Source organism: Lissotriton vulgaris, chromosome 4_1 (genome assembly GCF_964263255.1).
Source record: "Lissotriton vulgaris chromosome 4_1, aLisVul1.2, whole genome shotgun sequence".
NCBI classification, from domain to species: Eukaryota; Metazoa; Chordata; class Amphibia; order Caudata; family Salamandridae; genus Lissotriton; species Lissotriton vulgaris.
In genome coordinates, this window is record NC_141691.1 from 526,714,899 (window position 1) to 526,777,818 (window position 62,920).

At 46.9% G+C, this 62,920-nt stretch overlaps 1 protein-coding gene across 1 annotated transcript; it reads right to left on the reverse strand.

Annotated features, from left to right (window-relative positions):
* Nucleotides 1-2,860: 2,860 nt before the first annotated feature.
* MARS2 (methionyl-tRNA synthetase 2, mitochondrial) lies at nt 2,861-43,485 on the reverse strand. The gene is made up of 3 exons (XM_086964675.1): nt 43,217-43,485; nt 29,435-29,769; nt 2,861-4,188 (listed from the first exon to the last, which is right to left on the reverse strand). The coding sequence occupies exons 1-3, from the start codon at nt 43,455-43,457 to the stop codon at nt 3,010-3,012; spliced, it is 1,755 nt and encodes a 584-aa protein (XP_086820801.1). The 5' UTR covers nt 43,458-43,485; the 3' UTR covers nt 2,861-3,009.
* Nucleotides 43,486-62,920: the final 19,435 nt, after the last annotated feature.

A 62,920-nucleotide genomic window follows, 5' to 3' on the forward strand; every position in this document is an offset into this window, starting at 1 on the left:
CCTTTCCCCTTGCCTTGAGACTCTTCTACTGTAGAGTTGATCCTTTACTTCTGTTGCCGGCAGCTACTGCTAAAGGTGGCTTTATTCTTTCTTCATCTAAAGACCTTTTCTGATCAGTGCTACTGCAACAATCATTCTATTATTGACAGTTGCTATTACAGCAGTAGGGAACTCAGCTGTGTTTCTAGAACGACTCTTTATGGGTAGTTTGTTTTATATTCTGAATCTTACTCTTTTATGAAAATAACCCTTCATGGGTTCTATTTAGGGTAGGTTAGGTTGCCTTAGCTAACTTAGTGACAATTTTCCTTTATGAAATACTTTGCATCGATTTATGCAGTCACTAATAAATCTTTTATTGATATTTCTGTAAATTGACTAATCTGAACAAAGATGACAAAAACAAAACTAATCCTTGAAGATAAATAAAGGTGTTGAAACTCCCCCCAAACAAAAAAAATCCTGTCAAACAATTTTTGGAAAAGAAAAAAAGCTGAGACATATTGAATACCGAGTAGCAAAAGCTTTAAAAAGAGGAACAAAAAATGAAAAGAAGACAGTTCCCTTGGAGGAGGTGGGGCCGTAGCCAGTGAGGTTCTGTGACGGAGGCGGATGCTTTCTTGCAGGGCTCCCGTGCAGCTTCCTGTCTGGTGCAGCACCTGGTGGTCTTATTGCACCCAAATTGCTGGGATACTTGTTTGGGGTGCTAGAGGCAGTGGGGCTACTTGGACACTTAAAACAGAAGTTCCGGTGGACTGCAGTGGCAAAAGAGAAGACTGTGAAAGAGGTTCACCTTCTGAAACAATCTTTCAAGATAGTGTATCCAGTTCATGCCTATTGGTTCTCAATGCCACTACAAAGACTGTTTATAGTGGATTCCGACTCCTGCCCAGAATGCCAAAGGGGTGCTAGAAACAAATGGCAGAGTGAGGCACTGGACATGGCATGGCAGCTGAGAGAGCTGAGGGGTCTCAACAAGAGCAGGACTGCACACAGGACCGGTGGCATCTTACATAATTCCAGCTTTGATGACCATCACCAAACACAGCTGGAGTGCTGCAAACTGTGTCTTCACCCTGGCTGCCCAAGGGAACTGAAAGGAAAGACACAACCACTAATGCAGCACACAATACCCAGTAAAGGGAATAAGAATAAAGCAAGCATGGACAGGAGGGGATTTCTATTACTCAGATCCATTCTTCAGGTGCAAGCTCGGCACAGAGCAATATTACATGCATTGCTATTCTGAAATGGGGAGAGCTATGGGGTTAACGAGACCAAGAGAAGAGCTTGAGGGCTGTGGTGAAGAAAAGAGCTCTGATCCTCAGGGATAGTCAAATATATATATACTCTGGAGCTCTGCCACACCACTCAACTCAGGAAACATAACAAGGTGGGTTATATATAGACCGAGATGAAATCTACGCTGTGGTACCTGGCAAAGTTTTGCCCTAAGTGGGATGGTATGCCCAGACGTGGGTCCCTTGCTCACTGTGCCACTGGATTCAAGCTAACCTGGCTGAAGAAGGGTGACATACCCTGAAACCGGTCCCAGGATGCTTGTTTCCGGTCCAGGGAGAACCTGGCCTAGAAGTTCAGTCTGGACTGTTCCCATGGGGCACAGAGTCAAGACTGATTTGCATATGGCTGGGTCCAAACTGGGGTGGCGTAGTGGGCAAAAGAACGATAGATTTAACCCAGATCTTTTGACTGGGGGAGAATGTTTGCATGGTCAGCATTCCGTCCATCATTTGTTTGTTGTAACAAAGTTAAGGTTGGTCCCATAAGGAGACACCAGAATGTTCACACAACCAGAAGCAGCTTGGACCTTCTTGGAGTCAACTAAAACTGTGGATAATCCCAATAACGGAAGGCCTGATTCTTGATCTAACTATTGCTTTTACGCTCCTTAATGTTTGTTACTTGTTGAATACCTACTGGCCTGTTGTAAATGGGGTTTCTATCAAAGATGGTTTGCCTGCTGTGACTGCAAGTTGCTGTGGGACAATGTGTAGTTTTGACTGTACTTTTTCACCTCCCGCTTTTCCAACCACTACCCCGTCTTTGACCATACCCTCCGCTTCCATTGCAGGGTTGCGAGAGCTCACTATTGCTATTTTTGATTCTCTATTCTTAAAATGGAAACTAGGAGTATTTGTTTCATTTCATTTCCATCTCTTTGAACTCTTAGTACGTTTTGATGTTGTATTGGGTTGAAAAACTAAAAAAAAAAAAAAAAAAAAAAAAAAGCTCTTGGATGGGAATTACCTTGGATGGTAGAGGAATGGGCCTGAAAAGGCAGCAAGTATGTTCTAGAATCTCCTCACTACGTACCGCAAAGAGAACTGAAATGACTTACATGGTGAAGAGCATTGTGAGTGCTGGCTGGCATTCCTGCTTTAAAGGACAGAGCTCTTGTCTGCCTGCAAATGCCTCTGTCAAAATGTATACTATTAAAATATGCAGGCAGGATGGCTCTGTGAGGTGAATGCTAACCGCCAACAAACACCACGATCAAAAAGTCACTAGTTTTAGTTCACTACTTGAAGGGTTTTTAGTCCACACAGTGGATTGAAACAAATGCCTATTTGTGGACTACACTGAAGCACCTTTCCTAGGAGCTTTCTGAGCATATGGGTCTTGCGTTTGTGAGAGAAAACACATTTGAATTTAGAGCTTAGAGACACTAGTTTTATGAGGAGTCTGGAGTGTTTTGGGTAATGTCTGGGAAGGGAATTTGGAATTTAGATGGTTTCATTTAACAATGTGAGCTCAGGTGCGGAGTATACCAAGGCATGTTAACATATAGAATCACCCCCTCTGAAAAAGTGGCATCCAAACGAAAAAACACATGGGCTCGAGTTAGCAAGACAGATAATTTTACTTCCACATTAATATACCACTCTTTAAAATTCCTGAATAGTCTTTCCAATCCACCAGGCTTTCTGCACTTTACTGAATGACTGCTTGATTTAAGTCACGGCAATGCAGCATGTTCCATTCAGAAAGCTACAGAGAGACGTTTTGTTTTGTACGCAGTTTTTGTCTTTCAAGTCTATTAAATAAGATGCCCGTGTCAGGGCCCAAGTCCCGTCCTTCAAAGGGACAAGCTTTTCCATGGTATCTTGAAAAGAACTGAAGACCTGTCAACGTCCTTTCGTGAGGCGCAACTGCTAATCTGGAAAGTAATTTATCTGCAATAGATGGAACAACAGGTTGGAGTAAAGTACCATACATGCGCAGGCACTCCAAGGTCACGTAGAGGAGAGTGTCCAGCCAGCACTTATCTGCCGGGTTACTCCTGTCAAGCTTCCATGGCACATGTCTCTGAAAGAACGCATTTGTCTGCTTCACCCTTACATTGATGGCTTCTAACGCTTTATACACCTGGAAGTTTTCATAGCAGTCGTTCACCTCAGCTGGCAAGCCTTCTACAGCCTCCAGCAGCTTATAGTCCTCTTCTGTGGCTCTTCCCAACGCTTCTTCCTCAAAGGGCACCAGCATGTTTGGAAAGCAAGCCCTAGAAAAGAAAGGGTAATTCTGGGCAGAGTTAATGGCAGGGGCAGTGCAGCGGTTCAGAAGCCCACCGAGAGCATCTGCTAGCTCTGCGTTCACGAGTTTTACCACTTTATCTTCGTAATAATCGCAGTCTCGGTCAGGGACACCTTGCCGCAGGAGGAAGTACCTGAAGCCGTCTACTGTGAACTGTGTGCAGCAGTCCATAGGATCGACTACATTACCAAGGCTTTTCGACATCTTCTGACCATGAACTGTCCAGTGAGAATGCACATAGATCCGCAAAGGTGGCTCCAGGCCAGCTGCCATTAGAAACGCAGGCCAATAGATGGCATGAAATTTAAGAATGTCTTTGCCCACAACGTGATGTGCACCGGGCCACCAGGAGTCGTGGGCCTCAGGATAGCCAGCAATGGTGAGGTAATTGACCAATGCGTCTAACCAAACATAGACCGTCTGAGTGTCGTCACCGGGAACGGGAATACCCCACGTCAGACGACCTCTTTCTCGAGATACCGAAAGGTCAGGTAGATCCTCCTGCAGAGCTTGTAGGACCAAGTGGTAAAACTTATCCGGATAAATTGCGCTTGGGTTGTTCTGAAGCCACTTTAATAGTGGGAGTCTAAATTTTGATAATTTAAACATATAATTTTCTTCCTTAGTCCAGTGTACCTAAAAAAAAAATAATAATTATATTAAAACAGCTTTTATACATCATAAGTTAGGTTTGTATTTATTTATCGGTTTATATAGGGTAGCTGAACAAATTCGGGAATGAAAGCTGTGTATGAAGCGTTTTATATCATAGTATTGCACGCAAATAGTTTTATCTACAAATATCAGGGTCCAGCCAAGTAAACGACATACACACCAACAGAAGAACTGTGTGGGAGAGGCAGGCTTAAAGTAGAGAACTGTGCAGTGTGGTGGAGCCAAAGGAGGGGGTAGTTTTGTTTCTTACATTCTAATTAAGAGGAAATACCAAACGTTCACAAAGAGTACATTTGAATGATTCAACATTTCATTACTAATTAGTACCATTCAGGAGTTTAAGACATCAAATGAGTATCTGCATAGTTTTGGAATTTCATATTTATTTGCTCCGTTAATTCAAAAACGCTCGGCAGGAAAACTCCGTATGAAACAAAGATAAAAAGTTAAATTATTGCAAAAATTAAGTCCTTAAGACATCATTGTTTAATATACAGCATTCCAGGCAACAGGCAGATTGTGCTCTAATATTTTGCCCTCCCCTGTATGTCTATTCGTTGTAGAAGTAGCAGAGAAGCGTGGAAATGCTGTTTTGCCTATAAGAAATGGCAGTATACTTACACGTCTTCTCACAAACGAAGGGGAGGCACAAAAATACCCCATAACATTTGAGGAAAGAAACATTTACTATTCTAACTACTTAAGATTTGGGAATGCTTAGTGGGAACACCCCGAAATACACTTATTAAAATTAGACCAGTAAATTAGTCTGTCCTCCCATATTTGGGGGGAGCTGTATTTTTATGTCTCCCCTCTGATTTTGAGGGAACGCGTAGCAACTATAGATAGCATTCCCTATCGCCTCCAACTAAAAATAAATTCATTTTGAGATCCTCTACTGAGCATATGCAAAGTGAGCGTGTAATACAAGCAAGCACCTGTGCCACGCAGACTCGAGTAGTGTGGGAAGTATGTCAGTTCTGCTTCCGAGCTCTTGTGCACGCACAATAGACACACATGCCTAGTAGAGGAAATGGGGCTAGCAGATGGAGTGGTACAACATAAGGTACACCCACCCTATTATATATATATAGTACCCAGACATCTGCCTCGGGTGGCAGAAGCCAGGGAATGACAAAACTCAGACATCTCAGGAACCGCTCATCTTTCTAAAACAGCACGCGAAGGTGTTACATGCGATAATTAACGTAAATTAAAGGCTTCAATTTACACATTCATTGCTGAACATTAGCACCATACCGATACATCTTAAAAAAAATAACAAGCAGCAGCGTCTTACTGATTGCCCGTAAAAAGCTCAATTAGCTCTTTATATGTGAAAAAGATAGAAATGCGATAGGTACATTTTACTAAAAATCTTTCGAGCTTATGTATTGTATTTATTTGTTTTAAATAGCACTCGCTCGGTAGGGAGCCTACTTCAGAGCTAATAAAAACAGAATCATACACATTTAATAAACTGTCATTTTTCGTCCTGTGCGTTTAAGCGTAGTTGAGACATTGAAGGCACGAATCTGAAATATAAATGAAAACAACGCAGGAGGACTCGGCGCCTCTTCATCCCTAAATGTATTTATCATTTGAGGAAGGTCAATGCGCGAAACCGAAAAGCATCGAGGGGTGTGATGTACAGCGTTGTCTATCTAGAATGTGAATGATTGAAATACTTTATTGGACAATCGATCATGCAATATAAATATAGAAAATCCTTTTCAGCTATGAAAAGACAAATGCACCAGTTTAGGTTGGGATGACTGAATGCCAGCCACGGATACAAGAAAAGTTATCAGGGATTCCAGGGTGCAATCGCTTAAGAAAGTGACAGTTCTTAAATATTTCTGACAATTTCTTAAATCAGTGATTTGTGAAGAAAATGAATTCACTTTTTATAAACCGCTTTATACTGTTGATGAGGGCTATCAAATCAGTGCAAGAGGATGATCAGCTTTTGGCGTCGTAATTTTCTGTTTCACCAAGCAAGTACAACAAACACAGGCTCTACTTCGGCCATACTCAATTGAAACCGTTGTAGGTAGTCTGGAAGGTCAAGTGTGGCAGTTCTCACAAGCTGTGTCGTTGTTACTAATTTAAATAGGATGGGTATTTTCCTATATTTTTTTTAATAAGAGGATAGCGATCGGACTTGCTGCATGTCCCCAAACAAGGCAGATGAAGAAATCAGAAAAGGAAAATGGATTCAGACATGGGTTGTCCAAACCTTTGGGTCGAGTTGTTGCAGCATTGCCCATTCCATGGACTGGAATGGGCGATGCGTTCAGTTATACGGCATTTGAATGGAGGGGGCAGTTGCCTTATTGGTCAGGGTCCCACTGAAAAGAAGGCCCGCACTAGGATTTCATAAAGGTAAAAATCCAGGTTCCCCACCGCCAGCACCGTCACCAATAAGGCCAATGAATACTAGTTTCTTACAGTGTAAGTGCTATAAATGTTTAGGGTCATATCTCTGCCCTTGCAGTTATTATGCATTTCTGATTTTTTTGTGTTCATCTTGATTTACGAGAGAAAATACAAAAGAGTACAAACAAAAACTTACAACGGTGTAGGTCCAACTGGATAGAGACCTTTATTATGATACCTTCTGCATATCCTAACCCTTCATCACCTCTTAGAAAAAGCCTGGACTCCTTGAACATGCTGCCCTACAGAGAGTCAAAGCGTAAAGGAAGACCCAATACTCACTGAACAGTGAAAAAGTACCAAAAGCCCTAGAACACCAGAAGTAAACCATAGTTACTCACCAAACGACTACCTAATAAACACTTGACTCCCCCAGGAGTGGAGAAAAGAGTGGACATAACTATTGCTATTCAACAAAACACAGAAACATGTCAAGGCAACACACTGGGAAATGCTCACTGGAGGCAGGGTCCAGCAAAGAGCCCCATTTCCCAACTAAAGTTTCTGGTTGTGTTGTGTTCAACATGTAAGTTAAGCACAAAACAAGACAAGTTCCAAAATGTGTCATCACTCTTTTTTTTTAATTTTTAAAACCTTTATTATAAAACAATGCACACAGCTATGTCCCATTTCCCAACTAAAGTTTCTGGTTGTGTTGTGTTCAACATGTAAGTTAAGCACAAAACAAGACAAGTTCCAAAATGTGTCATCACTCTTTTTTTTAATTTTTAAAACCTTTATTATAAAACAATGCACACAGCTATTCAGCCTTACATCCCGGAGGCTAGGCAGCAGAACGGAACAAAGGAAGTCAAAGTGCAAGAATCAGTACATCAGAACGAGTGAAGGTTAATTTTCAAGATTTTTATAACAAGTGTGAAGAAAGGGGGAGAAAAGGGAAAATAAGCGCCGAAACTGGCGCAAAGGAAAAGGCAATGGAATATAAAGTACAGTGAGGCGTGATGAGGAGGCCGGGAGGGCACAGTGAACACAGTAATATCCAGTGAAATAGAATACTAGGAATGCGGAGGGAGGGAAACACAGGATAGCAGCGAGGAAAGTCTCCAGTTGGAGTCACAGGCTACGGTGATAAGTGTTCTTCCTGTGGAGCGGAGTCCGGAGGTACGCAAATGTCCCCTCTGTATTCGTTCCATGCCCCCCATATTTTCTTCCACTTTTTAGGTTTACCCCTGGCAACATACACAGTCTTTTCTCGGAACATACACCAATCCATATTGGCCTTCCACTGTACAACCTTCGGAGCCGTTGTAGCCCCCCACATCTGTGCGATGTCCCGTTTCGCAACCATATTACCAAGGGTCACCCATTGGGTCTGGGCCACAGTATGATCTGTCGGACCCCAAATGTTCAGGAGGCATCCGCGTGCACTTCCACCCCAGTCACCTCGCTCATAACCGAGTGCACACGTCGCCAGTAAGAAGCTATTGCAGCACATTCCCATATAATGTGCATGAATGCGGCGAGGGCACCACAACCACGTCTACAGAGGCCATCAACAGAGTGTCCCATGTGCACAAGTCTGGGACCAGTGACATAAACTCTGTGCAAGATTTTAAGCTGCACCAGCCGAAGACGGGAAGAGATAGCGACCTCCTTAGGGGAGGATACCGCACTCTGCCAATCTTCGTCATCAATCTCTATCCCATCTCGCACCCACTGGTCCCTCACACCCAGGAGGAGGTCTGTATGGACGTTGATGAGCTTCTTGTATGTCAATGAAATGGCACTGTCTGGCATGTGGCCATCCAGCACCCTGTCTTCCAAGGGGGAACTATCGGGAATCGCCTCATCCTCTGGCTTGGCGGACAGTAATGCATGTCTCAGCTGAGCATACCGGAAGAATTCCGTTCCACCCAGCTGAAACTCTGCTTGCAACTGGGCGAAAGTTTTAACATCGCCGCGCAGCAACATGTCCTCCACCTTGGAGATGCCAATCAGGTCCCACTTATCAAAGCCCTTGGTATGCCATAGTCTGCCCAGTATGTCCGAGTCGTAAAGTGGGGTCACCTTCGTTAGCCTATCTTTCCAACCCTGCGCCTTTGTAATCGCCCTCCAAATATGGACAGCGGTTTTCGTTGGACCAGACATCCGCTTGTTCAGAGACATCGAGTAGAGTGCCCTATGATCCTTCCCTCCGCCCAGCAGCCACCGATCCATTGCATACCCCGGGTTGTCCGCTGGACCATATAAACCATGATTAATGGCTGCCAGCTGGGAGGCCCAGTAATACCTCCGCACATCAGGCAACGCTATCCCCCCCATCGTACCACGGCAGCGTGAGCTTCGTAATAGCGATACGAGGGCGACCATCCCAAAGTAGGGCGCGCTGTAAGCTCTCGATCTCACCAAAGTATCGGGCTGGGACCGGGTCTTGGGTGTTTTGTAGGGCGTAAAGGAACCTGGGCAAGGACATCATTTTAAACAACGCCGCGCGCCCAAGCAGTGAGAGCGGGAGTTTACGCCACCCCTCTACATCATGCCGAAGGCGGAGAAGAGGGGGAAGCAAGTTATGCTCATAGCGCGCTTTGGAGTTAGTGGAGATGTAGATCCCTAAGTATTTGAAGCCCTGGCTCGCCACCTGTATGCCACAACCCCTCGGAAGGCGAGGCGTTCCCCCTTTCAGGGCGTACAAATGTGACTTGGACCAGCTAATAACTAGGCCGGAGTACTGGCCGAAGAGTCGCAACACGTCACAGGCCACAATGAGGGATTTGCAGGGGGAAGTGAGGTACAGAAGAATATCGTCTGCATACAGTGACACTCGGTCCTCGAAGTCAGGGGACCATCGGATACCATGTAGGTCGGGGTGTCTGCGTAACCAGGCCGCCAGCGGTTCGAGCGCGAGTGCAAACAGGAGGGGCGACAAAGGACAGCCCTGCCTGGTGCCCCTCTGAAGAACAAAGGGTACGGAAACTCGACCGTTGACAGCTACGTTAGCCAACGGGCCGGCGTATAGGAGTTTGACCCACCCCACAAATTCCGGGCCAAAACCGAGCTTCGCCAACACTGCCCACAGGTAACTCCACTCAAGGGAGTCGAAAGCCATTGTGGCATCCAACGATGCCAGGACAGCCGGCTCTTCAAGCGTATGGGCCCTGGCCAGGGCACCGTGAAGTCGGCGCAGGTTAAGAGCAGTGTTGCGGTGTGGAATAAAGCCCGACTGGTCCGGGTGCACTAAGTCGCCGATGACGCCAATCAGACGGTTGGCGAGCATTTTGGCCAGAATCTTAGGCTCCGCGTTTAAAAGAGAAATGGGGCGATACGATCTGCACAAATCTCTTGGCTTCCCTTCCTTATGGATAACCACAATGGTGGCCAACCTCTGGTCGGGGTGAAGTATACCAGTCTCCCGCGCCTCCAGGAACATATTTCGCAAGTGTGGGGAAACTACATCCGGTTTGATTTTATATAGCTCAACCGGAATACCGTTTGGGCCAGACGCTTTGCCAGATCTCAAGAGAGTGAATCGCGAGCGCTACCTCGTCCGCAGTTATATCCCTGTCTAGATCGTCTCGATCTGCTTCCGACAGGCACGGGAGATCGATATCCGACAGGAAAGCTCCCGAGTCGGCCTCAGACCTGTCCGAGACAGAGGAGTAAACGCCCCGAAAGTAATCCGAAAAGGACTCAGCGATTGCACTCGGGTCAGTAACCAACACTCCGTCCTCTCCCAGTATCTCCGGGACGACGCGGCTGGCCCTCTCTTTCTTATCGAGCCAGGCCAGCAGTTTGCCCGCCTTGTCACCAACGTCGTAAATCCGACCCTGCTGTTCCCTGCCCATGAGGAGAGCAGCGTCGGTGGCAAGGTCTCGATATTCCGATTGCTTAAGGGAGAGATGATGGAGCAGGTCGGGCTCAGGGCCCGCCTCCAGTCTGGAGTCTAACTCCATAATCTCCGTCTCGATACGGACCATGTCCTGTTCCTACGAGCTACCGCTATGAGAGCAAATGCCTCACCCCGCAGGACCGTTTTAAAAGCCTCCCACAAGGTGGCAGCCGATGCAACCGTTCCCACATTCTCGGTAAAGTAGAGTTCGATAGCCTTGGCCAAGAGAGCACGAGTCTTCGGGTTTCGGAAGTACCACGGATTGACCACCACCGGTCGCTCCGTTACAACAATATTAAAATCGAATGAGACCCACAACGGGGAGTGGTCCGAGATACCCCTCGCCAAGAAGTGGGCCTCAGAGACCGCCGGTGCATGAGCTGCCAAGGCAAGAACGTAATCAATCCTGGAGAGGCTACCATGAGCGCCAGAATGAAAAGAATATTGGCTCTGGGTGGGATGTAGGAGTCTCCAGCAGTCGACCAACCCCATAGTATCAAGGAAAGTGGGCAACCACATGTGCGAACTACGAAGGTCTCTAGGCGGATGTCTATCCAAGGATCCGGAGCAAACAGAATTAAAGTCACCCCCCCACAATAAGCAACCCTGCTGGCAGATTCAAAATGGCGCTATCAAGGTCCTGGAAGGTGTTGTTTTGCAAACCTCGAGGGACATAAACCGAAACCAATGTCAAGACACGCCCTTCCCACCGTCCTGCGACGGCTGCGTACCGCCCCCTCTCGTCTACAACAGTGGAATCAATCTCAAAAGGGAGGGACGTGCGCATCATAACACCCGCCCCCCGGAACCCCGAAGAGAACCCCGAATGAGCCACCATCTTGAAACCCTTCCTGTTGAGCGCTCTGCATGTATTCCCCACCAAGTGTGTCTCCTGCAAAAGAACAATATCAGGCATATGTCTTTTAAACAGTTGCAATACCACCCCTCTCTTAATACGATCACCCAAGCCATTGACATTCCAACAAAGAACTTTCAATTTCCTACCCTCCATCATCGTGTCCCAAGCCTTCACCAGCCCCCAGAGGCCTCATCGATGCATGAAACAAAGCAGAGCATATGGCCCATTGCCTAAGGGAAAGAAGAAAGAAACAGAGAAAACACACAAAACCACTCCCAACACCACCCCCCACCCTGCACCCCTGCAGCAGACTAAAAAGCCCTCCCAACCAGCAGTGTGCCTGTCGCCCCATAAACTAAGCTACAAAAGAGACCCTAGAGGAGTAAGGAACCCCCGCAGTCCCCCCCTGCCACCCTCCATGTGAGAATAGGATATTCCCAGTAAAGTGCAACAGCTTGGCATTATCGGTCACAGTCAACGGGCACACCAACCGACAAAGGTGGTGCGAGAAGCACTATTCCTGTAGATCAGGGCCACCAGAGGCGCCTTCTGAATGTTCGTCCTGCTCTTCTCGACGGTGCAGCAAAGTGTCCAGCCAGTCGCTCGCAGACTCAGGCATATCAAAAAACATGGCTCGGCCATCGCATTCAATGCGCAGTTTAGCGGGGAACAACATAGAGTACTTCAGCCCCAAGTCCCTGAGGCGCCGTTTTACCCCCGCAAAACTTTGGCGCTGTCTCTGAACAGCCCTGGTGAAGTCCGGGTAAAAGTTCACATCTGCATTTTGGAACTTGAGCGGCCCATGTCGCCTCGAAGCCTGGAGGATCACGTCCCGATCTCTGAAGTTAAATAAACGGGCGATGATGGGTCTCGGTGCCACGCCAGTCTCCGGAGGGCCGCCAGGTACTCTGTGGGCCCGCTCCACCGAGAAAAAGTGACTGAGGCCTGCCGGAGCGAGATGGGTCTTGACCAAGTCCTCGACGAAGAGGTCAACGGCCGCTTCCTCCGCACCCTCCGGTACCCCAATGATGCGCACATTCTGCCGCCTGGCACGTCCCTCGAAATCCTCCAGCCGCTTTGAGAACAGGTCATTAACCGACCGCAAGGTACAGACCCCCGCTTGTAGGCCCGAGACATCGGTCGTGAGGCTGGAGGTTTTGATATCGAGAGACTTCACTCGATCATTCGTTTTGCCCACGTCGGCTCTGATCAGATTGAGATCGATAGCCAGGGTGTCCACCTTGTGTGCCAGGACCTCGTGTTGTTTCTGCATCTCAGTCCTGATGCCAGTGATAGCCCCCATGATGTCGCGAAGGGTGGGCTCCGACCCCTCTGGTGAGCTCGCCCGTAAGGAGTCCTTAGACTGAGCAACAACAGTGGGTGAGGTCCTTTGCTGGGCGTACCGATCGATCTTGTTTGTCTGGGGCTGAACTGTCTTCCTGCTAGCCCGGTTCGCCGTCTTGTCGGGATCACCCCTGCCAGCCATGTTGGGTCCGGACAGAACCAAGGGCAGTACGGCGATGTCGCCGTGAGCACTCGATCGGGCGCGGAGCGTAGCTTCCCTGAATGCCAAGTCAACAATAGGCAACTCCGCGACTACGTGCACTCCGCCAACAGGAGCAGAAGACGCTTACTCAGCATATCAATCATGCACCGCGTCGTCTCGATCGTCGGCCACCTCCGGAACAATGGCGCATCCCTGGCACAAAGTTCAACACGACATAACTTCGCCAAGAAATGTCGGATTCAGAAACGGAAAGCGGATCCCGCGTCTGTGACCACTCGTCAATTAGAATCCACCACCGTGGAACAGGATTTCTTCCAGGATATGTGCGGAGGGTCGGAGGGTCTGCGGAGCTCTGAGCTTACGCAGCCATCTTGCTTGCCCGGGAAGCTCCTCCATCGTGTCATCACTCTTAAGCATGTTCCAAGATACCCCTGTCGCACATGACCTATGGCATGGTTTGAAAATGATGGAGATAACTATGATAACACCAGACAACTTTATCTTATTGTTTCTAGACCATCCACTTCATTGGCATTCATTTTACCAAACTATGAAGAAAAGAATACTGCCAAACCATGAAGAATGGAGAGAGACACCACTAGGCTCATATTTCAATTTACACTTCTGATATGATCCAGAATGCTGATGTAAAATAGCGAAATAAGGCATATATTTACTTAAGGCTACCAATGCAACGTCTTAAGGGGAAACAGGACAGATTAACACCTTTGCTGCTAGGGATATTTTTCTCCTGTGCTGACCTTTGATGTTTACCCATTGTTCATGACGAGCTCAGCTCGTCATCAGCACAGCTCCACTGTGCCTCATGACGAGCTGAGCTCGTCATGAGCATCGAAGGGGTTAATGAAAAAGACATCATCTGTAAAATAGACTTGACAGTAAACAACTCTCTCTCAGATATACACCTTGGTTGGAAAGAATCGAATTGGTGAAAATGATGACACCAGTGATAAACTACCTATTACAACTGGTTCCAATGAGGATGTCTGATGTTTTCTTCAAAAGAATACAGCCTCAATATTGAATTCATTTGGGCTCATAAAAGATCTAAAATGTCAATGAAGAAGCACAAACTACTCCAAAAAAAAAAAAATAGAGAAGGGCTCAATTTCCTCACTTGCTCTATCCATCGAATAGCCTTCCTTGCTAGGCAAGGTATGAGCTGGCTATTAAAGGATAGATCTGAGGGGATTTCTCCTGTATGCCCACTTTTGTTGAAGCAGAATTACAGATGGTTAAACCTAATACCATTACACTATTAAAACCCCTCCTTTGCCTCCAAAATTGAAGTCAATCAGAGTTTAACAGATATGGCAGAAGCACTCCCCAATGCTGGATAGAAAATGCAATAATTAAACAACAGGGGGTGGTGATGGACAGAGTTTCTGAATTAAGCAGAATACTCTCACCCAGTCAAGAGATCAGGGCTTAATCCAACACCGTTTTTTTGCTCACTGCACCATCCCAGCTCAGAACCTGGCTATATGCAAATTAGTCTGTCCCTGGCCCAGTGTATCATGGGAACAGGGCAAACCAAACTACCAAGCCAATTCTTTCACTGGGAAGGAAACAAGATACCGGGGACCGGTTTCTGGCATTTCAGCCGTCTTCGGCCCGGCTTGCTTGAATCCTGATGGTGCAATGAGCTAGGGACTCACGTCTGAGTATACCCTTCCACGCTTATGGTGGACAAAATAATTAAACAGGGGGTGGTGATGGACAGAGTTTCTGAATTAAGCAGAATACTCTCACCCAGTCAAGAGATCAGGGCTTAATCCAACACCGTTTTTTTGCTCACTGCACCATCCCAGCTCAGAACCTGGCTATATGCAAATTAGTCTGTCCCTGGCCCAGTGTATCATGGGAACAGGGCAAACCAAACTACCAAGTCAATCAGAGTTTAACAGATATGGCAGAAGCACTTCCCAATGCTGGATAGAAAATGCAAACACAAAATGAAACACGCATTCATAATCCCGTTATGGCATAATAAACAATAAAATGAACAGGAAAAGTCTCCATTGGACAGTGATTTGCAAATAAGTGGAACACCACAAGAGAGTAACCCCGGGCGTAGTTCGCGAAGTAGCGCTACGTGTAGCTACGAGACGTGCACTTCGCGAGCTATGTGTAGCTACGCGAACTACGTAGTGCACTGTGCAAAATGCTGTTCGCACTGATTGCACAGTGCGGACAAGCATCCGGCACTGTGCAATCAGTGGGAAAGGCATCTTGCACAGTGCAAGCGGTCGTTTTCTGCCGCTCGAGTAGATTTCTACTTGAGCGGCAGCTTTCTCAATGCGGACTGGTAGCTTCTCATCACCAGCGATCGCGAGCATAAGCGACCACTCGCAATGAGAAACCTGACCTCCCTCATTGAGATTCTCGCCGGGAGGTTTATTTTCCACGCTCGCGATCGGCAACTTGATGTTGCTGATCACGAACGAGGAAAAAGTCTCGCCGAGATGTCATTTTGCTTGCTTGCGGTCGCCAACTTGATGTCGAGGACCGCAAGCAAGCAATAAATGACCACTATGCTACGCGTGTTTGCACTGTGCTGCGTGCAATTCGCATAGTGCGAAGTAGCGCAAACTACGCGAGCGTAGCATAGTGCTTCGCCCAGGGTTACAAGAGAGATCCATGAGCATATAGACAACTTCAGCAGAAAGATGAATTTGTAACTGTAAACCCATTGTTCAGTTTCGTAAAATATTTCTGATTCACAAAATGGTTTTGACAACTCATTCTGAATGTGAAACAGAAGGGGACTGAAAGTTGAGCTCTGACTAGTTGCGATTCAGAAAGAAATGCATCGCAAACCACTGAAAAGTTGCAGACTCACAAATAGGAGATAGTTACCCTTATTCAAACGGGAAATTGTCCCTGTTGGAGAGATTCCCTATGGAATCGAGTCAGGCAGCTGCAGGGGCAGTAGACAATGGTCCCCAGGACCACTGTCTATTCCCCTCAAAATGTGCCCAAACAGGATTTTTTAAATCGGCTCTGATTTCTTTAAGAATTACAGGCTGCTTTAAAATGAAAAGGTTTCCTGTCTGATAATGCAAATGCAAGATGTCAGTCTGCTCTTCTTCCCAGGCACCATCCCTGTGTTTGTAGCCAATCATAGGGGTTCACAAATAGTGATCTGCCAAATTAATATTCATCAGGGAGATCTTACTGAAGATTTTGCAACATGACCTCCTAGTACATATGTCGCATCACAAAATTACAGACAGGCCACAGCCAGTGCCCAACGTTAGATGATCAATTGTGACCTGTAGGTTATATATCGAAGCAAAGGATCTTATCAAAAAGTACAAGGCCACTGTGGAATGAGAGAGACATGCTTTTCACCACATTCAGGCATCCACAAAAGACATCTACTTAATAAACGTGTGATTTCTAGAGCCCTGCCCATAATGCGAATCTAAGACCCACAGCAATGTTGAGTGAGAAAATGTGGCAAAGTGATCCTACTTCTAACTACTGTGTCTTTAACTTCTATCTTAGCTCTTTCTTTTTCCCTCTACTCTATCTCTTACAAAGGATTTTTTTTGCCTTTTTCATTAGCAATGTATTTGATGATATAAGAATATATTCTGGTTCCAGAGCAACACAAGTAATTGCTTATCTGTTAATCATTAATGATAATCATGGTTATCTAATGATCATTCTTTCTGAAGGAATTTGTACATTTTCTAGTATATAAAAAAAAATATATATATGAAATAAAAAAAGGATAAAACTTTTTGATCTGCAGATCACACCGAGATTTTACTAGCCTGTGTTGAACTCGCCGAATTAACTCATGGATTAACCATGAAAAACAAGATAATGCATCTCTCGCAAAGGATAAGAAATGGTTATAACATAAAAATATTGCATGACAACACTAAACGCAGGAATGAAAGTAATCACGGTTATGTATTGTTTGTTTTTTCAGACTGTGAAGTTCTTGCATATTCAGTGAGTGCTTACCATGCTTTCAATCGATATGTTATTTTATCCAGTATTTACAGAGAGCTGTTTACTCAAGAGTATCATGGAACTAACAATACCAGAGAGAGAAATGGAAACACTGTACTGTGACGCCAACCTTAGGGGTGCAACTCAAATGCTTTCTTGAAGAGCTAGATTTTTAAAGCAATCTTGAACGTTTATAATTCAGTGATTGAATGTGTAGTGGGAGGGAGTTCTATGTAGTCGGGGCTTGCACAAAGAATCTGCAACCCTTGATTTGCAAAATCTCTGCACCAGCAGGAAATTGGCTGTAGAAGAATGAAATTCCCGCTTCAGGGCAAATCTCGCCACTCGAATGGTCAATAAATACAGGGCTATCCCATGCAGAACCTTGAAGACTAAGCAGCACATTTTGAACTGAATGTATTACTTCACTAGTAACCAATGGAGCCGTTTCAGATTGGGTATGGTGTGTGATCTGTGATAAGCTTTGGGCACCAACCTAGTCACTGCATTGTGAAGCAGTTGTAGTCTTGCAATGTCGCGATTTGGGAGGCTAAGATTAATGCTATTTGCATAACCTATTCACCAGCCAGTCCGTAGTCCTCTTTGATTCAACAAAAAGAAACAGTTGTAGCTTCTTGAAGGCCCTAGAATAAAAACACATTTTGAGACGACAGAATTAATTTGCCGTCTTAATGAAAGTTGTCGGCCATCTACTATTCCTAACCTTTTTACTGCTGGCTAGGAACTGGTAAATGTCCCATTTCGCTGGGCCAATAAAGATTGGACCAGGATGCAGAGTTGCCATTAAAAACCACTTTTTCGGTTTCCTCTGCATTTAACCTTGAATAATTACTCCTATTTCAACCACTAACCGCACATAATGTCTTGAAATAAAGACTGAGGCGCAGCTTGACCATTAAGACATAGTACGATTTGAGAGTCATCAGCATAATTAAAAAATCAACACCCTCTATGACTAGTTCCTTTATCGGAGTTGAATGTAAATGTTGAATAAATGAGGTGAGAAGGTCGAATCCTGAGGAACCTTAGAATCAACTCTAACTTCAGCTTCCCTAATCGAGGCCAATTGTACTACCGGAGTTCTACTATTCAGAAATAAGGCCATCCATTTATTTGCTATCTCAGATACACCTGCATCTCTTTGATGGCAGAGCAAGATAGTATAGCCCAACGTTTCAAAAGGTTACGGACAGTTCAAGCAGGACGAATGCCGAAATAGGTCTCATGTCCCAGTCCTTCCTAAGGACATCAATGACCAATAGTATCACAGTTTCAGTGTTATGTTTAGCATAAAAGCCAGCTTGCTGAGGTCCAGGAACAAATGATTACTAAGTTCCTGGGCAACATGCGATTCAAGGAGTTTGGCACATTACCCTGGGTCGTCATTGGGCTTTTATATAGTGCTAGCATTATGGCTTTTTTTTAAAGTCATCAGGAACTATTCCTATCTTCAAGGAGGAATTTAATAAGACGTTAAGTGTTTTTACTATGGCAGGGTATATAGCTTGTATAACTCTGGGAAGGCAAGGATCCCGGAGGTAGCCAGATTGAATTTTTTGTCAATAGGAGTTGTAAAGATTCTTGATTTAACGTGGTCAAGATAGCTAACTTTATGTAATCTTTCTTCTTCTTAGCCGGCTTCTCAATCCCAATCTTGGGGCTATCTGTAATAGGCTCTTTACTTTGTGACCTTATCTTTTTAATAAAGAACCTAGTCAGATCATTGCAGCATTCTTAAGAAATATTAAGTTGACAAATTCTGTCCATAGACAAGAGGCTCTGCGTGATCTTAAAGGTTTCTCTTTGGGGGCTCCAGGCTTTGCAAACAGTTTTATAATAGTAGGCGATCTTGTTTGTGGGATCAGTTTTTTCAGTCACGCCTAGGCAGGGGCATGAGCTGACTGGAAGACCTGCTGTAATCACTATATGGAATATAATCCCGCCTGCTGCTTGCCATTAGGTCACTCCTGCATCACTTTTCTTTGCTGGATACTTATTGGTTGGCACTTCCAATACATAATTTCAGTTTTACGCTCAGGAGCACTGGTCAACTACAATTTCCTTACACTGTAAAGTGTTTATGTGTTCCTTGTTTTATTTCCTTCTCGTTTTATACCGTGGGTATCTGTCTGTAGGACCGTGGGGTGTTTATTTCATCATCACGGCGCCTGCTTCATGTTTTACGCATAACTTTTATGTACACTGGCACCGCGCTTCATGTTTCAGCACGCCGCCCGCTTTCATGTTTCTTGTCTATTTTGATAGCAGATGGAATGAAAGAGATTTCAGGAGCTGTTCCCTACGCCTTGGATGACTGCAGCAACTTTGTTTTTTTATGCGTCCACTCCATTGCAAACCAAAAAGAAATTGTCATTTAGAATGCCAATAGCTCTAACTCTCCCAAATGCAAGACCTATTGCACTGCAAATGCTTGTTCTATTTAGTTAGAGCTTTCTTATATTTAACTTTACACATATCATATTTGTTTCGTCATTCTGCTTAGGCGCAGTTTAGCTTCTTTATAAAACCAAGCAGCAGATGGCCTTGTTTTCATTTTCCAACTGCTAACAGGTGGAGCAAACTCACTTTCTATCCTATAAAGCCAGTTATTAAAAACTTGAACTGCTTCAACAGGATTATTACTAAGTAAAGGATAAGTTTCTTGAAAGGCCTCGATCATCCTCTTTTTTAAAAATCTTAGCCGATTTAATCACCTGTCGAAATTGGATACCGGTTTACTATTTTTTGGAAGAGTTTGTACTTCCATCTGAACGATAGGATGATCAGACCAGGCATATGGGTCTATAGTCTTTTGACTGCTTATTGGGAAATTGCAGCATTGTAACTAGCGTGAACAGGGAGCAAGAAGGGAGGATAGTGGTAAAGTGATAGAAGCAATCAGGGGAGGGGCAATGAAGAGGCAGGAGGGCAATGACGCAGAGCAAAGATAAGGAGTGAAGGAGAAGAGATAACAAGCATTTGCAATGCAATAGGTCTCGCATTAGGAAAGTTTGAACTATTGGTCTTGTAAATGACAATTTTATTATTTATCTGTTGGTTTTGAAAATAGCTAAATTAATAGCTTTGTCATTTACAATGCCAATAGTTATAACTTTCGCAAATGTGACACCAATAGCATTTGTAATGCAACATGTTTTATATTTATGTGACTTAGATGAATTGATATTACAAATAACAATGGCTTTTATTTTTTTTATTTAATTAATACTTAAATAAAAGTGATTGTAATTTGTAATGGCAATAGCTTAAACTTTTATAAATAACTTTTGTGAAGATTATGTTCAGTGTATTTTATTGTGACGAAGTGAAATATTAACATCTTTTTGTGACATTTGTAATAAATCTTGAAACATTGAGAGAACATATTTGAACCAGTTGTTGTTGAATGGTTGCACAGAATAATGCTGCAATGGCGCCGAGTGATGCTGTGGTGTAGCTGAGTGATGCTGGGGTGGCGCTGAGTGATGCTGTGGTGGTGCTGTGGTAGTGCTGAGTGGTGCTGTGGTAGTGCTGAGTGGTGCTGTGGTGGTGCTGAGTGGTGCTGAGTGGTGCTGTGGTGGTGCTGAATGGTGCTGAGTGTTGCTGTGGTGGTGCTGAGTGTTGCTGTGGTGGTGCTGAGTGTTGCTGTGGTGGTGCTGAATGGTGCTGAGTGATGCTGTGGTGGTGCTGAGTGATGCTGTGGTTGCGCTGAGTGATGCTGTGGTTGCGCTGAGTGATGCTGTGTGTGCTGAGTGATGCTGTGTGTGCTGAGTGATGCTGTGGTTGCGCTGAGTGGTGATGTAGTTAGCGCTGAGTGGTGATGTGGTTGCGCTGAGTGGTGCAGTGGTGGTGGGTGTGCTGAGTGATGCTGTGGTGGTGCTGAGTGTTGCTCTGGTGGTGCTGAGTGATGCTCTGGTTGCGCTGAGTGATGCTGTGGTTGCGCTGAGTGATGCTGTGGTGGTGCTGAGTGATGCTGTGGTGGTGCTGAGTGATGCTGTGGTGGTGCTGAGTGATGCTGTGGTGGTCCTTCGGAGTGATGTTGTGGTGGCGCTGAGTGGTGCTATGGCTACTGAGTGATAATGTGGTGGTGCTGCGTGATAATGTGGTGGTGCTGAGTGGTGCTGTGGTGGTGGTGCTGAGTGATAATGTGGTGGTGCTGAGTGATGCTGGGGTAGCGCTGAGTGATGATGTGGTGATGCAGAGGGTAGAAAGGCACAAAAAACGAGTCTAACAGAGGGCAGAAAAACAAGGGAAAAACGAGTCTAACAGAGGGCAGAAGGGCACAAAAAACGAGTCTAACAGAGGGCATAAGGGCAGAAAAAAAGGGAAACATACATGAATAGGAGACAAAGCTCAGCTTTGTAGAGTGAATCAGAATCCGATTTTTCTATTATCTGGTGTTGCAGCTGACACATCATAGATTGAAATATTTTTTTTATGTTATCTATTGGTAATTGTCGCCTTTTAGCAGATAGCTGCCAGGGACTTCACAAAACCGAATCCGACTTTAGTCTGTAAAAAAAAAAGTTTGGTAGGGGACTGGCGAATGGCGCTGCGATGCCCTGCCAAAGGCAGATTACGCGCTATAGGAATGCTAATTGACAGTAACAACGTAACTATACATTTAGTAAAACAAAATACAAGAATCCAACATAAAGACATGACTTTTAAATGAATAGCACATTGGATGAAATTAGTGATGGTCATTCTAGAGGCACATTTGTGCCAAGTTACCTGTGCCTTAGGCAGTGTATGAAGTATTGTAACCGTGTCTAAACAGACCTGTGCGTTTTTTGGGTTCTCGCTCGGGCGCTTACGTTTAGTATTGGTATTATCCGGCTTTGTTCCAGTACTACACACAGCAGCCATGCAGGGTCATGTTTAATATGCTTTAAGTGTGGGGCTGGAAGTCTGCAAAGGCTGCTGTGCAGCTCAATAGATTCCAACAAACCTGAACTTTTTCAACGCGAGTGTCTGTGGGAAGGGGGGCGGGAGCCGGATTAAATTCGGATTTAAACCGCACATTGTAAACTAGCAACCATAGACCTCTAGCGCTGCGAGGCCGCTGAGCTCCAGGATTTAACCCCTTCCATGCTGGTGACGAACCCCAGCCGTCATGCACTACGGTGCTCGTGTGCTGATGACGGCTGGGGTTCGTCATGACCCGCCCCTGTTCGTTTGTTTACCGCACGGGGGCGGAATCGGGCCAGCAGGGAAGGGGTTAAAACTGCGCAATGTAAACAAACAACCACAGACCTCTGGTGCAGAGAAACCACTGAGCTCCAGGATTTAAAACTGAGCAATGTAAACCGGAAGCCACTGACATCTAGCGCTGCCAGGCATTTGAGCCCTATGATATCAAATAGTGCAATGTAAACAAGCAACCACAGCCTCTAGTGCTGCGAGGCCGCTGAGCCCTGGATTTAAACCTGGGCAATGTAAACCAGCAACCACAGAACCTTTAGCGCTGCGAGGCCGTTGAGCTCCAAGATGTAAAACAGCACAATGTAAACCGGCAACCTCAGACCTCTAGCGCTGCGAGGCAATTGGCCTCTTGAAACGTCTAGCTCCTATTTCTATGCAGACCACAGGGGCCTGAGGAGGAGGAAGAGTGGGAGAACGGCAAATCAGGAGGGAGGGAAGTCTGAATAGGTATAAGTCAGAGTGGGGCGGGGGACAGGAGGCGGGGGAGAGCTCTTTGAAATGTGAAGTCTTGGCGAGGGGGGAAGAGAAGTGAGCGGATCACTTTGAAAGCACGCACAGCCTCGCGGCCGTGAAAGAAGTGTGAACAAGCAACAAATGGCTTTCATGTGGTGATGCGAGGCAGGCGGCTCACCTCTCTTACATGACCTTTGATCATATGTAATTACACTGTGTCCATAAAACGGGTTCTGTGCATTAACATTGCCCTAAAACAAGCATTGGCACAGCTAACACGTTTGACGTTGATTTGCTAATGTGTTCAGCATTTCTGTAAGCCAGTGTTTATTTACGAAGTAATTTTATTTATTAAATAGCGAGACCCGTTGGCCATCTCTGAACTCGTTTAGAAAAACTTTGTTAGCCATTGGAAGCCTTGTTAACATGAACATTGGCAAAGACCTGTTGGCATTGCCAATGCTTGATATATAGTGCTCCTGGGAGTGTAGGCGAAGGTGACTTGCATGTCGGAGACAGTCACTCCACCTCAGTGATGGGGCTGGTCCTTTTACTTCAATTGAGCTACGTATAGTGCTGCATCACAGACCTTCAAAGCACTTCGTCACCAAGGAGCACATTCCGGTGCGTGCGCGAGACAAAAGTGCCGTGAGAAGGCCGAGTGCCTCATTTGGTGAAGGATAAATCTGCCAATTATGTTAAATGATCGGACGTCTGTCGGGACGTCAACAGGATGCATTTAGAAAGAAATGTATCCTGCAAGCGAGTGACTGGTTGAGCCGTGAGTGACTGTGTGTGTGTGTGCACACGCGACTGATGGAGTGTCCCAAAGCACGTGCATTTGGGCATGTAGCTGGAAATGTGAGTGAGTGTCCGATTGTGAGTAAGTAAGCACATGAATGTGATGCGTCTGGGTCGATGAGTGCCACTGCGAATGAGTGTATGAATGAGTGAGTGTGAAAGGTGCCACGTGATGGAGGGAAAAGTTAATTCAGATAATGACTCCTCCTTTTACCCTTCAGAGGCTAACACAATGAATAGCATTCAAGAAGTCCGTAGTAACACCTGTGATATGCAGCGCTCTAAAATCTGCGGTAAGAGGCGCTATATGAAAACCGAGGATTTCTTATTGAAATTAAAAGGATACATACCCTCCAAGATACTAGTGCATACTGGCCAACATCTGGGAACGCCTAAGAGGGATATACGTAGAAAACGAGCATTGGCAAAGGCAGCAGGTCTAGAGTGCTGCTAACACATGTAGCATAAACATATGAAAGCCAGACAAACGTAAGAAATGAAAGGTTGTCTCTGTTGAAGGCTCCCTCGCCTCAGTACAGTCCTGTCCTCAGTGCTATGCTGAATTACGGTTGGATGGGAGGGGAGACTTCTTGATAGCCGAGTGTCCCAAAGCACGTGCCTTTGGGCATGTAGCTGGAAATGTGAGTGAGTGTCCGATTGTGAGTGAGTGAGCACATGAATGTGATGCGTCTGGGTGGGTTAGTGCCACTGCGAATGAGTGTATGAATGAGCGAGTGTGAAAGGTGCCACGTGATGGAGAGGGAAAAGTTAATTCGGATAATGACTCCTCCTTTTACCCTTCTGAGGCTAACACAATGAATAGCATTCAAGAGGTCCGTTCTTTAGTTTCCATGCCGTGGAAGGCGACAAGGGCTGCAATGAAGGCTCCCCTGTCGCAACAAGGCTGTCGGGGATTCCGTCCCGGTCTCTAGGTAAATGGAGATATGAGCGAGTCTGGGGGTAGGGTTTACCAGCTTTATTGCTTCTTTTTGGTTTTACGTGCTCTGGTTGGCTCATGAACAAAGTAATACCCTTCACACAAGCACGAAGGGTTCAGTTGTATAGTCACTGCATCAAAAAGAAAACAAACTAATAGTCCATGTACTACAAGGGAAGTCAGTGGAAAAGAAATAGGTGTCTCAAACAAGGTCATGATTCTTGATCCCTTCTTCGGGTTGGGCTTGGCTTCACGGAGTTGAGGATGAGGACCGGCCTCCAGAACCGGAGGGGGGGGGTGGGGGGGGGGGGGGAGGAAAGGAAAGAAAACACAAGCGTTAGGGTCTATGTGTTGCTCTGTACACTCAGGGAAGGGGATGTGTGCACACCATATACCGGTCCCTAACTGTGGAGTGTCTAAGTGTGGGAGTATCGTGCTAGCGACGCAGTGAGGTGTTCAGGCGGCCCGTCCACCACCCTTTAAACAAATACCCGGTCTCCCCCGTCACTCGCCTGTTGCCACGGTCCCCTGTGACCGTGGTATCGTGAGATCCCGCCTCCTCTGGTTCCCTCAGGGGGCCGGTCTCGTTCGCGTTCTCTGGGGTCTTTGCGGCGTCTTCCGCTGGGTCGCTATTTCTCGTGGCGACCTCGCTGTTCTCCTCTCGCTCGTCTGGCTCTCGCTCCTGCTCCTTCCTCTACGGCTCTGCATACTCAGCCATTTTTGTCCACAAAGCGGACGTTGCTCGGCCTGCTTGTTTCTGGATGACTGGAACGCCAACTCCACTTCCTGTTGGGTCCAGCCCAGCGGCCATCTTGGGTTGGGTCGGGGCGAATCCCTCACAAAGGCCTTCATTTGACATAGAATCTGAAAGAGGGGGGTTTGACATCCTATTCCTTACGGAGACATGGATGCAGGAGGATATGAATTCTATATGTAATCTGGCCACCCCTGCAGGCTATTCTATCCATCTACTTAATAGACACACAAGAGGAGGAGGCATTGCGGTCATGACTAAATCGCACTACACCTGCCTGTTCACCAGACTCAATATTGAGGGAAGTGAAAGTGCCCGTTACACTATTAAGATAAATCCCCAATTCTCGTTGTCGGGCATTTTGATCTATAGACCCCCAGGGGCGGACAGCAGCTTTGTGAAAGCTCTCCTGGAGACAGTCTGATCCCTGGTAGTAGGGACCACCAATTTTAACATCTTTGGGTACCTCAACATTCATTTTGACCTATGTACTGACAACAAGATCAGCATATTGCTTGCTGACTTAGCGGAATTCCAACTCTGCCAATTGGTTCAGGGTCCGACACATAAGGGGGGTCACCTCTGGATCCCATTTTCACTAACCTAGAGGAAGCAACTGCAAAAGCACCCATTCCTATGACTTGGACTGATCATATGTTGGTGATTATGTCCCTACCCAGTCAGGATACATCTACCCCAAGGCCAGCACATAAAGTGCATAAACGTCCTTGGAGGAAACTACGACTTGAGGATTTCCATGCTTTACTTAAAGCACACCCTCTTATGTATAGCGAAGACACTAATCAGGCCTATGAAATTTTTTATAATTGGATTAACCAGGGACTGGACACTCTTATTCCCGCAGACTGGATTAGAGCCCGTGCTCAGGAGTCTAGCCCATGGTTTAATGAGGAGCTTTCTGCTCTAAAAAAAGACTGTAAAATCGCCGAACGTAAATGGAGGAGGGCTTATGTACCAGAGTTGAAAACCTTATATGTCGACTCTCAAAAAAAGTATCACAGACAGATTTGTAGAACTCGTGCCGCATATTATACTAGTGAGATCAATGGCAGCCAAAATCCCTCCAAGATTATTTTTAAAATTCTCAAGGAGTTGAGCGCGAAAAAAGCGGCGACTAATGCTTCCACTTCTTACACACTCTGTGATAATTTGGCTTCCTTTTTTGTTGACAAAATTAGTAAAATCTATAGTTCCTTTTCAGCCACATCCACCCTCACTCCTCCTAAGAACAACCTCACACATGAACTTAAGCTCATATCGGAGCTGGATCAACAGGAATTTCTTAGACTCTGCAGGAAAGTTAAATCAGGCTCTCCAGCAGACCCCTTAAAACCGGAACAGTTCAGAGAGGCTGACTCCTTGGTCCTTGACCCACTAAGAACTCTGATCAACTCTTCATTTGTTACATCTATAATACCCACCAGATGGAAACAGGCATGGGTGTCCCCTATTATCAAAAAACCTACCTTGGACCCCACTAGGCCGGAGAATTTTAGACCCATCTCCTTGCTACCCTGGCCCGCGAAAGTTGCAGAGTCCTATGTCAATACTATTCGGACTCAGTATCTTTGCTCTCATAACATCCTAGATGCTTCCCAGCACGGTTTTCGTGCTGGACATAGCATTGAAACTGCTCTTCTCAGTGTGACGGAACATCTCCGGGCCATTTTGGATTCCGGACAGAAGGCAGCACTGATCTTATTAGATCTCAGTGCTACCTTCGATACGGTGTCACATGAGGTTCTGCAACACAGACTGGAGACGGCAGGGGTTGTGGGACAAGCCCTGGCATGGTTTAAAGATTTTTTGACTGACAGATCCTTTCGGGTTTCCATCCCGCCGTTTCTTTCTAAAGAATGTAGCATCGAGCAAGGCGTGCCCCAGGGCTCCGCGCTCAGCCCGACGCTTTTTAATCTGTATGTTCAGCCACTAGCAGAGGTCGCCAAACGATGGAACCTGTCCATAGTCTCATAGGCGGACGACACTCAGCTGGTGGTGATGCTAAGTGATGAAGCCGGGGCAAAAGCGCACAACTTTAAACAGGGCCTTACTGCAGTAACAGCATGGATGACTGCTAATTATCTTCAGCTTAACGCCGATAAGACGGAGGTTTTGGTAGTTGGCAAAAATGCTGCAGCATGGCGTGAGGAATGGTGGCCGGACACTCTTGGCAACCCCCCAGAACCTAAAAACCTAGGAGTCTGGTTCGACTCTTCGTTAAGTTTCGTTGCTCATACAAAGAAAGTTACAGCCACGTGCTTTGGAATTTTGCGGAACCTGAGGCCAATACTAAAATTCTTTGACCCCCCTACGCAACAGCTTGTTGTGCAGTCTACAATCCTTTCACGATTGGATTATGCACGCTCTCTGTTTCTGGGAGCCAACCAGACGGAGAAGGTTAGTTTACAACGCGTCCAGAACGCAGCGGCACGTGCCTTGACTGGACTTCTCCGGTTTAAATCAGTGACTAACACGCTCTCAAAACTACACTGGCTTAATATGGTTAAGAGAATCCATTTCAAGAGACTTTATGTCTTGCTTTTAAAATTCTGAAAATGGATTCACCTCCCCCGTAGAGCTCTTAGATCTGTGAGACAGTGGCTGGCTGTGATTCCTCGAGTAAAATTAGCCCGGATGGGAGGGCGTTCCTTCCGTTATCTGGCTGCAAAACTCTGGAACGCCTTACCACTGCAGATCCGGGGTTTAAATGACCTCCTGGCTTTTAGAAAGGCTATTAAAACTCACCTTTTTTGTCAGTATCTGGTTATGTTATGTTCTCTTTTCATCGGCTGCGCTTGCCCCCTCTCCTCGGATTAAGCGCCGGGACGCCCCTTTGCTGGGGCAGCCGTACGCTATATAAGAGCATGTAACATAACATAACATAACGTTTAGAAGGCAAGGCAGCCCTTGATGCAGACACCCTTTCATTTCTTGGCCAGTCGCAGCGGATCGAATCAGAAGCCGCTGGCAGGGACGGGCAAGCTGAGGCGGGGAGAACTAGCAGGACATGCAGCATCTGATGGGGAGGGGGGAGCGACAAGGGCTGCAATGAAGGCTCTCCTGTCGCAACAAGGCCTTCATTTGACATAGAATCTGAAAGAGAGGGGTTTGGAAGGCAAGGCAGCCCTCGATGCAGACACCCTGCCATTTCTTGGCCAGTCGCAGCGGATCGAATGAGAAGCCGCTGGCAGGGACGGGCAGGCTGAGGCGGGGAGAACTAGCAGGACATGCAGCATCTGATGGGGAGGGGGGAAGTGTGAGAGGACCTAGAGCTGATGGAGGGGGTAAACTTCACGAGCAGACAAGGCAAAGGAAGAGGGGCGGAAGGGAGGAACAGGAGGGGTGGTTGAGAGGGCATGGGAAAGAGTAGAGCTGATGGAGGGGGTCAACTTCACAAGCAGACAAGGAAAAGGAAGAGGGGCGGAAGGGAGGGACAGGAGGGGTGGTTGAGAGGGCATGGGAAAGAGGTACGGTGAGGAGAAGCAAGGAGGGCCATACACAAAGGGTTACACTGCATGAGAAGCGGCCGTGAAGCAGGGGGCGGGCAGCGAAACCCTTGGATGTAGCTCACGGCCTGGCGTCCGTAAAAGGGCAAGCAATTAGGGGGGAGGAGAAGTGAGGCCAGCGCGCACTGAGCACGCTGGGGAAGCATGTGGGAGGGGGCGGATGTCTTTGATGTGGGGAACTGCGCGTGCTTGTGGTCACGTGATTTCACGTGAACTGTTGGAAATCCGCACTTTTAACTTTCTGATTTCACCGCAATAGGTCTCTCTGCGAGACCTAAAAAGGACTACTTCTTATCTCATCTCCAAAACCTACTGGGAACTGTAGAGAACAGTACCACCTTCCCCAAAACGCAGTGGGCTTTCCGCCTAGCGAAGCAATAGCAAACCACGAAAAACTCAGAAAAGCGCCATAGCGGATGCAAAGTCCACGCTCTTTCTATACTTCGCTGTATTGTATTTATTTTAATTTTTTAAAGTATTTATGGCATCAGGTCTCCCAGATGACTAAAGCAGTCCAAAGCGAGACCTAAACATATTTAAGTAACGGAGCAGAGCACTTTTGAGCATTGAGTGACTCATCCATTTGGCTAATGGAGATTTATTAGTGCTGTGTGTGGTGTGCAGGATTCCTGAATCCTCTTGTACTATGAAGAGCTGTTCAACTCATAGTTTAATTGTGAATGGGGAACCATTTAGCGGGCAGTTTCCAGTACAATGCATGAGATAGCACTCACTTCTAGCCCACAAATAAGCACGTCTCACTAGGGCAGAAGGGGACTTGATGCATCTGTTAGGAGCTTTGTCAAACGAATGCCTTAATGTTCACAATGTGCATTAAGATAACTTTTCTCGACTGCATATGTTCTTTACCTGATGTCTGCTCTCTGTGGACACTTTCACGATATTGCCCTCTTTGTCCGAAACATCCATCACTTGAGAATCAGTGAGGAAACTCTCATCGGGTGTTGAATACCATCCTTCATAAACCCCCTTATAAATAAAACCACTTTGACGTAAAACAGTCCAGAAATGTTCCACGGCTGATCTATGACGCTGCTCGGTAGTCCGGATGTAATCCGTGTAGGAGATACGGAGATGGTTAAAGACATTCTTATACTGCTCGGAGACTTCATCACAGAACACCAAGGGCTCTTTTCCAGCAGTGTCCGCAGCTTGTTGAATTTTCAACCCATGTTCATCCGTGCCTTTAAGAGAGATAAAAGTGAATTCACACTTTAAGAGACTGAATAAAAATACTTCATTTTTAAAGTCACATATTAAATTTTCTGACTACATGTCACATCTAAACAGTTATGCCTACGGAGAGGAGAAAGGTGTAATAGCTTGACAACAATGCAATAGGCAACTATGATAAACATGATAGAACATTTGAAATATACACACACCTATCAGACAAACTACAATTCAAAATAGGATACCTAGATTTCATCAAATTACTTTGCCATAAGGTTACATTCAGGACAAACGTGGTGGGTGAACATAGGAAGGTGGCACCCTCCCCCACTTCAAAAGAGAGAGGACAAGGTCTCCTTTAGCCCGAAAAACAGGAGAGGATAGTGTCCCCTTACTTGTGGGTTTGTGAGCTTTGGGAAATAATGTGCATATTACTCACCAGTTAACCTTATTACTACCAAGCTTACTTCATTTTCCCAGGCATTACCTCTGTGAGGTGTTATCACATGACAGATTGACCCTACCAACTACCAGAATTCATTTCCAATGAGAAGTTGCTCGTCCTGAAATAACCATTGCCCACCAGGCAGTACGAAGAATGCATGTGCAGGGGATATTTCTGGACAATAGTTGAGCTCTGCATTTTGCTGGTGAAAATACAGAATAACGCAAATACTCCTAATTTACAGTCCGATCGACACAAAAAACATGCTGATAACACAGTTAAGATAAATTTTTAACACACAGAGATAGGAAGATGTGATCAGACTGTTCTTTCCGGATTAATACTTGGATGAATATAGTGGAGTTCGTTTTTTACCCCCATTCTAGGTCATATTTGTATTGTGACCCAATTTATATAGCAACACATTTTTTTATGTAATCAATTGAAAGGTATCCTTGTGTGTTAGCATTAAAGCAGCCATTTCAGATGAGCATCAACAGATCCTACAAGGATTAAAACACAAGTTGCTCTCAGTTCCTGCAGCTGCAGATTGCCCACAATGGACCATGTTCCATACTAAATTCAAAGATGGGCACTGGGTCTGCCACTTGTTGGAGACGTATCAATGGCTCTGGGGTTGAGCAGTTACTTCTGAGTCATTCCTTTCTGGCACTGGGAACACAAGTTGAAGTGGATAGCAACAGGTATACAAGGCTTTACCTCAATAGCCCCAGATAAATCCAAGTGGCTCCTGATAACAGCAGAAATTACCAGCACCCAAAGGCAACTTTCAGGTCCTGCAATACAAAACCTTATTTCCACTAATACCAAAGCATAATAAAAATTGACCAAAATTAATTTATGTCAAACTAAGCAAATACCAAATGCCTCCTACACACACACCACGATACTCCGAAACATCACTATTCAAATGACTTACCTTATCCAAGTCAGAAACAGACGGGAGATCCTTCCCATTGTGGGACCTCTATACACCAGAACTTGGTACATCGACATATCCAGAAATCTGAAACCATCTTACATTTTTTGGAAAACACCAACGCATTACTTTTTCCAAGGACTCTCTGAGTACCCTGTTTAAACGGAGGGCAAGGGACTCAAATAACTCAGTCTACAGAACTCGAATCCATTTAACTTGCTCCAATGCTGTTAACTCATCCAGCATCAACACTGATCCCACAAAAAAAAACACATACCCGCACCTTCACTAACAACAAACGAAAATTCTGCAGGGCCACCTGCATGCTAGAACACATATAACCTACTCTAGGAGAATGAGGCATGGAAACCGGGATAAGATGAGAGAGTCTTCAGGGTAAAGACTAAGTACTGTACCTGGCCTTTATGGATTTGTAAACAGCCTTTGACTGTTTTAATTGATTTAAACTATGGCTGTTGTAGCTGGACCTAGATGTGGAGTTGTCATTGGTTAACTTTCTGCACACACTACTTGAGACCAGGATGCAAATGTTTAGAATGGCCTGTCAGTTGAATAGTATGACTGTTTTACCTTAGGCAATGAGGTGCACCAGGGCTGTATTCTAGCCCCCTTGCTCTTCATTATTTATATTAACAATTTGTGTCCTGCCTTGGTTAAAGCCACGAGCGACATTCAGAGGATTTCCCAAGTGCCAGTACCAGGGCTGCTTTTCACAGACTACGGAATAATAGAAAGGGCCTTTCTTAATTTACGATTGACTACAGAACAGTGGGTATCGAACCAATGTGGGTCTAACTCCTTACTCCTGATCGGCTGTAAAATTAGTTTTTTAAGGTAAGGTAATCAAAATAATCTAACATTGTATGCCCGCACATCGCGCAAACAATTCAGGAAGGCCATTTAGTGGGTCTTGAACAGCGTGGCAAGGGTAACCCCTGGATCTTTCAAATGTCAAACAAGTCTTAATCCAACACTGGTGTACGAGATGTTAGATCGTGTGCCTCAGGGGGGGTGGTTTTAAGCACTAGAAAATAACCTACTGCATGCAAGGCATTGTAATCATCTCATTCTGTTGCTAATATGGCACCATGCAAAAAACCATGATGAAAACTTTCTTGTTGCTAAATATATAAAATTGAAAATTGCGGCCCTAACATGCCCTCTATAAGAAGCCATCTATATTAAACAATTAAACAAGGTCAACTAAATAATGCTCAGCAAGGATCCTGATTAACTCCTCCCAATGCTGTTGGATTTCATCCAACGGAGTACAGAACTATCTGTGCCTGTGCCTTAAACCCACCAGCATAGTATTACGGTCCCCACAAGGAGATCGTTAGGTTGTGATATGTGCTTGATTCCTACGGGCGTCAGATCGGCAATGAAAGCAAATAAACACTCACAATGAATACATACAAAGTTGGAGAAATCGGTATTGTAAAGGTTAATTAAATAAAAACAGAAAGCACTAAAGCTATTCTTTATAAGCAAAGCCATAAACTCTGGGCTTTCCATACCCAGGGTCAAAACTTCCACTTTCAGGTTTAAGTTCTTCCAAATCGAGAGACCCCACTTTGGCCTACCATGTAAAGCAGAGACAGCTGGGCAAGAATAGCATGCGAAACCAGGGCAGGAAAGACAAGTGGTGCCCCATGTTTCTTGTAAAGCCACAATATCATATATTGCAACTAAAGGTAGCCAAACAGGATTGATAACCTAATTTTTTAATCCAGCAACATTCCAACTCATAAAAGTGAAGGAACCAACCAAGTTGCTATTCGTGAGGCTCTTCACCAGTGACTATCACCAGTCTCAGACTGAGTGGGGGGAAAAGCTAAATTGCCCTCTACAGTTCCATCAATAAGTGAAACCACACAGGAAAGGGCATCGTACTGATTTGAAAGTGGTATGGGGGCACGCACCCTCAAACTGGCATGATGATCAGGCTGTGATTTAACTAAAAGGTGGATAATTGGTGAAACAAGGGAAGCCCACATGAGTATTTTCAAACATATTTGAGGGTATGGTAGCTGAGTGATAACTTTGTGGCTGCTGAGACAAATGATGTGGTCTATAGAAAAAGACGAGGGGAGCCAAGTTTATTTTTGGCCTCTCTTCTTTCCCACTCAAAGGTCCAAACAGAAGAATTTGCACTATAAAAGGAGATTTAAAATTAACAATAATGCAAAGGGGCTGAATCCACACCCTCAGTTTGACAGACCTGGGTTGCTGTATCTGGTAATGTCTTTTTATTGCTGCAGATTGCTCGCTTCATTTTCTTTTTGGCTGGGACGGGGGAACTAAATGCTTAGTCTGAGAATAAAATGGTGGTGTCAGAGGTTCTAACAGAGACGGACGTGGCTTACTGCCAATTGGACTATTACCAGGCAGACTATTACCCGAAACCACAACAAGGGGATCTCCTAAATTCCCCTCATTGTTAATAACAGGGGACATTGTACCCATATTGAGAGCTTCCACTCTGTGAGCGGAATTTCTATGCTTATTACCCCCATGACTTTTTTGAGCATACAATTGACCGAAGTGCTTTTTACCTGAAATAAGTTAGCAACCGAACACCCCAGTAAGAATGTGCAGACAAGGGTTAGCTTCAAGACGAGGGATTAGAAACTATATGGCAAATAATGTTCTAACCAGAACAACCACCAGTACCTCGATGAAGGGGCCCAGCCCAGCCCCCTCTGGGCATGGATGGACCCACTATTGGCCTGGGCCATGCACAGGCACTACCCGCACTACGGGAGACCATGTCCTCCTTTTAAAGAGCCTGACTGGGGCTTAGTGCAGTACGACAGTGTCTCCCTGCAGCTAAGCCCTCTGGTCGCTGTAGTCCTCTGGGGACTGAAAAAAGGCCCACTCTGGGAGAAGATAATGTCCTCGTTTTAAAGCTCCTGCCTGGGGTTCAATGCAGTGCAGCTGTGTCTCCCTGCTGCTTAGCCCTCTGGTGGCTGTAGTTCTCACCACCAACAGTATTCGTGCAGTCGCATCACTGAGGTAGCCAAGTAGTGACAATGGGAGAAACACTATTGGGCTAAGAGTTGCAGGATTGGGGTGTCACTAAACACTGAGAATTGGGTGCTTTATTTTTTAACCCATTCTTCTTTGAAGATGGTCCTTCTTTTCTACATTTTTTAGTTTGGTTATATTGTACATAGGGTTATTTCAGTTTTGATATATATTTATTTATTTTGATTAAATTTTAAATAGTGTTTTACACTGCCCGTTTGACTGCTTCAGGGCAAAACCAACAAGCATTGGAAATGCAATAGGTCTCGCAGTAGTAAAGTTTGAGCTATAGGTGTTATTTATTTTTTTGTTTTTTATTTATGTGTTGTTTTTTCTAAATAGCGAAATTAATAGCTTTCTTCTTTACAAAGCCAATAGTTATAATTTTTGTAAATGTGACACCTCTAGCATTTGTAAAGCAACATGTTTTGTATTAACGGGACTTATATGTGACTTATATGTATTGAAATAAAAAAAAATCAATGGCTTTAAAATAAATTAATAATTAATACGTAAATAAAATGGATTTTATTTTATATTGCCAATAGCTTAAAGTTTATTAAATATATTTAGTTTAAGATGCTGTGGTTGCGCTGAGTGAGGGTGAGTGAGGGTGAGGGGTTGAGGGTGAGTGAGGGTGAGTGAGGGTGAGTGAGGGTGAGTGAGGGTGAGTGAGGGTGAGTGAGGGTGAGTGAGGGTGAGTGAGGGTGAGTGAGGGTGAGTGAGTGAGGGTGAGTGAGTGAGGGTGAGTGAGTGAGGGTGAGTGAGTGAGGGTGAGTGAGTGAGGGTGAGTGAGTGAGGGTGAGTGAGTGAGGGTGAGTGAGTGAGGGTGAGTGAGTGAGGGTGAGTGAGGGTGAGTGAGTGAGGGTGAGTGAGTGAGGGTGAGTGAGTGAGGGTGAGTGAGTGAGGGTGAGTGAGTGAGGGTGAGTGAGGGTGAGTGAGTGAGGGTGAGTGAGGGTGAGTGAGTGAGGGTGAGTGAGTGAGGGTGAGTGAGTGAGGGTGAGTGAGTGAGGGTGAGTGAGTGAGGGTGAGTGAGTGAGGGTGAGTGAGTGAGGGTGAGTGAGTGAGGGTGAGTGAGTGAGTGAGGGTGAGTGAGTGAGTGAGGGTGAGTGAGGGTGAGTGAGGGTGAGTGAGGGTGAGTGAGGGTGAGTGAGGGTGAGTGAGGGTGAGTGAGGGTGAGTGAGGGTGAGTGAGGGTGAGTGAGGGTGAGTGAGGGTGAGTGAGGGTGAGTGAGGGTGAGTGAGGGTGAGTGAGGGTGAGTGAGTGAGGGTGAGTGAGGGTGAGTGAGGGTGAGTGAGGGTGAGTGAGGGTGAGTGAGGGTGAGTGAGGGTGAGTGAGTGAGGGTGAGTGAGTGAGGGTGAGTGAGTGAGGGTGAGTGAGTGAGGGTGAGTGAGTGAGGGTGAGTGAGGGTGAGTGAGGGTGAGTGAGGGTGAGTGAGGGTGAGTGAGGGTGAGTGAGGGTGAGTGAGGGTGAGTGAGGGTGAGTGAGGGTGAGTGAGGGTGAGTGAGGGTGAGTGAGGGTGAGTGAGGGTGAGGGGTTGAGGGTGAGTGAGGGTGAGGGGTTGAGGGTGAGTGAGGATGAGTGAGAGTGAGGGGTTGAGCGTGAGGGGTTGAGGGTGAGTGAGGGTGAGGGGTTGAGGGTGAGTGAGAGTGAGGGATTGAGGGTGAGGGGTTGAGGGTGGGTGAGGGTGAGTGAGTGTGAGTGAGGGTGAGGGGTTGAGGGTGAGTGAGGGTGAGGGTGAGTGAGGATGAGGTGTTGAGGGTGGGTGAGGGTGAGTGAGGGTGAGGGGTTGAGGGTGAGTGAGGGTGAGGGTTTGAGGGTGAGTGAGGGTGAGGGGTTGAGGGTGGGTGAGGGTGAGTGAGGGTGAGGGGTTGAGGGTGAGTGAGGATGAGTGAGGGGTTGAGGGTGAGGGGTTGAGGGTGAGGGAGGGTGAGGGGTTGAGGGTGAGTGAGGGTGAGGGGTTGAGGGTGAGTGAGGGTGAGGGGTTGAGGGTGAGTGAGGGTGAGGGGTTGAGGGTGAGTGAGGATGAGTGAGGATGAGTGAGAGTGAGGGTGAGTGAGGGGTTGAGGGTGAGGGGTTGAGGGTGAGTGAGGGTGAGGTGTTGAGGGTGAGTGAGGGTGAGGGTGAGGGTGAGTGAGGGTGAGGGGTTGAGGGTGAGTGAGGGTGAGTGAGGGTGAGGGTGAGAGTGAGGGGTTGAGGGTGAGAGTGAGGGGTTGAGGGTGAGGGGTTGAGGGTGAGGGAGGGGTTGAGGGTGAGGGTGAGGTGTTGAGGGGGAGGGGTCGAGGGTGAGGGTGAGTGAGGGTGAGGGGTTGAGGGTGAATGAGGGTGAGGGGTTGAGGGTGAGTGAGGGTGAGGGGTTGAGGGTGAGTGAGGGTGAGGGTGAGGGTGAGTGAGGGTGAGGGGTGGCCAACATCGCTATCCTCGTTAAACCAGTTGGCTCATCAGTGTTTGTCAACAGTGCGCCTTGTTGAGTAAGCAGAAAGAGATCGACGCCGGTTCGATAATGCCACAGCTCTGTGCTAACAAAAATGCGGAAAAAATAAGCATTTAAATCATTGGCAAATTCAGTAAGCAGAAAGAGATCGACGCCGGTTCGATAATGCCACAGCTCTGTGCTAACAAAAATGCGGAAAAAAGTAAGCATTTAAATCATTGCCAAATTCTACGGAAATTGATTGCAAATGGGAGCAGCTCTGCTTGCAAATCCTCCCTCCGTCGCCCAGGCTGCTGGACTGGAATTGCAGCAGCTAGAAGTGAGGAAGAAAAAAACAAGCAGCAGAGCACGGCGTCAGTGTTGGCATTGATGGGGGGTAGGGGGGAAGTGGGGATTTAAAAAAAAATGCGACACGGCGGGCAGGGGAGGGGGCGGAGCGGGTAAAATAAACAAACAAGACGGAGGGAAGAGAGGGGAGGGGGGAGGAGAAATGCGACACGGCGGGAAGGGGAGGGGGCGGAGCGGGTAAAATAAACAAACAAGACGGAGGGAAGAGAGGGGAGGGGGGAGGAGAAATGCGACACGGCGGGAAGGGGAGGGGGCGGAGCGGGTAAAACAAGACGGACGTGCACGCGCTTTTAAGCTCAATGCGCATGCGCATTGAGCTTAAAAGTCACGGGCACTGCAAGGAATCGCCACGATTCCTTGCAGTGGATAAAGAGTGGATAAGCCCCCATAGTCTCGCTTGCTCGATGCGCATGCGCATCGACAGGCGAGACCTAAAAAGGTACATATTAAGCACTCCTAAATCTAAATATATTTTGCAATCTGAATGCAAGATTACAAATATGACTGAGTGAGATTGTCCCATAGGGAAACCGGTCTTCCCAGGCACTAGGTTACCCCTTCTTAAAGTTGGAAAAAGTCACATAAGCTAACTTGTGAAAAAAATACCTGTATTTTTGGTAAATAGGATATTGTGTGCCATTCAGTACCAAAAACGTGCTGGGCGAATCTTCCTCTTTAATGCACCGCCATCATTTCGAAAAAGAGACATCCGTTTGTGTTTCTTCCTTTTGCCACTGATCCACCCTTTCATTCTGAGCACGATAACCCAATGTAAACGGAGATAGGATCATTTACTGGATATAGACTTCAAGTATATAAAGTTGATGATCTTCACCGGTATTATAAGAAAATTGTTAAAATGTTACTTCATAAGGATTCATTTAGTAGTTCTCTCTCTTTAGTCTACCTATGCAATAGTGAAGAAAACATCACTCACAACTTGAGCTGCACTGGCATCTACATTTGCATCAAACCATGTACCAAAACAAGAGGAACTGTAAATGTTTCCAAATTAAGCAGGGAACATTTACTATAAAACACATCAGTACCCCACCACCATTACTCTATTTTGCCTGTTAAGATGTCCGTTTACATGCCCGACGCTCAGCCCTCTGGTTGCTGTAGTTTTACAGACCGCAGGAATGAAAAACGTCCAGCGTTGCAGAGACAATGTCATCCTTTTAAAGCTCCCGGGGCTCATACTGTGCCTGTGTCTCCCTGTGGCTCAACCCTCTGGTCGCTATAGTACTCAAGGCCCCCGCAGGAGTGACAAACGTCCCTTTCATAGGGACGTAACACAGAGACATTGGTACATAAAGGGAACTAGGATACACTGTATATTAGAGTGCCTGTCTTTCCATCACAGAACTAGGCAAAGCCTGATAAAGAGAAGGACAAGGAGAAATGGTATACACAGACATCAAGACCGTATAAATACAGAAAATAAGATATTGGTAGTCTATGACTGTGGAAACAAAAAGTACATATCAGCTTAACATATAGCTGCAGAAATTGTGACGAGAGCCATGGGTGGGGGAGTAAACATATGAATGACAAGGGTGACTTCCTTCTTGGACAAAGTGATGCTTATACCTAAAATGAGGCCTAGTTAACATGGATTAGAAAAACACACTTTTACAATTCTATGTCAGGACCAGAGGCAAGGATTATGCATTACTTTCTTCACTTTTTATTAACAGCACGTTCAAAGGTAAAAGTAAAAAACACTGCATCAGTACTACAGCTCCCATGAACCACAGGGAGTAACCATGGCCACCAATAGCCCAATCAAGTAACAGTCTGTGAGTCTATATAATACAGATCATGCCGATGTCCTTCCTTGTTCTTCACTGCTGTACATCAGTTAAGTTGCCTTTTCATTCCTTCACTGATTGTATAGCTAGTGGGGTAATTGGGCAGCCTTGCATAACTCCTACCGCCGCCAGTCCTACCAAGGCCCTAACAGAGACCAAGCAAAAAGGAACAACAGATGGCATGATGGCCGTCAAGGCAGTGCACCGCTCAGGGAGGGGCCAACAGCAGAAATGGATACAACGGTAAGCCCTGTGTTGTCATAAACTCTCCTTTTGGGGGTGAGGCTACGTCTATTCGCACACACGTGGGCAGAGATAACGGCAGACCAGTGGGTGCTGGAGACCGTCCAAGGGTACCATATCGATTTCCGTGGAACTCAAGTGCAGACAGTAAGACCCCGTCCACTGTTCTTTTCCACGCAAGATATGTTGCTGGTAGACCAGGAAATGCAGGACCTTCTGACCAAGGGCGCAATATGCATTTCAGAGGGTTCCTCAACACTCTGTTTCTGGTCAAGAAGAAGGACAAGGGGTTCCGCCCAGTGATCAACCTCAGGTCCTTCAACGAGTGGCTGGTTTACCGCCACTTCAAGATGGAGGGGATTTATCTCCGTAGGGAATGGCTTTTACAGGACAACTGGTTAGCGTGTCTAGAACTCAAGAATGCCTACCTGACAGTCCCCATTTTTCTTTCACATTGCAGGTATCTCCAGTTTTAATGGAGAGGGCTGATTTTCAAGTTCCAGACTCTCCCGTTTGGCCTGTCATCAGCCCCTTGGTGCTTCACAAAGCTCCTTAAACCAGTGGTGGAGCACCTTCGGACACTGGGCATCAGGTTAATCATCTACCTGGACGACATTCTGCTGATGGACCAGTCACAAGATCTTCTAGTAGCCCACCTTAACACCACCATATCTCTTCTTCAGGACTTCGGGTTTGTCATAAACCAACAGAAGTCGGATCTGACACCACAACAGATCATAACCATTCTAGGACTCCGCATAGACGCCAAGGCGGCAACCCGGAGCTTGCCGGGCCAGAAAATAACCAAAATCAAGAATGAGCTGAGGAAGGTTCTCAAGATGGGCAGAATCTACCAGCGACAACTGGCAAGGGTTATTGGCTTATTATGAACCTTGATACATGCCATTTTGCCTGGACCATTACACTTCAGAGCCCGGCAGAGGCTGAAGGCAACTCACCTTCGGAGGGGCCTTACGTATTCAGACCTGGTGACTTTGACGTCCGATGTCAGGAGGGAGATGCAACGGTAGTTAGACCACATGGAGGCATGGAACAGGCGGGTGATCCTAGGGTCCCATCCAGACCTGGTGTTAGAATCGGATGCCAGTTGGGTGGGTTGGGGAGGCAGGTGCGGCTCGATCTCCATGGGAGGCAGGTGGACAGAGGAGGAATTAACCCTCCACATCAATTGGCTCAGGCCACTGGTGGGCTTGTTTGCTATTCAATCCCTTACTTGGGACAGGGTATTATGCTGCGTACTCCTGGTGATAACCAACATGACAACGGTACAGTATATCAACCGGCTGGGTGGTACTGGATCACGTGCTCTGATGAACTACTGCCTCCAACGACACATTTCAGTGACGGAGTAATACCTCCCAGGAGCGCTAAATTCAGATGCAAGCTGGAACTCCAGGTGCCTCAGGGACGGCAGTGATTGGAGACTCTGCCGAGGGGTATTTCAGGTTCTAATGACGCATGGGGTCCTTGCCAGGTGGACCTTTTTACCTCTAGATAGAACACACAACATCCAAGCTATGTCAGCTGGAGACCAGATCCAGGGATGGAGGCGGTGGATGCCTTCCTCCCAGACTGGTCGATGGATCAAGCCTACGCCTTCCCTCCCGTCCTATTTATTAAGCGAGTGGCAGCTCAGGTCAGGCATCAATGGGTCTCTCTAGTGTTGGTCACTCCGGTCTGACGCTCACAAGCATGGCTCCCTTCCCTCCTGGAGCTTGCATGTGCCGCTCCGGTACGTCTACTATTGTTTGCCCAGAGCCTGCTGGGCCATCCCAATCCTCTGGTTCTCCAAGGCCACCTTCATCTTATGGAATGGAGAATTTCAGGCGACACTGGCAAGACATCAGACTTTCGCAGGGAGCTGAACTCCTCATCCAACAGGCATAGGTCCCAGGGACTACCAAGAGTTACACATTGGCATCGAAGAGATGGCATCATTGGTGTGTGGAGAAACACCTGGATCCCTTGGCCACCAGCGTTACCGACGTCATAAATTTCCTGGCAGACCTTTTCCAGGCGGCACTGGCATACTGCACCATCAACACCTTCATGTTGGCTATCTCAGCAGGCCATATACCGGTGAACAACATTCCGGTGGGTGAACATCCCTGGGTAAGTAAACTCCTCAAGGGTATCAGGATGTCCCGTCCGCACGAGACCCGATACGCAAGACTGTGGGACGTCAACCTGGTCCTGCATCTATTGGCATTGTGGAAAGACAATCAATACCTTTCTAGGAAGGAAATATCAGTGAAGCTGGCAACGTTGCTCTGTCTCATTTCTTGTAAGAGAGTTTCGGATGTACAGGCGCTAGACCTGTCAGCTAGGATTTTTACCCATGAGGGGGTCACCTTCAACATTTCCAGGAGAACGAAGACAAGTACCAGGTCGGTGTCTTATCCAGCTTTTTCAGATACCCCCAAACTGTGTGCGGTCAGGTGCCTGAAGGCATAGGAGGATATGACAATGGAGGTTCGACCCCCAGGAGAACAGCAACTGTTGATTGCCATCAAAAAGCATTAAAAGGCTGTGTCCTCTCTGACTATTGAAAGATGGGTCATGGCAGAGGCCGGCATTGATAACACTGATTTTGGGGCTTATTCCATCAGGAGGGCTATAAATCCAAGGGGGCAGACTGGAAGATATCATGAATGCGGCAGATTAGTCTTCAGACTCCACTTTCAACAGATTCTGTTTTAAACTAATCTATGACGAAGCAGCACTGGTGGTACTTAAGCTTTAAACATGTTAATCCTCACCTCCGGTCTTGGCATAGAAAGAAAAATGTCCTAGTTAGCATGAAGGAAAGTTTCAATTCTATTAAGGACGTGGAGGCAAGGATTATTCCCCACCCCCGCCCTATGGCATGCGATCTCCATGCTCCCCTCCCTGGGGGAATAATAGGGTTATCGCTACATTAATTCTAGAAGTTAGTGAACTGAATTCCTTGACTAACAGGTAAGTACTTTGGGTTCTACTCAATAACAGTATATTGTTATGTATTGTTGTTCTAAAGAAATAAAATGTTCAACCCCGCCACAGACGCCAGGGATGCCTGGTTTCACCCTGTAGATACCCAGTAAGGGACCATCTCACAGGGAAAACCAGGACGGGTTCCCCAGCGGTCTGCAGCGCCAGGACACTCGGTTAGAGTAACAGTGCGCTTTACAAATATCCCACATAACATAACATAACCAGACAGGCAGACATGTAGTGTAAGATGTTATCTGATGGTGGTAATAGAGCACCTAAAGTAACAGACTAATGTAGTGGTTGTTATATCGTTTATTCTCCTCATAATAGTTTGTTGAATTTATGGCATATTATGTAATGAATGGTGTACGATATGTTTATGTGGGATAGTTTTAACGTTTTTCCATATCGTCTTAGGCTCAGATTCAAAGATGGAATGATGTCCAGCGTGCTAAAATTCCTTCAGTGAAGAAGGGGGAAGGACTACGGCATGATCAATATGATATAGACTCACAGACTGTTACTTGATTGGACTATTAGTGGCCATGGTTACTCCCTGTGGTTCATGGGAGTTTTAGTACTGATGCAGTGTTTTTTACTTTATTCTTTGAACGTCCTGTTAATAAAAAGTGAAGAAAGTAATTCATAATCCTCGCCTTTGCATTCTCAATAGAATTGAAACTTTTCTTCATGCTAGGAAATGTTTCAAATCCTAGAGAACCGCTTCAAAGGCAACAGTACTAAATCAGTGTGAACATATGTAATTGAGTGTGAAAATACATTCTGCATGCTATTAATAATGCACATAAATATAAATGAATGAAAATCTTTAAATCTGAATCATTCATACTTAATCTTTATCTGGGTCTCGATGAGGTATGTTTATGTGCCATTCCTATAGTGTTCCTTTAAATATTAGCTCCAATATAGCAATAACAACTCTTCATCGCTATTCTGAGGCATTTCTGTCATACAGAGAAACTGCCTCGTGCTACATAGTACAGAACTGGTGCGATATTGGACATGACCTGGTCAAGCGAGCAGCCATCTTAAGAGGGCAATTTTGGCAGGTAAAGTCAAAAGTGATAACACGACTAAGCATTCGAAAACGACGCTTTCAGGATGCATCGACTTTTGGGTCACGTGGTCTAGTGATTTTCGGTAGCTGCTTAAAAACAGACCTGTCGCTTACCAGTACAAAGTCGTGTGCCAGGGTCATTTGTTCCCAATACCATCTTCCTGTGTCTGTATATGGCGTCTGCTAGCAACGCTGAGTACACGTGCCCCAGGTGTGGTCCCGCGTTCACATAGAAGATCGGAGTGCTCAGTAGGAGCCGCTTGTCCGTGGGACCGTCTTGCACCTGCCTCCGTTGCACCTGGGTGCTTCGGAAACCCCGCCAACACCGTCCAGCTCTGCATGCTGCTCTGAGCATCCTGGACGTAAGGCAGAAACAGTCCCGTCTGTCTTCTGTGTTTCTGCTGTCAACGACGAAAACCGAAGAAAAACTGAACTGCGGCATAGAATTTAGTGCGGGTCACATGCCGGCGGCCATGTTAGGCGTTGATGATCCCTTTAATTTAATTCACTGGGAGTTTTATCCATTTCGCAGAGTCTTGATGAAGTGAAAACTGTATTTTTCACGTAGTGTGCAAGTAGTGGAAAGGTTGCTGGTGGTGGAAAAAACATCTCCAGAATCTTTGACACGATATATATATATATATATATATATATATATATATATATATATATATATATATATATATACATTTGTGTATGTATGTATATATGTGTGTTATGTGTGTATGTATATATAGATATATACATACATGCACACACACATATATATATATATATATATATATATATATATATATATATATATATATATATATATATATATTCATGAAGAAAGATGTATGTAAATAAATAAATATAAATATATATATTTATCATGTGATCAAGGCCTAGGTGGGGCTGAAACGCGTGGTGGCGGCGATGCAAGGTGTTTTAAAATATACACATTTGGCACAAAGAACCTTGGGTCCGCAATTCATCTTTCCGTTTGGATTGGATTGTGACTGGATGAAAGACTGCAAATATATATATATATATATATATACAAACACACACACACACATATGTACACATATACACATTCTCCAACCTCATTCTGTAATGGTATTATATTGAATGCTAACTATATGTATATACAGTATTGCAGGGTTCTATCGATTGGTGTCTAGGCAATGAAAATGTTACAATCAAATGAAATGTTACAATCAAATGCTAGGGCTACTTAAAAACACATGCCTCACGGAGAGAAGAATATGTATGAATAGATGGGAAATATGGTAAATTTGGACCACAGTGGGAACTTGGTATGAAAAAATGCGAGACTCATACTTGCTAACATTCAGACCCAATTCAAGCAGAAGCTCCAGATTTTATAGCCAAAAGCGCCTTTATTTGAGATGTTTCGTACCTAAAATTGCCTCTGTATCAATGTAGTCAATTGGGAAAATAAATTCCCCTAATGGTTTGTTACAAGCTCCCACTTTCCTGTTCAAAATTTTGGCATGTATTGTAGCTTGGCTAAAAATAATTTTACAAAAAGCTCTATGCTTTAGCCCATGCTAATACGCTTGAATTTTTTTTTAAAGAGTTTATTGAGTTGTAGAATGAGGCAACACGGAGGGAGAGACGACGTGAGACAATGGCAGGGGTGGGAGCCGATCATTCTTGGAGGGGTAGATTAGAGCATGTACCACGCTTCAACATTTTCATTTTTGGCAGTTATATGTAGCGCAAAAAAAAAAACAGAGTTTAGAACTCTGCTTTTGTTTGTGCTATGTCATAATTGGTAACATTTGAAAAAAGTTTCTGAGGGCACCTTACAGCACAGCTATCAATTACTTACTTTTACCACGCCCACTGCCTCAAAGCTCCACCCACTCCACCCAACCACACAATAAGCATAATTTAAATCTGCCACTTTAAATACTGTCACAGATTATCACTTGCATTATAAAATAAGCAATGTGCTATTATAGTTCATACATACATACATACAGTATGGCGATAACAATATCTTCTCAACTGGAGAAAACTATCAATCTCAAACAGTCCAGTGATAGACATTACTTACTCACTCTCTGAGGACCAGTAGATGGCGCAAGTGCAACAATCTTTTTTGGTGCCCCATGACCTCGTTCTCCATGGCTTCCATCACAACCTCTGGCCAACAGTGTGTAATGTATGCAAATCTCGCCAGGAACAATCACCCAAGAGACACGAGGATGTGGGTATGCACTAATAAATGTATTAATTCAATGCGGGAGAGCGCCGAGCGTCCGGCGTTCTCAGGTGCCTATCACTATCCGCGCGCATGCGCAGATGCTCTCACCATCGCGTACTCACGTGCTACGTTGTGTCGTAGCACGCGAGAACTAGAGCACGACTCTACATATCTCCCTCTTTTTATTAACAACAGAAACATTAGTCCTCAATGTCCCCAAGATACTTAGCCCCCCTCCCAGTTCAAAGTCTCGGAAGCGGGTGGGTCTTACCACCACTCTGCCTGCTCGGGTGCGTCTTACCGGAGTGGAGAGGGCTTCCCCAGTGCAGTTCTCCACAGGGCTCACCATCTTGTCTCTCAGGGCACCTGGCTCTTCTCTCCTCGGGGTCATACTCTCCCCTCCATGTTGTTCCTCCATCTCAGGAATTTCCTGGTTTCCGGACTCCTCACAGTTTCCTTCCGCTCCCGGGTCCTCTTCTTCTGCAGGGGTACTTCCCTCATTCTCTCTGTCCTCCTGTTCTCCTCCGGGGACCATTGTAGGATCTTGTTGCATTTAGACATGCGGTCTTGGGACCACACATTCCCGTCACTGAGTAGTGCTGCTCTATCGTACACTTCCTTCACTTGTAGTGGTTGACTGTATTTGCTGTCTCCTTTTCTTCTTAGCACCGCCAATTTGACTCTCACCCATTCTCCTCTCTCAAGGGCGGTCTCCCTCACCTTTCTCCTCTGGTTGTAGTGCTCGGTATATATCCTCTGGGCCTTCTCTAGGTTGTGCTGCACCACCGCCGGAGACCACTTGCTAGTGATTGTCTTTTCCCTCCATGCTCCACTGTCCTTGGTGAAGGGGTGTCTTCCTCTCAGGATTTGGAAAGGGCTATACCCTGTGCTAATGGGGGTGATGCGGTAGGCCCACATCATACTTCTTTCTCCCAATCTTTACCCATCGTGATGGCGGCTTGGATGGACCCCATTATGACTCTACTGAACCGCTCCACCTGTCCATTGCTCGAAGGATGGTATACGGAGGTGTGCTTGATCTTGACCCGTTCCTCTCCGCTTATTTATACCATTTTTCCGAGGTGAATTGTGGTCCGTTGTCGCTCAGAATGGATCTTGGAATGCCTTCCCTGAGGAAGACGGAAGTAAGAAACTTAGTACGGTCTCAGCGTCCACCTCTTCCTGTATATGCACATCCGGCCATTTTGAGTACTTGTCGACGAGGACGCACAGATATTTAGGTGTTCCTTGGGTGTCAAGCACGGGTCCCAGAATGTCTACAGACACTTCTTCCCAGGGGTTACTTGGTTGGGCAAACTTCCCCAGGGCCGGCCTTAAGGGTTTCAGAGTTTTGTCCGCTCTTTGGCATTGATCACACTCCCTCACCTGTCTATTCACTTGGATGTCCACCCCTGGCCACCAGTACATCTGCTTCGCCCTCAGCTTGGTTTTTACGATTCCAAGATGTCCTTTGTGCAGTAGCACTAGCAGGCGAAGGACCAGCGTTGTCGGGGGGACTACTTTATCACCTCTTTATAGGAATATTCCATTGTCACCCACTGACAGTTTCTCTCTGACTTCAATATTTTTCTGGAGCGCTTCTCGCAATTGTTTCTTCTCTGGCCATCCGTGTAATACGCATTCCTTGACTTCGCAAATGTCCTTGTCTTCTTCGTACACTCGGGTCCACTCCTGGTTGCTTATCACCCTTTCTGGGTCTTCCCTCACTGCAACCATCTCGTCATTTTCTGATGTTACTTCGGGAGCTCCTTCCATGGCTGAAGCTCTACTGAGGTAGTCTGCCACTTTGTTTCGTGTTCCCGGTATGTATTCCACATCATACCTGTGTTCCAGCAATTTCAAGGTCATCTTGGCAATACGTGGCGTGGCGTGGCGTTCGCATGCCCACTCGAGGTGAGCACCTTGACTAATGGTTTGTGGTCTGTCTTGGGTTGGAATCTCGTGCCCCATAGAAATTGCCAGAAGTTCCCCATGGCCCACACGATCGCCAGCATCTCCTTCTCGATCACACTAAATTTCTGTTCTGTGGGCGATATAGCTCTCGGGGCAGAACTGAGGGTCTCCATCATTCCATCCTTTCTCTCCTGCATGAGGACTGTGTCACGCCTGCCAGTTTGTGTGCACCACTAAAGATGGCCGCCCCGCTCTGCGCATGAGCGAGGAAGCCAGGCAGCCGTCAAAAGCCTGACTTCCCCAGGGAGCGACGCTTCGCGCTCTAGTGTTTGTGCCGTACGCGTCGCGTCACTTCCGCTCAAGCCATTCACTCTCTCGTTCCCGTCAACAAACTTGCCATGCCGGTCTTATTCTTCGCGGGAGAAATACCGGACTTACCCTCACTGAGCTCCTTGGTATATTCTCAGTGCTTTTGTTGGTATCCCCGCTCAGCACGCTGATCCAGGATTATCCTGTTAGACGCTTCCGCCTACTTTCCTGCAAAGCGGATTGGCGTCTCCTTGTGTAGTCATTACCCCACAGCGCCGGCTAACCTCTCCTTTGCTTCCTGGGGTGGGTGTCCCATCTGTTTCTCACGGTTCCACCCATCGGCCGGACTCTAGGTTTCGTCGGCCGGCCGGAATTGGGTAGGACAGGCAGGGAGACTCTCCAGGGGCATTTTGGTAGTGGTTGTCCGCCTGTGATTTCCCCTTTTTGTGTCATTTTTTCTCTTTTGATCGTTTCCATCGGACTTCCAGTAGGTGCCTGAGAACTGGCAGGGGTACAGGAGCCCGGTGCTACTTTTATTATATTCTTTTTTACCCATACATAACTGTGTTGTGAGTGGCTTTCCTTTGTTACAGAGTTTACCAGCAGGTCAACGCCTCATTAACCCTTTCGCTGCGGCGGCTATTCCGCCGCAGCGCTAACAGGGCGGGGCGGCCGCGCGGCGACCGCATGCTGGTGACAGAACCGCTCCGTCACCAGCCGCGGTTGAGCTGTGCTCGTGACGGAGCAGTCCCGTCATGGCCCGCCCCGCTCAATAGAACGCGCCGCGTAGGCGCAAAATCAGCGCCGCGCAGGCGCGACGGCCGGGCCATGACGGAACCGCTCCGTCATCAGCACAGCCCAACCGCAGCTGATGACGGAGCGGTTCCGTCATCAGCATGGAAAGAGTTAAGATATTGACCTCCTTCCCTGCCCCTATACCTCATCCTAGGGTGAGTCCTGTATTATTAGGTGCAATTCATAAAGATTTGGATAACACACCTTTGCATAGTTATTACCTTTTTTACCATTTAGGTTATTAAAGGTAGCTAGTGGTGAGATCCAGTCCTTACGTTCACCTGGGTGTACGGGTCAGTTGACCAGAAGTATAGAAGAATTCAATATCATCCTTAGGTCATTACAGTCAGGACTAGGGAACTGGGGGGAGCCATATCTGTTTATTCCTGTTGATGGTTAACTGTCCCCTTTCTTACAGTGCCTGTTCAACCTGCTGGAGCTTCCTGTCCACGGAGTCTTTTCCCTTCCTTCCCTTGTTTTGTTCCCTCCTTTCCCTCTTTCTCACCATTGTGTTCTATGGTTTGATAGACACAGTGGTGTAGGAGGGAGGGGTTGGGCCTATCTTCATTTCCTGGCACTCCTGCGGAAACAGCTTGTGGATCCTTACAGACTGCTCCCAGTCCTTTCTCACTGGTGTCCGTCGTTAATATCGACTGCCCGAGCGGGTCGTATCCTTGTAGTGGTACGGCTTGACTGATGTCATTCTTTAAGGCATCAAATTCCATTTGCGTCTCTTCTGTCCACTTGAACATTGTTTTGTCCCTTTTAGCTGCCTCAAGTGGTACGTCTTGGTGGCAAAGTGTTGTACAAATTTGCTATAATATTCAACCATCCCTAAGAAGGATCTAACTTCTTCTTTGTTGGTTGGGGACATAGAGTCGCAGATTGCCTTCACATTTGCTCGTTTGGGAGTGATGCTGTGTCCTCCAATTTCATGTCCCAAGTAGGTGACCGACGTCATTCCGAGTCAGCACTTCTCCCATTCTGCTGTCAGGCCATTGCTCTCTAGCACTTGAAGCACCTTGTTCAGTTTCTTATCATGATCCTTCCAGTCTGTCCCCATCACCAGTATATCATCCTGAAAGTACTGGATACCCTTAATCTCCTTAAAGAGACGGTGCATTCGTTTCTGAAACACCGCGGCTGCCGAAGCAAGGCAAAAGGGCATTCTGCTGAATTGATAGCATCCGAATGGTGTTATGAAGGATGTCAGTTTTCGACTTGTTGGATGTCGGTCTATCTGGTGATAGGCGGATGTGAGGTCAATGGTGGAGAACCACTTTACTCCCTTCGTCTTGGCCAGAATTTCTTCTATGCGAGGCAGTGGGAATTTTTCTACGATTAGGCACTTGTTCAGTTCTCAAAGGTCTACACAGAGACGGACCTTGCCATTAGGTTTCATTGCCACCACCAGGGGTGCCAACCACTCTGAGCTATCTATTGGCTTGATCATTCCATTTTCTTCTAATCTGCGTAGTTCTTTCTGTACCACTTCTCTTACGGCTATAGGTACGTTCCTGACCTTGTGGGATATTGGCTTGGAGTTCTCTTTGAGTATGATCCTATTTGTGAACTTCTCCAGCTTGTCAACCTTCCCGCCAAACACTTTCGGGAACTCGCTCTTTATCTTCTCCAGGTCTGGCCAGCCCTCTGGGGCTGTCATCAGCACTTGTGTGTCCCTGCCTGGGTCCAGTTGTATCCCCAGGTCACCTTGGTCCATCCATCCTAGGACTGATGGGCCCTTCTCAGCTACATACAGTTTGCACTCTGCACTCCTTCCTCTGAACTCGAAGGTTAGAGCTCTGTATCCGACCATGGGAATGGGTTCGCCAGTGTAGGTCACCGGTCGTATATCAGGTGGTTCTAATCTTGGGCCCAAACTGGGTCTATATTCTTCATTCCACACTGCTCTTTGGACGATGGTGTATGGAGATCCCGAGTCTACTATGATCTTGATCTTCACTCCTCCTATCACCATGTCACATTGTGGTTTGCGGGATCGCTTACAGTCAATGCCCAGCACTTGTCCTTCCACGCACAGTACGTTGTCTTCCTCATCCAGTTCTTCTTCTTCCTCCTATTGCTCCTGCGCCACGTACTTCACTGTGGGTCTCCTCATTTTCTGGTGACATAACTTTTCGTAGTGACCTACAATGCCGCAGAACATGCATTTTGCTCTGAACGCCGGACAACGTTTGTCTTGGGATGCGTGGGCCTGACTTCCGCACCTGTAGCACATGGCTTTGCTCTCCTTGTTTTGCCTCCACTGTTTTCTTGGTTTTTCCATCCACCTGTTTGGCCCTTTCCTTCTGTCGTCGTGGCTTTATTCCTACCCGGCGGTTCTGCTTCATTCACCTTATTCACCATGGTCCTCTGGCCCGCTTCTCTTTTAGCCGCGTCGGCACATCGTTTCTACAGCTCTGCCTTTTTCACCATGGCTAATACTTCCTTAAGCAATTCTTCTCCATTTACCCACAATTTGTCTTGTACTGTCTTGTTAGTGGTATGCATATGTGGGGGTTCGGACGGGGTCGGTGGGTGTACAGAGGGGGTCTCGAACAGACTCGCACACACGGGTTGTCGGGGTAGTGCAGGTTTTATTACTTTATACAATCGGCGTTTTTGTACAGGCACTCTGTAAAATGGTAAGGGCGGTTCCGCCTCCTCCGTCGTGGATCTTCCTCCTCCGGATCGTCTGTCCCAAGGTCTCCTGGGAGTTGTAGGCCTTTTCCCCGCCGTCTCGCTGGTCTCGTTGCGCCGGTACACCGAAAAAGGAAAAAGGAAAGTCCGTCTCAGTACAGGTGCTCAATAGAACTTCTCACAGGGAAGGGAGTGATGGAAAACACACGTGCACCCTCCTACCCTGACTTCGGGACGTGAGCCCTTGTGCCAAGCAAAATAACAACAAGGGTGTGAAGTGGTGTTCTCGTCTTTAAGAGGGTTTCCCTCGTCTAGTGCCTCCCCACCCTGTGCTTTTGGACCGTACCTGGTTGAGCCACACTTCCGTGTTAGTGTGGCTGGGCGATGCGCGTTCCACAGAGCCTCCTGGCTTCCCGCGGTAGTCACCCTCAGGTTCGTTCTCTGGTCCTGTCTCCGCCTTCCCTCCTGGAGTCGCCTCGCAGTTCCGCCTCGCCTCCAGTTCTCTCCCCGTCCACCTTCGAGGTCTCTCTCCGCTTCCCTCGCCGTGCCTGCGATGATCTTGCACCTCCTCCACCTCCGTACTACTCTCTCCGTCCTCCTCGTCCTCCGTCCTCCGATCTTCCTCCGTCCTCCTCTCGTCGTCTTCCTCCGTCCTCCTCTCGTCGTCTTCCTCCGTCCACTCCGCTCCGCTGTCTCGCCACTCGCTCCACCAACCTCCTACTCCGCCTCCGGGTGTCTCGCACACCTGGGTGGACTCCGGGATGGGCTTTACCTCGTCGGGGAGGGCGTGCCGCCATTCAAACTCCGCCCCCTTAAAGGTGTAGTCCTGTCGGATCTCCGCTTCGGGCCGTCTCCGCACGACATCAGGGGTGTTCCACGCCTCTGTATGCTGGACAAAAAGGGCAGACACGTTAATAGGCATACCAGGGGGCCCCTCGTCCGGGTCCCCCGTGTCACACATCCCCCCCCTAGGATTCTCCCGATCGGGGAGAGGGTACCGAGAAAGGAAGTCCGCATGGACATTCTCGGATCCCTTCTGGTGCCGGACCTGGAACCGGAAGGGCTGCAAGGCCAGGAACCACCTCATTACACGAGGGTTGTTGGAAATGTTCCTCGCCATCCACAAGAGAGGGGCATGGTCGGTGTACAGCAGGAAAGAACGCCCCTCCAGGTAGTAGCGCAGCTTGTCCACCGCCCACCTGATGGCAAGGCACTCCTTCTCAATAGTCGGGTACCTGACCTCCCGGGGAAACAACTTTCGGCTGATGTAGAGAATGGGCCGAAGGCCCCCCTCCCCAGTGTCTTGGGACAACACCGCCCCGATACCAAAGTCAGAAGCATCAGTATGCAACACAAAGGGTTTGTTGAAATCGGGTGACGTAAGAACCGGCCTGGTGGTGATAGCCTTCTTAAGGGTCTGAAAGGCCGTCCACATGGCCGGCGTTGGGTTGTGGAAGTCCGGGCGGGTCCTCGTTTTCCTGAGGGTATCGGTCAGGGGTGTCGCGACCTCCGAAAAGGAGGGTATGAATCGTCGGTAGTACCCTACCAGGCCTAAAAAGGCACGCATGTCCTTCAGGGTTTTAGGAAATGGGGTTTCTGCGATAGCCCGCACTTTCTCGACCTGTGGTTCAATGATACCATGTCCCAGAAGGTACCCCAAATACTTGACCTTATGGTATCCGATTCTGGACTTCTTGGAGTTGACATGGAGACCCGCGGATGCGAGTAAATTGAACACGACATCGAGATGGTGCAAGTGAGCCTCCCAGGAGGGACTGAAAATGATGATGTCATCAAGATATGCGGAGCAATATTGATGATGACCCCGTAGGACCGTATTCATGAGTCTCTGAAACGTTGCGGGGGCCCCGTGTAGACCAAAGGGCAGAACTGTAAATTCAAACAGCCCCTCAGAGGTAGCGAATGCAGTTTTTCTCCTGTCTTCCTCGCGCAGGGGTACCTGCCAATACCCCTTGGTTAGGTCCAGGGTACTAATATATTTTGCATCCCCGAGTTTCTCGATGAGTTCATCGATCCGGGGTATTGGGTATGAATCGAACGCTGACACTTCGTTTAATGCCCGGAAGTCCATACAAAAACGGCTACTGCCATCTGGTTTAGGCACCATGACAATAGGGGATGACCATTCACTCCTGGATGGTCGAATCACGCCTAACCTGAGCATTTCCGCAACCTCTTTAGCTATGGCTTCCCTTTTTGCCTCGGGTATCCTATACGGACGCTGCTTGACTACGGTACCAGCAGGCGTCTCGATTCTGTGCTCTGCCAAGGTGGTTTTACCGGGAAGGTCGGAGAAAATGTGGGCGTATTTCCTCAGAACTTGTCGGAGCCCCTCCTGCTCGTCTTCGTACAATTCCTCACTGACAACCAAGTCATCCATGGTGGTTGAGAGGGCCATCTTGGGGTTAGTCACCAGGTTTGCTGCCACAGGAGTCGTTCCTAGCCATTTTTTCAACAGATTTATGTGGAAAATCTGGGTCTTCCTGGTGGTGAGACGGAGCCGATACGTTGTCTTGCCTATCGTCTCGACGACCTCATAGGGGCCCTGCCACTCGTTACGGAACTTTTTGGCCATTGAAGGCAGTAATACCAGGGCCCAGTCACCGATTTTCAGCGACCTCCATTTCTTTCCCTTGTTGTACTGGGTCTGCTGGTGTTTCTGGCTTTCCTCCAAGTGGGTAAAAGCGAGTTCCCTGATTTTCCCTAACTTGTTCCTCAAGTTCGAGCTGTACTCGAGAAGAGTTCTGGTTTCTCCGCCTTGTTCAGTTTCCCACATTTCTTTTGTCATGTCGAGCAAGCTCCTGGGTTGTCTCCCATAGAGCATCTCGAAGGATGAACACCCAAGACTACTTTGTCGCTGGCCTCTTATCACGTACAGGGCTAGCGGCAACAATGAATCCCAGTCGGTGTGATTCACCTCCACCATTTTCTTCAGGACCGTTTTTAACGTCCTGTTGTACCGTTCGACTAACCCGTCTGTTTGAGGGTGGTACACGGAAGTCTTAATCTGGTGTAAACCCAACATTTGGCAAACTTCCTGCATAACCTTGGACATGAATGGGGTCCCTTGGTCTGTGAGGATCTCTTTAGGGAACCCCACTCGAGAAAATAATTCAAGAAACTTGTCAGCTATGTTCCTGGAGGTGGGCGATTTTAGAGGAAACGCCTCAGGAAATCTGGTGGCGTAGTTCACAATGATGAGAGCGTATCTGAAACCTTTTTTTGTGGTGGTTAAGGGGCCTATCAGATCCATCCCCACTCTCTCGAATGGGGTCCCGATGACTGGCAGAGGTTGTAAAGGTACTGCCGCAGGTCGTTGGGTATTTTTCCGTTGGCAAAGGTCACAGGTTTGGCAATGCTTTTTTATATCACTATAGATACCGGGCCAGTAAAAGTTCCTCAGGACGTTTTGGGTCGTTTTCTCGCTCCCTATGTGTCCCGCCAGTAGGTGGGTATGTGCGTAGTACATAATCTGCTCGCGAAAGCAGGCTGGCACCAACAGTTGCATCGGCTCACCCCTAGAGGCCAGTCTATACAGAAGATCATCCTTAATCACGAAACTGGGGTAGATGGGATTAGGATTGGTTAAACTGACGTGTGCCTGTTCCCAGGCATTGATGAGGGTGTCGTCATTGGCTTGGGCGAATCGGAATGACCTGTCCCCTTCCCAAGGACCCGTGGACAATAGGTTAGTTACTGCTACCCCCTGGTCACTGTCCTGGCGTAACTGGCCTTTGAAGAGGTTCAGGAAGTTCGGATTATCGGTGCCCAGGATCAGGGGTTCGGGTAGGGTGTCCATTACTCCCACTTTTACTACCATCCTTTCCATCCCCTCTAGACCTAGGGGAATGTGAGCCACCGGGTATTCCTTCACATCCCCGTGTACACATTTTATAAACACACTGTTCTCAGGCATCAACTGTAGAGGAGTCACATAAGTCCCTTGGATGACCGATTGCTTACAGCCGGAATCAAGGAGGGCCCTGACCACCACCCCATTAACCGTAACACTCACATGGAAGGAGCCTCCTAGTTCGGCTGAATACAACACCGCCTTTGGAAGATAGTTGATGTCCATTGGTTCTTCCTGGGTTCGTTTCTGGGGGCACAGACGGGCTATGTGGCCCCACTGTCCACAGTCAAAGCACTGCGGACCCCGGAAAGTGGGGTGTTCGACAGCCGATGGTCTCGGGAGAGGAGGGAGGGGTCCAGGCTGAGCACTCACTCGGCGCTCGGGTCTAGTCGGTCCCTTTGTTGACCTGTCTGGTTCCACATTGTGAAGACGGGGTTGGGCTCGGGCGTACGTGGTGGCCATCTCCATGGCCTGAGCCGTGGTCAAGTTAGAATGCTGGCGTAGCCACCGCTGTGTCCCATAGGGAAGGGCTTCCAGATACTGTTCGAGATATATTTTGTCCATGATTTGGTCTTTGGAACTCGTCGTTGGGGTAAGCCACTTGTCTGCTGCGGTTTTCAATCTAAAGAATAAGGTTTTGGGGTTGTCTCCGGCTTGTCCCCTCTCCTTGCGGAACCGAACCCTATAGGCTTCTGAGTCCAAGCCTAGGTGATCCAAAATTATAGTCTTGATCTGGGCATAAGGGGTAGTGCCATTGCTGTTGGCTACCTGATATGCTGCCTGTGCCTCTCCACTCAACAATGGTGCCAAAAAAAACGGCCACTTGTCCACAGGCCAGCCACATGCCAGGGCCACCCTTTCGAAGTTGGTTAGGAAGGCGTCTGGGTCCTCCCCTGTGACGTATTTTTGCAAGGATATACCCGCGGGAGTTGGGGGTGCCCGGGTCTCACGGACGGGGACACTGGCGGGGTCTCCCGTAGCCCTCATGCCTTCCAGTTGCTGTACCACTGTGCTTCGGAAGGTGTCCCTGTCCAATTGGGCCGCCGCGAGTTGCTGCTCGACTGCCCATGCTAGTTGTTCCTGGCCCTTCACGAGGGCCTGCAGGATCGCGTCCATCGTTGTGTCCTCGATGTCAATTACTGGCTGAATGCCCGCATTCTCCACCACTTGTGGGGGTTCGGACGGGGTCGGTGGGTGTACAGAGGGGGTCTCGAACAGACTCGCACACACGGGTTGTCGGGGTAGTGCAGGTTTTATTACTTTATACAATCGGCGTTTTTGTACAGGCACTCTGTAAAATGGTAAGGGCGGTTCCGCCTCCTCCGTCGTGGATCTTCCTCCTCCGGATCGTCTGTCCCAAGGTCTCCTGGGAGTTGTAGGCCTTTTCCCCGCCGTCTCGCTGGTCTTGTTGCGCCGGTACACCGAAAAAGGAAAAAGGAAAGTCCGTCTCAGTACAGGTGCTCAATAGAACTTCTCACAGGGAAGGGAGTGATGGAAAACACACGTGCACCCTCCTACCCTGACTTCGGGACGTGAGCCCTTGTGCCAAGCAAAATAACAACAAGGGTGTGAAGTGGTGTTCTCGTCTTTAAGAGGGTTTCCCTCGTCTAGTGCCTCCCCACCCTGTGCTTTTGGACCGTACCTGGTTGAGCCACACTTCCGTGTTAGTGTGGCTGGGCGATGCGCGTTCCACAGAGCCTCCTGGCTTCCCGCGGTAGTCACCCTCAGGTTCGTTCTCTGGTCCTGTCTCCGCCTTCCCTCCTGGAGTCGCCTCGCAGTTCCGCCTCGCCTCCAGTTCTCTCCCCGTCCACCTTCGAGGTCTCTCTCCGCTTCCCTCGCCGTGCCTGCGATGATCTTGCACCTCCTCCACCTCCGTACTACTCTCTCCGTCCTCCTCGTCCTCCGTCCTCCGATCTTCCTCCGTCCTCCTCTCGTCGTCTTCCTCCGTCCTCCTCTCGTCGTCTTCCTCCGTCCACTCCGCTCCGCTGTCTCGCCACTCGCTCCACCAACCTCCTACTCCGCCTCCGGGTGTCTCGCACACCTGGGTGGACTCCGGGATGGGCTTTACCTCGTCGGGGAGGGCGTGCCGCCATTCAAACTCCGCCCCCTTAAAGGTGTAGTCCTGTCGGATCTCCGCTTCGGGCCGTCTCCGCACGACATCAGGGGTGTTCCACGCCTCTGTATGCTGGACAAAAAGGGCAGACACGTTAATAGGCATACCAGGGGGCCCCTCGTCCGGGTCCCCCGTGTCACAGCATACTATCTGATCTTTTATGAATTCTTCTTGTAGAGCCCCATATTTGCACGTTACTGCCAACTTCCTCAATGCTGCGACGTAGTCATCTATTGACTCACCGGCTTCTTGTTTCCTCTGTTGGAAATTGTAGCGGTCGATAGAAGTGCACACCGCTGGACGGTAGTGGTTGTTGAGATCTTCTATGGCGTGCTTAAATACGTCATCGTCTGCATTTTGTCTGGGTGTGGGCACCCGATTCTGAAAGACCCTTATGCCCTCTGGGCCTAGGTTGTGCAGGAGTATCCTTCTCTTCCTAGCACTGGGGAAGGCCTCCCCATTTTCGTCTTCTAGGGCTTCGATGTAGTTCGTGAAGTACTCTCTCCAGTCCTCCCACTTCATTTGAGGTTCTCTAGGCCTCTGTAAAAATGGGATCGGCGTCGTGAGTGAAGACGCCTGCGCGCTCATTGTGGTGCGTCTTTCTGACTCCGCCCCTGGACCTCTCGGGCTGCCTGGCGCATTCGCGTTTTCACCTTGCGCTTGGTTCGGTCGGGGCTCTCCTGCTCCCCCTCCTCCATGTCCTGCTAGCTCCGCCAGGGCCTCTGTGGGTTGTTGCTATATTCTCTCCGTACCTCCTCACTGCTTTATGCCACTGCTCCTAGTACCTCGACTTGTGGTTGGTGTTCTGCACGTTTCTGCCACGCTCCCCCACTGTTGTGTGTAGCCATGGTGATTGCCCACCTTCCTGCAGCTCCTCGTGGTGGGCCTCTGACTGGGCTATGCCTTCCTGTGCTGTTGCTGGGTCCTGCTGGTCTCCCCTGCCACTCATTTTGTGTGTGCAGGCATCCCAGCCCTCGTCGCCACTGCAATGTATGTAAATCTCACCAGGAACAATCACCCAAGAGACACGAGGATGTGGGTATGCACTATTAAATGTATTAATTCAATGCAGGAGAGCGCTGAGCGTCCGCGTTCTCGGGTGCCTATCACTTTCTGCACGCATACGCAGGCACTCTCACCATCGCGTCCTCGCACGCTACGTCGTGACGTAGCACGCGAGAACTAGAGTGCGACTCTACACAGTGGCCCTCATCTCTCTATAGTCCCTCTGTCACAAACATTTCATTTGTTTTATAGCGCTGTTCATGTCAGTACATGTACGTGCAGTTTATATCATTCTTGAAAACAGTGCTACCTCCTGTACTCAAGCTTTACTTCTTGCACATGTTGCAGCTTCGGGAATGTTCGGTAAAAGTATTTCCAAAGTTTCTGCAGTCTCTTCTGTAAACTGAAAGGGGTGCAAGGTTGAAGCAAACTCGTACTACTATTAAAATACATGCTCAACTTACAGCAGTGACGCCCCATGTCCCGCATCCTGTAGATATCTACTCAGGACCGTGATAGGGACACAGCTATTTTATCACCCCCTGAGCCTGTTTATCTGGTTCTACAGCACCTCCTGCAGCCCTGTGTTTGAGCAGCTATGGCTGTTGATAAGGGGCATGGCTAGATGATTGACAACCACAAGCGCAGTGAGTGATTGACTATAATTCTATTGTGTCTTTTCTCAGAGTAATGCCGCTTTGCCATTTACGTGCTAAGAATCGTGTTATGTCAAATTTCTGGGGTGCAAAATACGCGGTGTCACTGAAATGGATCATAGGTATCACGTTTCCTTTCAACATACAATTGAGTACCCAATTAAGCCTGTCGACCCCCGGAGTGGCGCCACGGCCTGTCTGCTACTATTCTGTGTTATCACAGTCACTCTACGCTGAGCCAGGTGCTTCCTGAGATACTTACTGTTACCTTCAGAAAGCATTGATCTGTGGTGGTTTCTGGAGAAATGTGAGCTAAAATGTCTTGTATATGTTTCAGTGACACGTAAGTGCAATTGCCAGGACTGTCCCAGGATAAAGAATTTGCAGGGACAGTCTCCAACTTGCAGGGATTGTCCCAACAGAAAAAAACGGGATATATCTTTGTGATCTTATGACACGACATAATATTCACTATGCCCACAACGCTTTCGCGGCAGTGGGTTGTCTTAAGAAGCTGGCGGCACTACTGTTGGCTGACATCGCTAGGGCATTCTACTCTCTTAGCAGGACCTACCTCTTTGCACTCCTAAGTCGATTAAACTTCGGTCCCCGTCTTCCTAAATATATTCAACTCCTATACACCGACATTACCACCTCTATTCGTGTTATGGACTCAACCTCTTACACCTTCCTCATTGGGCGCAGTACACGCCAGGGGTGTCCCCTTTTTCCATATCTGATTGCATTAAAAATGCCCACATTAAAAGAAAAACTAATTAAATAACAGCAACAATATCATTAAAATATACTTTAAATTGTATTATATAATAATCATTATTATATATGGTGACTCAGTGACATACTAATGTATAACACACAAACATTTAATACATATATTCATGTATAGTTTCACATTTAAACTGACCATAAAGTGTGACTTGTACATTAATAGCTAACCATAGTTAGAGTATATTCACGTGAAGTTAGAATCAGTTATTGTAGGCCTCATTTCAAAAGAATCCATATCAATGAAATGTTGTATTTCTACTAAAAGAGCATAATCTTTTTCTCATTTCACATAAAAATTTAACCTGTTCCCTTATTAGTCTGCAATTTTATTGTTAAAATTTTATGTGAAGGTCATTTCTTGCAATTTAATGATTTGGATTGTAGTTTCCTGCACCTGCAAAAGAAAGTAGTTGAAGAAGAAATCGTCCCTTTGTCTGATATAACTAAGGGCTGTGGGACTGAACCCGTGTATTGGATTACTCATGTAAAATGGAATAACACTGTGTTCACAGTGAATGTTTAATTTGGATTATTTCCTTCTCTGTGGGAAATTGCGCAAAGCATCTTTAGATGAAGTTTCATTTTTAATTATCTGTTATTGACCTTAGCTAGAGACTTACTTATATCCACCTACATAGGCAGACACCCCGTTCCCTGCTTTTGAGGAGGCCCCATGCTCCTTTTAACCCTGCTCATAGAGATAGCTTCTCGAGCAAGCATATTTCTTCTTGTCCTGATTGTAACCAGTGGTGTAACACTGGCCCCTGCGTCCCCCGTGGGGCAGGGCAGGCCACAAGCTCCAGGGGCCCCCTCTGCACAATATTCTGGCCGGAGAGCTCTAGATTGAGGCCAGAGGAGACCCCTCCACATAACTTGCGGGGGAAAAGGGCTCAAGTTTAGTTACGCCAGTGACTGGAACCTTCATCTCCTTCTATTTGAGAAAGTATATTTGCTGACACCTGATACTTATCAATTTCCTGACTCTGCCCGCAACTGTAGCTTAGCACTAAGGAGTTTTCCATCAGAGGAACAGAATCTGCTATAATTTGCCTATTCAATCTTTAAATAAATTGCCTTTTGACTTGTCTGGATTATATTCGCCTATGTTGTATTCAGGTGATTACAGACGTATGACTAACTTGAGTCGATTTGAAACTGTAACTTTACTAATGTGTTAATAAACCATTATTTGCAATGTTATTCCTCTCTGTTGTTCCTGTGGTGCAAAATCTGCTTCACTGTCATTGATATGCTACCAAAATGATGATTTGAGCCTCAGTTCGAGATCAAGATTGTTGAACCTGACCCTCTCTGCAGGGTCACTCCCAAACTTTTTGACTTCAGTACTCCCTATTTTTGCTGTATTTTTTTTGTTGGCCTTAGGACTCTGGTCACTTTACCACTGCTAACCAGTGCTAAACTGTTTGTCCTCTTTCCTTTAACCATGGTAAAATTGTCTTACACCTATTTGGCATATTTAATTTACTTATAAGTCCTTAGTAGAGTGGTATACTATATACCCAGGGCCTGTAAATTAAATACTACTAGTGGGCCTGCAGCACTTATTGTGCTACCCAAAGAAAGTTTTTTATTTGTACTGGTACTCAACCGAGGACCACAAATATATCTCAACATATACATAATTAAAAAGTTTATCAATTTCTTAATACAAAGGTAAAAACAGTTTCAAGAATTTGTACAAATTATAACAGATGAATTCATTCGGGGGTTGTTTACACAGACTTATTGTGCTACCCACTTAAGTAGCCCCTTAAAACATACATGCTCCAGGCCATGTTACTGCCCATCCTGTCTTATGAAATTATGAAAGGATGAGTAGTCTAGGTTGCTGTTCCCTTATTTGACCTTTAAGGGGACTAGATGTGGGTAGTTTTTGTTCTAAAATTCTGAGGTGATAACACCATTATTGTTTATGTTATTTTCATGCTAAATACAATTTTTCAGGGGCATTGCTAGTCTTTTATTAGCTAGTCTGTGTAAAAAGGCTGACAGCCCTTATTAGAGCTGATGTTGCATAGTTTGGATCGTAAAAAGTAGAATGCAGGAAAGACGCCCATGTGATCCTCAGCAAACATTTTTGAAAGGAAAATATTGTTTTATAGGAGTTTGTTTGTCACAACATGTTCTGCTTGAGAAATGTATGTACCTATTAAATTAGCGGTTTTAGATTTTCCTGCTGCGCCTATACCATGAGAGCATGACCGTAAGTGTAAAATGTACTTGCTTATACTAAGAGAAATATTTTAGAAGTGTGGGAAGTCCTGTACAAGTAGTAAAAGGTTATGACTTATGAAATGCATGCTTGTTAAGACAAGAAGCACAAAAGAATGCTTGTTCTAAGAATTTCCCTTTCTTGAGGTTTTTAGATGAATAATATAGGAATACACAAATGTAAGGATTTAGAGTAAGTCTGTATTGTTTTTCTTTTTTCCTCAGAATTTAGTAAATGAACACAGACTTCATTAGCTGCTTCAAATAGTGTAATAGGTCCAGGTTTTTCCCCCCCTCAGATAGATGAAGTGGTTCTTATGTGGTTCTTAGGTGCCTTGCTAATATATGGGGCACCCCAAGAATAAGGAAGTATTCAGATACTATTCTCTCTGTTGATAGATTATTTGTATGCCTTGTCTAAAGACCTTTTGTTCTGTCCACCAATAGATATTTGCTGAATTACAACCATTGCCAGAGGGGCCCGGACATTAGACCCAACCAGGGGAGTCAGCACCAGTCCAGCTTGAAGCCAAGGTGAAAGCAACCAGCACAAGCGTTGCTGGCAACTAGGACCTCAATGAAGGAGGAGCACTGGGACGTGAGATGTGTACCCCTGCCACTGTCTTGGGCGAAAGACGGGGTCACAAATCAGAAGGGAGAAGTTGTGGATCCAGTTTTCGATGCCCAGCTGAGAGAGTCACAGACCGACAAGGACGGCAAGGAGGCTTTTGCTTGATGTGACCCCCTTTGATACAAGGGTTGCTTCAGGCCTCTGAGTCCTGGTCCCTGAGTGAATGCAAGTCTGCACCTTTGTTTGTTGATCAAGGGATACCTGGGCATCCTGGGTGGAATCTGTGGCCCCAACAAAAGAGCAGTGCACATGTGGAGCCTTACAGGAGTTAGGGAAGAACTTGAGTGCGGGGTACAGGTGCTGTGTCTCTGGTGCCTGTTAGATTAAAGTGAAAAAAACTGGTGCACTGCCTGAGACACGGGACAGGATTGTTGAGGGTATTTGCCCCGGAAGGTGATTGCCCTATCCTGAAAGAAAGACTTTTCTTCTCAAACTGGGTCGTGATTATTTTCCTGAGTTGTGAGTTGTGCAGCTCCACCGTGGTAACAACAAGGGCCTACCTGTGAGGCTCAAACGGACACAAGGAGAAGACTCCCCTCTGGCTGGTTGTACAGCGGCTTCAATTTCCCAAGGACTTCTTTTTGTTAGTAATGTACCCTTTCGGTCGACCCATTTTTGAGGAGGAGCAGCCCTTTGCGGCTC

What these genes read in the sequence shown, in the direction of transcription:
- MARS2 (XM_086964675.1), bottom strand. Translation starts at nt 43,457, where the DNA reads ATGCTCAGAGCAGCATGCAGAGCTGGACGGTGTTGGCGGGGTTTCCGA. An exon ending in TGGCACACGACTTTGTACTG is followed by an intron (nt 29,770 to 43,216) that starts GTAAGCGACAGG and finishes TCTCTCTTAAAG; the next exon opens with GCACGGATGAACATGGGTTG. An exon ending in CCACAGAGAGCAGACATCAG is followed by an intron (nt 4,189 to 29,434) that starts GTAAAGAACATA and finishes TTTTTTTTTTAG; the next exon opens with GTACACTGGACTAAGGAAGA.